This window comes from Lolium perenne, chromosome 6, assembly GCF_019359855.2.
Source record: "Lolium perenne isolate Kyuss_39 chromosome 6, Kyuss_2.0, whole genome shotgun sequence".
In the NCBI taxonomy this organism is placed as follows: domain Eukaryota; kingdom Viridiplantae; phylum Streptophyta; class Magnoliopsida; order Poales; family Poaceae; genus Lolium; species Lolium perenne.
The window spans coordinates 207,610,927-207,683,015 of NC_067249.2; the positions used below are offsets into that span (position 1 = coordinate 207,610,927).

The 72,089-nt window shown below is 41.7% G+C and overlaps 1 protein-coding gene and 1 non-coding gene across 2 annotated transcripts; one reads left to right on the top strand and one right to left on the bottom strand.

Annotated features, from left to right (window-relative positions):
- Positions 1–18,050: 18,050 nt before the first annotated feature.
- On the top strand, positions 18,051–19,354 carry LOC127310084 (uncharacterized mitochondrial protein AtMg00810-like). Its single transcript, XM_051340785.1, has 2 exons — positions 18,051–18,135; positions 18,537–19,354. The coding sequence occupies exons 1-2, from the start codon at positions 18,051–18,053 to the stop codon at positions 19,352–19,354; spliced, it is 903 nt and encodes a 300-aa protein (XP_051196745.1).
- Positions 19,355–20,865: 1,511 nt separating this feature from the next.
- LOC127306263 (uncharacterized) lies at positions 20,866–23,657 on the bottom strand. The gene is made up of 2 exons (XR_011747582.1): positions 21,603–23,657; positions 20,866–21,297 (listed from the first exon to the last, which is right to left on the bottom strand). It is a non-coding gene; the product is annotated as an uncharacterized protein (transcript).
- Between the last annotated feature and the right edge of the window lie 48,432 nt (positions 23,658–72,089).

Consider the following 72,089-nt stretch of genomic DNA (forward strand, 5'->3'; position numbering starts at 1 on the left):
AGCATCCCCAAGCTTAGTTCTGCTCGTCCCGAGCAGGTAAAACGATAACACGTATAATTTACGGAGTGACATGCCATCATAATCTTGATCATACTATTTGTAAAGCATATGTAGTGAATGCAGCGATCAAAACAATGTATATGACATGAGTAAACAACTGAATCATAAAGCAAAGACTTTTCATGAATAGCACTTCAAGACAAGCATCAATAAGTCTTGCATAAGAGTTAACTCATAAAGCAATAATTCAAAGTAAAGGTATTGAAGCAACACAAAAGAAGATTAAGTTTCAGCGGTTGCTTTCAACTTGTAACATGTATATCTCATGGATATTGTCAACATAGAGTAATATAATAAGTGCAATAAGCAAGTATGTAGGAATCAATGCATAGTTCACACAAGTGTTTGCTTCTTGAGGTGGAGAGAAATAGGTGAACTGACTCAACATTGAAAGTAAAAGAATGGTCCTCATAGAGGAAAAGCATCGATTGCTATATTTGTGCTAGAGCTTTGATTTTGAAAACATGAAACAATTTTGTCAACGGTAGTAATAAAGCATATGTATCATGTAAATTATATCTTACAAGTTGCAAGCCTCATGCATAGTATACTAATAGTGCCCGCACCTTGTCCTAATTAGCTTGGACTACCGGATCATCACAATGCATTGTTTTTACCAAGTGTCACAAAGGGGTACCTCTATGCACTTTGTACAAAGGTCTAAGGAGAAAGCTCGCATTGGATTTCTCGCTATTGATTATTCTTCAACTTAGACATCCATACCGGGACAACATAGACAACAGATAATGGACTCCTCTTTTATGCATAAGCATATAACAACAATTAATAATTTTCTCATTTGAGATTGAGGATATATGTCCAAAACTGAAACTTCCACCATGGATCATGGCTTTAGTTAGCGGCCCAATGTTCTTCTCTAACATATGCATGCTTAACCATAAGGTGGTAGATCGCTCTTACTTCAGACAAGACGAACATGCATAGCAACTCACATGATATTCAACAAAGAGTGGTTGATGGCGTCCCCAGTAAACATGGTTATCGCACAACAAGCAACTTAATAAGAGATAAAGTGCATAATTACATATTCAATACCACAATAGTTTTTAAGCTATTTGTCCCATGATCTATATATTGCAAAGGTGAATGATGGAATTTTAAAGGTAGCACTCAAGCAATTTACTTTGGAATGGCGGAAAAATACCATGTAGTATAGGTAGGTATGGTGGACACAAATGGCATAGTGGTTGGCTCAAGTATTTTGGATGCATGAGAAGTATTCCCTCTCGATACAAGGTTTAGGCTAGCAAGGCTTATTTGAAACAAACACAAGGATGAACCGGTGCAGCAAAACTCACATAGAAGACATATTGAAAACATTATAAGACTCTACACCGTCTTCCTTGTTGTTCAAACTCAATACTAGAAATTATCTAGACCTTAGAGAAACCAAATATGCAAACCAAATTTTAGCATGCTCTATGTATTTCTTCATTAATGGGTGCAAAGCATATGATGCAAGAGCTTAATCATGAGCACAACAATTGCCAAGTATCACATTACCCAAGACATTAATAGCAATTACTACATGTATCATTTTCCAATTCCAACCATATAACAATTAACGAAGCAGTTTCAACCTTCGCCATGAAAATTAAAAGCTAAGAACACATGTGTTCATACGAACCAGCGGAGCGTGTCTCTCTCCCACACAAGAATTTATTCAACAAAAACAAAAACAAGAAACATACTGACGCTCCAAGAAAAGCACATAAGATGTGATGGAATAAAAATATAGTTTCAGGGAGGAACCCGATAATGTTGTCGATGAAGAAGGGGATGCCTTGGGCATCCCCAAGCTTAGACGCTTGAGTCTTCTTGATATATGCAGGGGTGAACCACCGGGTGCATCCCCAAGCTTAGAGCTTTCACTCTCCTTGATCATGTTGCATCATACTCCTCTCTTGATCCTTGAAAACTTCCTCCACACCAAACTCGAAACAACTCATTAGAGGGTTAGTGCACAATATAAATTGACATATTCAGAGGTGACACAATCATTCTTAACACTTCTGGACATTGCATAATGCTACTGGACATTAATGGATCAAAGAAATTTATCCAACATAGCGAAAGAGGCAATGCGAAATAAAAGGCAGAATCTGTCAAAACAGAACAGTTCGTATTGACGAATTTTAAAATGGCACCAGACTTGCTCAAATGAAAATGCTCAAATTGAATGAAAGTTGCGTACATATCTGAGGATCATGCACGTAAATTGGCTTAATTTTCTGAGCTACCTACAGGGAGGTGGACCCAGATTCGTGACAGCAAAGAAATCTGGAACTGTGCAGTAATCCAAATCTAGTACTTACTTTTCTATCAACGGCTTTACTTGGCACAACAAAACACAAAACTAAGATAAGAAGAGGTTGTTACAGTAGTAAACAACTTCCAAGACACAAATATAAAACAAATTACTGTAGCAAAATAACACATGGGTTATCTCCCAAGAAGTTCTTTCTTTTTAGCCATTAAGATGGGCTCAGCAGTTTTAATGACGCCTTTTCAAGAAATAATATTTGAAGCAAAAAGAGAGCATCAAGAGGCAAATTCAAAACACATTTAAGTCTAACATGCTTCCTATGCAAAGGAATCTTGTAAATAAATAAGTTCATGAAGAGCAAAGTAACAAGCATAGGAAGATAAAACAAGTATAGCTTGAAAAATTTCAGCACATAGAGAGGCATTTTAGTAACATGAAAATTTCTACAACCATATTTTCCTCTCTCATAATAACTTTCAGTAGCAACATGAACAAACTCAACAATATAACTATCACATAAAGCATTCTTATCATGAGTCTCATGCATAAAATTATTACTACCCACATAAGCATAATCAATTTTATTAGTTGTAGTGGGAGCAAATTCAACAAAGTAGCTATCATTATTATTCTCATCAAGTGTAGGAGGCATAGTATAATCACAACAAAATTTACTCTCCATAGTAGGTGGCACCAAAAGACCACTATCATCATAATCATCATAAATAGGAGGCAAAGTATCATCAAAGAAAATTTTCTCCTCAATTCTTGGGGGACTAAAAATATCATGCTCATCAAAGCCAGCTTCCCCAAGCTTAGAATTTTCCATATCATTAGCAACAATGGTGTTCAAAGTATTCATGCTAACATGTTCCATGGGTTTTTTAATTTTCGCATTAAACCATTCATGTCTTGACTCAGGAAATAGTACAAAGAGCTCACAGATGTTTTCCATTATGCCTAACTAGTGTAAACAAGAAACAAAAAGTTGCAATTGCAGGATCTAAAGGAAATAGCTTCGAGCACAAACACAATGGCGCCAGAAAAGTACTTTACCTGGAACCGAAGTATGAGTGCCTTTTACCTTTCCTCCCCGGCAACGGCGCCAGAAAAGTGCTTGATGTCTACGTTCCCCCTCCTTTCCTGTAGACAGTGTTGGGCCTCCAAGAGCAGAGGTTTGTAGAACAGCAGCAAGTTTTCCCTTAAGTGAATCACCCAAGGTTTATCGAACTCAGGGAGGAAGAGGTCAAAGATATCCCTCTTATGCAACCCTGCAACCACAAAGCAAGAAGTCTCTTGTGTCCCCAACACACCTAATAGGTGCACTAGTTCGGCGAAGAGATAGTGAAATACGGGTGGTATGAATATATATGAGCAGTAGCAACGGTGCCAGAAATAGCTTGATGGTGTGTAGTTGATGGTGGTAGTATTGCAGCAGTAGTAACACTGATAAAACGATAAACAAGCAGTAGTAACTCAGCAGTATTTAGGAACAAGGCCTAGGGATTATACTTTCACTAGTGGACACTCTCAACATTGATCACATAACAGAATAGATAAATGCATACTCTACACTCTTGTTGGATGATGAACGCATTGCGTAGGATTACACGAACCCTCAATGCCGGAGTTAACAAGCTCCACAATTTGTTCATATTTAAGTAACCTTATAGTGTAAGATAGATCAACATAACCAGATAGATCACATCAATACCATCATAATGATAATTAACTCCATAATCTACAAGAGATCATGATCATAGCCTACGACAAGAACCACACGGTGCACACACTAGTCACCTTTACACACGTGCAGGAGGAATAGGACTACTTTAATAACATCACTAGAGTAGCACATAGATGAATTGTGATACAAAACTCATATGAATCTCAATCATGTAAAGCAGCTCATGAGATCATTGTATTGAAGTACATGGAGAGAGATTAACCACATAGCTACCGGTACAGCCCCGAGCCTCGATGGAGAACTACTCCCTCCTCATGGGAGCAGCAGCGGTGATGAAGATGGCGGTGGAGATGGCAGCGGTGTCGATGGAGAAGCCTTCCGGGGGCACTTCCCCGCTCCGGCAGCGTGCCGGAACGTAGACTCTGTCCCCGGATCTTGGCCTCGCGATGGCGGCGGCTCTGGAAGGTTTTTGTGGTTTTCGTCGAACGCATCGGGGTTTTCGATCCAGGGGCTTTATATAGGCGAAGAGGCGGCGCGGGGAGGGCTGACAGGGGGCCGGACTATGGGGCGGCGCGGCCCCCTCGGCGCGCCAGCCTATAGTTTGGTGGGCCTGTGGCCCCCCTCTGACCTCTCTGGTGTGTTCTGGATGCTTCCGGGGATTCTAAGATCTTTGGCGTTGATTTCGTCCGATTCCGAGAATATTTCGTTACTAGGATTTCTGAAACCAAAAACAGCAGAAAACGAGGCGGCACTTCGGCATCTTGTTAATAGGTTAGTTCCAGAAAATGCACGAATATGACATAAAGTGTGCATAAAACATGTAGATAACATCAATAATGTGGCATGGAACATAAGAAATTATCGATACGTCGGAGACGTATCAGTGCCCGCACCTTGTCCTAATTAGCTTGGACTACCGGATCATCGCAATACACATGTTTTAACCAAGTGTCACAATGGGGTACCTCCATGCCGCCTGTACAAAGGTCTAAGGAGAAAGCTCGCATTGAATTTCTCGCTATTGATTATTCTCAACTTAGACATCCATACCGGGACAACATAGACAACAGATAATGGACTCCTCTTTTATGCATAAGCATGTAACAACAATTAATTTTCTCATTTGAGATTGAGGATATTGTCCAAAACTGAAACTTCCACCATGGATCATGGCTTTAGTTAGCGGCCCAATGTTCTTCTCTAACAATATGCATGCTTAACCATAAGGTGGTAGATCTCCCTTACTTCAGACAAGACGAACATGCATAGCAACTCACATGAAATTCAACAAAGAATAGTTGATGGCGTCCCCAGTGAACATGGTTATCGCACAACAAGAAACTTAATAAGAGATAAAGTGCATAAGTACATATTCAATACCACAATAGTTTTTAAGCTATTTGTCCCATGAGCTATATATTGCAAAGGTGAAGAGTGGAAATTTAAAGGTAGCACTCAAGCAATATACTTTGGAATGGCGGAGAAATACCATGTAGTAGGTAGGTATGGTGGACACAAATGGCATAGTGGTTGGCTCAAGGATTTTGGATGCATGAGAAGTATTCCCTCTCGATACAAGGTTTAGGCTAGCAAGGCTATTTGAAACAAACACAAGGATGAAGCGGTGCAGCAAAACTCACATAAAAGACATATTGTAAACATTATAAGAATCTACACCGTCTTCCTTGTTGTTCAAACTCAATACTAGAAATTATCTAGACCTTAGAGAGACCAAATATGCAAACCAAATTTTAGCATGCTCTATGTATTTCTTCATTAATGGGTGCAAAGTATATGATGCAAGAGCTTAAACATGAGCACAACAATTGCCAAGTATCACATTATCCAAGACATTTTAGCAATTTACTACATGTATCATTTTCCAATTCCAACCATATAACAATTTAACGAAGAAGAAACTTCGCCATGAATACTATGAGTAGAGCCTAAGGACATACTTGTCCATATGCTACAGCGGAGCGTGTCTCTCTCCCACAAAGTGAATGCTAGGATCCATTTTATTCAAACAAAACAAAAACAAACCGACGCTCCAAGCAAAGCACATAAGATGTGATGGAATAAAAATATAGTTTCAGGGGAGGAACCTGATAGTGTTGTCGATGAAGAAGGGGATGCCTTGGGCATCCCCAAGCTTAGACGCTTGAGTCTTCTTGATATATGCAGGGGTGAACCACCGGGGCATCCCCAAGCTTAGAGCTTTCACTCTCCTTGATCATGTTGCATCATACTCCTCTCTTGATCCTTGAAAACTTCCTCCACACCAAACTTAGAACAACTCATTATATGGTTAGTGCACAATAAAAATTAACATGTTCAGAGGTGACATAATCATTCTTAACACTTCTGGACATTGCATAAAGCTACTGGACATTAATGGATCAAAGAAATTCATCCAACATAGCAAAAGAGGCAATGTGAAATAAAAGGCAGAATCTGTCAAAACAGAACAGTTCGTATTGACGAATTTTAAAATGGCACCAGACTTGCTCAAATGAAAATGCTCAAATTGAATGAAAGTTGCGTACATATCTGAGGATCACTCACGTAAATTGGCATAATTTTCTGAGTTACCTACAGAGAATTTTGCCCAGATTCGTGACAACAAAGAAATCTGAAACTGCGCAGTAATCCAAATCTAGTATGAACTTTACTATCAAAGACTTTACTTGGCACAACAAAACACTAAACTAAGATAAGGAGAGGTTGCTACAGTAGTAAACAACTTCCAAGACACAAAAATAGAACAAGGTACTGTAGCAAAATAACACATGGGTTATCTCCCAAGAAGTTCTTTCTTTATAGCCATTAAGATGGGCTCAACAATTTTAATGATGCACTCGCAAGAAATAGTAGTTGAAGCAAAAGAGAGCATCAAGAGGCAAATTCAAACAAATTTAAGTCTAACATGCTTCCTATGAAAAGGAATCTTATACACAAATGAATTCATGAAGAACAAAGTAACAAGCCTAGGAAGATAAAACAAGTGTAGCTTCAAAAATTTCAGCACATAGAGAGGTGTTTTAGTAACATGAAAATTTCTACAACCATATTTTCCCCTCTCATAATAACTTTCAGTAGCAACATGAGCAAACTCAACAATATAACTATCACATACAGCATTCTTATCATGAGTCTCATGCATAAAATTATTACTCTCCACATAAGTATAATCAATTTTATTAGTACTAGTGGGAGCAAATTCAACAAAGTAGCCATCATTATTATTCTCATCATCAAATATAGGAGGCATATTGTAATCATAATCAAATTTATCCTCCATAACAGGTGGTAACAAAAGACTACTATCATTATAATCATCATAAATGGGAGGCAAAGTATCATCAAAGTAAATTTCCTCCTCAATGCTTGGGGGACTAAAAAGATCATGCTCATCAAAACCAGCTTCCCCAAGCTTAGAATTTTCCATAGCATTAGCAACAATAGTGTTCAAAGCATTTATATCAATAACTTTCCCATTAGCATGCATATAAAGTTCCATGGGTTTTTTAATTCTCTCTTCAAACACATCATGTCCTAATTCAAGATAAAGTTCATAAAGATCTCTCATATTTTTGTTGTTTTCCATTATGCCTAACTAGTGTAAACAAGAAACAAAAAGTTGCAATTGCAGGATCTAAAGGAAATAGCTTCGAGTACTTACGGCGCCGGAAAATAGCTTAGTAGCCGAGATCCGGAGTGTGAGTACCTTTTACCTTTCCTCCCCGGCAACGGCGCCAGAAAATAGCTTGATGTCTACGCCCCCTCCTTTTCCTGTAGACAGTGTTGGGCCTCCAAGAGCAGAGGTTTGTAGAACAGCAGCAAGTTTTCCCTTAAGTGGATCACCCAAGGTTTATCGAACTCAGGGAGGAAGAGGTCAAAGATATCCCTCTCATGCAACCCTGCAACCACAAAGCAAGAAGTCTCTTGTGTCCCCAACACACCAAATAGGTGCACTAGTTTGGCGAAGAGATAGTGAAATACAGGTGGTATGAATATATATGAGCAGTAGCAACGGCACCAGAAAAGTGCTTTGCCCAGGACAGTAAACAAGCAGTAGTAACGCAGCAGTAGTAACGCAGTAAAACAGTAAACAAGCAGCGATAGCAGTATTTAGGAACAAGGCCTAGGGATTACACTTTCACTAGTGGACACTCTCAACTTTGATCACATAACAGAATAGATAAATGCATACTCTACACTCTTTTGTTGGATGATGAACACATTGCGTAGGATTACACGAACCCTCAATGCCGGAGTTAACAAGCTCCACAATTCAATGTTCATATTTAAATAACCTTAGAGTGCATGAAAGATCAATTCGACTAAACCAAGTACTAACATAGTATGCACACTGTCACCTTCACACTATGTAGGAGGAATAGATCACATCAATACCATCATAGCAATAGTTAACTTCATAATCTACAAGAGATCATAATCATAGTCTACGCCAAGTACTAACACGGATGCACACTGCTTGTCACCATTACACCGTGCAGGAGGAATAAAACTACTTTAATAACATCACTAGAGTAGCACATAGATAAATTGTGATACAAAACACATTGCAATCATAAAGAGATATAAATAAGCACTTCACTATGCCATTCATAACAGTGAATAAGTATTCTGTGAAATATAGCCTAAGAGACCCACACGGTGCACACACTGTCACCTTTACACACGTGGGACAAGGAGTCTCCGGAGATCACATAAGTAAAACTCACTTGACTAGCATAATGACATCTAGATTACAAGCATCATCATATGAATCTCAATCATGTAAGGCAGCTCATGAGATTATTGTATTGAAGTACATAGGAGAGAGATGAACCACATAGCTACCGGTACAGCCCCGAGCCTCGATGGAGAACTACTCCCTCTTCATGGGAGCAGCAGCGTTGATGAAGATGGCGGTGGTGTTGATGGAGGAGCCTTCCGGGGGCACTTCCCCGTTCCGGCGGCGTGCCGGAACAGAGACTCCTGTCCCCCAGATCTTGGCTTCGCGATGGCGGCGGCTCTGGAAGGTTTCTCGTACCATGGCTTTTTCGTATCGAGGTTTTAGGTCGAGGAGGCTTAAATAGGCGAAGAGGCGGCGTCAGAGGGTCGAAGGGGTGCCCACACTATAGGGGGGCGCGGGCCCCCCTGGTCGCGCCGGCCTAGGGTTTGGTGGGCCTGTGCCCCCTCTCTGGCGGTTCTCGTGTGTTCTGGATGCTTCCGGGCAAAATAGGAACCTGGGCGTTGATTTCGTCCAATTCCGAGAATATTTCGTTACTAGGATTTCTGAAACCAAAAACAGCAGAAAACAGCAACTGGCACTTCGGCATCTTGTTAATAGGTTAGTTCCAGAAAACGCATAAATATGACATAAAATGTGCATATAACATGTAGATATCATCAATAATGTGGCATGGAACATAAGAAATTATCGATACGTCGGAGACATATCAAGGGGCGGTGCTCCCCCATGATGCCGGCGGCGGGGAAGGAGTCCCCCGCGCCACCGCCGGCGCCGCCCACGCCTCCGCCTCCCGGCGCTCCTCGTTGAGCCCCTCTCCGACGTCTTCACCGCCATCTCCATCACCAAATCCTCATTGTATTCACTGGTCCATCCTCTCACAAACCTCTGTACCACCCTATGTAAACATGGTGTTTGATGCTAAAGTTATAATCCTATGATCTATGTCATGTTGCCATAGTTTATTTGTTTATTGATTGATTGGTTGTTTCTCTTTGGTTCATTAGAGTTGTATGTTGATATGTTACCGTCCTTGGTGCCCATTATATTTGTGCGCGCATGGATCAAGCATCATAGGGTTGATAGTACTTGTATAATAGAAGGGGGAAGTTCTACCGGAGTGACAGAAACCTGAGGACGCGAACCGGATAGTTGCATGTATGGGAGTAAGAGGACCATTTACTTAAGGCTATGGTTGGGGAAACCTTAATGATTGCTAGTATTTACGGATGTTTTCAAGCAAGCCAATCATATAGTACTTGTAATCCCGGAGGGAGAGCATGTATATTTAGCCTCTCCTACATAGAAAGCTGCATCGAAGACATTGAATCCAAGATCCTCACTAATTGATCTTGGACAAAGCCACCACTATTACCACCGCCTTTCCACACTCATGGTACTGTTAGTTTAGAGTATGCATATTGTTAGAGAAAAACATTGGGCCGCTAACCAAAGCCATGTTTACATGGTGGAAGTTTCAGCATGAACATTAAAACCTCAAAAATCTCTTATGAGAAATTTATGTTGCCAAAAGCTTTAAGCTTAAAGAGGAGTCCATTTGTTTGTTGTCCATGTTGTCCCGGTATGGATGTCTAAGTTGAGAATAATTAAAAGCGAGAAATCCAATGCGAACTTTCTCCTTAGACCTTTGTACAGGTGGCATGGAGGTACCTCTTTGTGAAACTTGGTTGAAACATATGTAATGCGATGATAATCCATGGAAATCCGAGCTAATTAGGACAAGGTGCGGACACTATTAGTATTCGATGCATGAGGCTTGCAACTTATAGCAAGTTTTATACATAACCTATATTACTTATTACTACCGTTGACACAATTGCCTCTCTTAAAATTTTATATCTCTATGTTTTCAAAATAAAAAGCTCTAGCACATGTTTAATCTCTGCTTCCCTCTGCGAAGGGCCATTCTTTTACTTTTATGTTGAGTCTTCATCTTCTAAGTTATATGCACCGTCTTATGAGAGCATAGTTGTCATTCTTAGTTCTATGTGCATGGTCCCAAAATTATTATTGATTGAATCATGAATGTGTTATTAATTCTTCTTAAATTATTTGTATCAAGTCGTCCTTTGAACTTTGAAGGTGCATGTCACCTCAAAAATTATTCTTTTTATCACTTACCTACTCGAGGACGAGCAGGAGTTAAGCTTGGCGATGTTGGTACGTCGCAAACGTATCTATAATTTTTGATGTTTCATGCTTGTTTTACACCAATTACTATATGTTTTAAGGGACTAACCTATTAATAGTTGAAAAAGTGCACAAGTTGTTGGTTTCAACTTTGTTGTGCAGAAAATAGGCAAATGTGGAAGGAAATAGCTCATTATGGTGAAACTGGAATTTCTCGGAATCTGTCCGTGCTGAACACTTTTCAAAGATCGCTTTGAAACTCCATCAACACGACGTCCAATGGAAAAGTCGTAAACTACAAAGTTGTAGAGAATTTCAAACCAAACAATTTGGACATTTTATTCGTCCAGAAGGGACAACAGATGCATCCGGCAGAGCAGAATTACTGCGGAGGTTCGTGCAGTCTCGGGACTCCGAAAGTTGGTGACGTATTTGACACAAACTCTTTCCATACCTGGATATTTCGGCCCAGCCACGAGTTGTGAGGCTCATGAAGGACAGAGGGGAGTCCTAGGAAGGTTCTAGAGGTGCCCAAGAGCCCTTGGATCAAAGGGGCATCCATCCCATGCATCTCCAACACTATATATTGATGGGAAACCCTATTTTTGGAGGCCCCCAAGCATTGTCACGAAAATCCTCTTCCTTGGCAGCAGCCAAGGAGGGGGAAACACTCATCTACACAGCACCAACTCAAGGAAGAAGAAGGCTAAGGGGCGGTGCTCCCCGATGATGCCGGCGGCGGGGAAGGAGTCCGCCGCGCCGCCGCCGGCGCCGCCCACGCCTCCGCCTCCCGGCGCTCCTCGTTGAGCCCCTCTCCGACGTCTTCACCGCCATCTCCATCACCAAATCCTCATTGTATTCACTGGTCTATCCTCTCACAAACCTCTGTACCACCCTATGTAAACATGGTGTTTGATGCTATAAGTTATAATCCTATGATCTATGTCATGTTGCCATTGTTTATTTGTTTATTGATTGATTGGTTGTTTCTCTTTGGTTCATTAGAGTTGTATGTTGATATGTTACCGTCCTAGGTGCCCATTATATTTGTGCGCGCATGGATCAAGCATCATAGGGTTGGTAGTACTTGTATAATAGAAGGGGGAAGTTCTGCCGGAGTGACAGAAACCTGAGGAAGCGAACCGGATAGTTGCATGTATGGGAGTAAGAGGACCATTTACTTAAGGCTATGGTTGGGGAAACCTTAATGATTGCTAGTATTTACGGATGTTTTCTAGCAAGCCAATCATATAGTACTTGTAATCCCGGAGGGAGAGCATGTATATTTAGCCTCTCCTACATAGAAAGCTGCATCGAAGACATTGAATCCAAGATCCTCACTAATTGATCTTGGACAAAGCCACCACTATTACCACCGCCTTTCCACACTCATGGTACTGTTAGGTTAGAGTATGCATATTGTTAGAGAAAAACATTGGGCCGCTAACCAAAGCCATGTTTACATGGTGGAAGTTTCAGCATGGACATTAAAACCTCAAAAATCTCTTATGAGAAATTTATGTTGCCAAAAGCTTTAAGCTTAAAGAGGAGTCCATTTGTTTGTTGTCCATGTTGTCCCGGTATGGATGTCTAAGTTGAGAATAATTAAAAGCGAGAAATCCAATGCGAACTTTCTCCTTAGACCTTTGTACAGGTGGCATGGAGGTACCTCTTTGTGAAACTTGGTTGAAACATATGTAATGCGATGATAATCCATGGAAATCCGAGCTAATTAGGACAAGGTGCGGACACTATTAGTATTCGATGCATGAGGCTTGCAACTTATAGCAAGTTTTATACATAACCTATATTACTTATTACTACCGTTGACACAATTGCCTCTCTTAAAATTTTATATCTCTATGTTTTCAAAATAAAAAGCTCTAGCACATGTTTTATGTTGAGTCTTCATCTTCTAAGTTATATGCACCGTCTTATGAGAGCATAGTTGTCATTCTTAGTTCTATGTGCATGGTCCCAAAATTATTATTGATTGAATCATGAATGTGTTATTAATTCTTCTTAAATTATTTGTATCTAGACGTCCTTTGAACTTTGAAGGTGCATGTCACCTCAAAAATTATTCTTTTTATCACTTACCTACTCGAGGACGAGCAGGAGTTAAGCTTGGGGATGTTGGTACGTCGCAAACGTATCTATAATTTTTGATGTTCTATGCTTGTTTTACACCAATTACTATATGTTTTAAGGGACTAACCTATTAATAGTTGAAAAAGTGCACAAGTTGTTGGTTTCAACTTTGTTGTGCAGAAAATAGGCAAATGTGGAAGGAAATAGCTCATTATGGTGAAACTGGAATTTCTCGGAATCTGTCCGTGCTGAACACTTTTCAAAGATCGCTTTGAAACTCCATCAACACGACGTCCAATGGAAAAGTCGTAAACTACAAAGTTGTAGAGAATTTCAAACCAAACAATTTGGACATTTTATTCGTCCAGAAGGGACAACAGATGCATCCGGCAGAGCAGAATTACTGCGGAGGTTCGTGCAGTCTCGGGACTCCGAAAGTTGGTGACGTATTTGACACAAACTCTTTCCATACCTGGATATTTCGGCCCAGCCACGAGTTGTGAGGCTCATGAAGGACAGAGGGGAGTCCTAGGAAGGTTCTAGAGGTGCCCAAGAGCCCTTGGATCAAAGGGGCATCCATCCCATGGCCTAGATTGCATCTCCAACACTATATATTGATGGGAAACCCTATTTTTGGAGGCCCCCAAGCATTGTCACGAAAATCCTCTTCCTTGGCAGCAGCCAAGGAGGGGGAAACACTCATCTACACCAGCACCAACTCAAGGAAGAAGAAGGCTAAGGGGCGGTGCTCCCCCATGATGCCGGCGGCGGGGAAGGAGTCCCCCGCGCCGCCGCCGGCGCCGCCCACGCCTCCGCCTCCCGGAGCTCCTCGCTGAGCCTCTCTCCGACGTCTTCACCGCCATCTTCATCACCAAATCCTCATTGTATTCAGTGGTCCATCCTCTCACAAACCTCTGTACCACCCTATGTAAACATGGTGTTTGATGCTATAAGTTATAATCCTATGATCTATGTCATGTTGCCATAGTATATTTGTTCATTGATTGATTGGTTGTTTCTCTTTGGTTCATTAGAATTGTATGTTGATATGTTACCGTCATTGGTGCCCATTATATTTGTGCGCGCATGGATCAAGCACCATAAGGTTGGTAGTACTTGTATACTAGAAGGGGGAAGTTCTGCTGGAGTGACAGAAACCTGAGGAAGCGAACCGGATAGTTGCATGTATGGGAGTAAGAGGACCATTTACTTAAGGCTATGGTTGGGGAAACCTTAATGCTTGCTAGTATTTACGGATGTTTGCTAGCAAGCCAATCATATAGTACTTGTAATCCCGGAGGGAGAGCATGTATATTTAGCCTCTCCTACATAGAAAGCTGCATCGAAGACATTGAATCCAAGATCCTCACTAATTAATCTTGGACAAAGCCACCACTATTACCACCGCCTTTCCACACCCATGGTACTGTTAGTTTAACTAGCATGGTGGCCCTCGCAAATGCGAGGGAAACATTTGGATATGTTACATATTTTGTATGATGTATCGAAAATTATATAGTATGTAATCGTTACTATATACTAATATCTAAATAATCCTATAAAAAATCATAATACTATCAAGCATTCAGTTTTAAGATATATGTCAATGTCGGTGTAGAATAAAAGTTGAAAACATAAGGATGGAACATTGTAGCTATTTAACATATTTGTGAACCAACCTCTCACAGAAACACAGATATGTTTTTTCTAGAAATTTTTGCTATTAGATTCTTTGCAAGGATATTGGTTTCGAACAACATAAATTTGATGGCTTGAAATCCAAAGACCATAATACAGCAGACTTGTGTAGTGATATATCCGTTTCCTCCTTAATCTTATCAAATAATTGTTAATGTTCACCGATACTGGTGTAGAACTTAGATTAATGATTTCACATGAACACTGATGGATCATTATAAATAACTGTATTCTCCTCTTTCCACCTACCTGTTTAGTGGTTGTATTACTATCATATGTTTGTTGCACACATTCTCGTTTACGTTAAATTCCATCAGCCGCATTATCATCACTGTGATGTAAAATAGGCCAGCTTACATTCATTAAATAATGCAAGAAATTCTATCTATCCCATAACATCCCTTGCTTCATTTATTTAATTGTACCAAGTCTCTAAAACTTCACTGCACTTTTTTAGCATCACTAAAACCACTCACTAAATACACCCCATGTCACCAATATGAATATGTGATTTTTAGTGTTCTTTGACATAGTATGATACTTTCGCAATAAACACGCAATGATGCAATCAATACCTTAGTGCTCAAGTAAGACGGCATGATACCTATGAGGTAGTTAAATTTGACATGCTTTACTATATGTCTAGTTAAATAATATTTTCTCCATTCTATGTGAACACAAGATAATACATTGTTTTCTCGTATTGTAATGCGCACTCTATCATTGTATATTGCAAGTTTGTTGGATCATACAAATTAATCGCGAGCTTCATATATAAGTCGGATTAAATGTAGATCCGTTTCTCAAATTTCATACTTTATATATAAACTTACATTCGTCTTCACTAATAATAAACTTGCATAGTTAAGGTGAATTTTAGAAAATCACCATCACCACAACATTTCTGGTTAATCTTAGTCACCGTCTGCCCGCAACATATATGAAGCAAGGGATGATCTCACACTGGGTTTATGCGATGCATACACAATATAATTCTCCTCTACGAATCGTGTAATATCTGGCTGGTCGAATCGGGATTTCAAGGAGCAGTTTGGATACAAGTACTTGAACGTAGCTCTAATTTGATATATACTTAGATATCTAATTAAAGGCAAGTTCTTTTGTTTGATATGAAGAGGGCCAACTTGGAAGTCAGGGCTAAGGTTGTTTTTTTTCCTTGGCCCAGATTTCCGAAATATCGCGTAAGTCGCTTATTCCGATTACCACCAAAAAATACATTTTACCGAACAAAATGTACCGGTATTTATTAAATTGCTCAAATTGAAATATTTTGGATCAATTTTGGTAAGATTTATAAATTCATTTGTCAAATCTTGGGCGCTATTATGAACAGTAGTTCTGAAAACCGAATACCGGTGCCTAGCGGAATTGTTTTTCAAGCAAGAACAAAACCCTTTGTTAGGTCGAGCTGTTAGTTTTTCGTTGTTTTTTCATGATTATATGATGATTAGATATAATTATTATTTGATCTTTTTCAAACAGAATCATATCGTTATAGTGCACCTAGTTTCTCATTAAACTATGTACGTTTTTTCTGGACATGTTTTTTAGGAGATAAAATTTATCAGCATATATAGTTAGCTCTGCTTACAATTTGATCGATCAGCTTCAACGGTATATATGTACGTAACTTTTAGGTCTATTAAATCTTAACCATTAATAGTAAAATCAACGGTATATTTATTTTGAGCCTATGTGGATTAACGTGATGCCTCTATTTTAAACATCCGTATTTTGCTTTTAGTATATAATATATTTGTTTTATTGCTGCAGCACTAACATTTATTCCGTGTATTTTATTGTTCTGCAAAGTCACCTCTCATACCCGTTATCGCTCTAGTTTTATTTCCTAGATATTGCAAACACTTAGTGTGCGTAGAGTTGTATTAGTGGTTGATAGAACTTGAGAGAATGTTTATCCTACCTTTAGCTCCTCGTTTGGGTTTGACACTCTTACTTATCGAAAAGGCTAAAACGATCCCCTATACTTGTGGGATATCAGTCATCCTACAAATAAAATAGTGCAAACTCTTGTTAGGGCAAATAATTTATCTTGTTCGTCGTCAGACAATACTGTGTTGGTTTGTGATGCTTGCCAGCGTGCAAAGAGTCATAAATTATCTTATAGTGCATCTCATCGTGTTTCCACTATGCCTCTTGAATTGATCCACTCTGATGTTTGGAGTCCTGCTGTTGCCTCCTCTGGAGGTTTCAAATACTATGTTAGTTTTATTGATGACTACTCTTGTTTTTGCTGGGTTTATCTCCTCAAACACAAGTCTGATGTTGAGAAGGTCTTGTACACTTTCCAGGCCCATGTTGAATGCCTTTTGATCACCAAAATCAAGGCGGTTCAGTCAGACTGGGGGGCGAGTATCACAAGCTCCACCAGTATTTTCAGCGCACGGGCATCTCCCACCGTGTGTCCTGCCCCCATACGTCCCAACAAAATGGTGTTGCGGAACGTAAGCACCGCCACCTCATCGAGACGGGCCTTGCCTTGCTCGCTCACGCCTCCGTCCCTCTACGGTATTGGGATGAAGCCTTCTTAACGGCGTGCTATCTTATCAATCGCATGCCTACCTCTGTCCTTAACAACGATACACCGGTGCAGCGTCTTCTCAAAATCAATCCCGTCTATTCCTTTTTACGCATTTTTGGTTGTGTTTGTTGGCCCAGTCTCCGCAAATACAATTCCCACAAGCTCTCTTTCCGTTCCAAAATGTGTGTTTTTCTGGGATATAGTCCTATGCATAAGGGGTACAAGTGTCTGGATAGGTCTACCGGGCGCATCTACATTTCTCGTGATGTCGTGTTCGATGAGTCCGTTTTCCCTTATGCGACCCCCGGTGTCACCATTGATATCTCCACCTTAGCCGAGTCTATCATCACTTTTCCTTCCACCAAACCGGCTACGAGTGCCCGTGTGAGAAATTATGACCTGTCTTATTTGTCTACTGACCATGCTGTTCCAGATGTTGTGCCTCCTGTGCAGGTTCTCGTGCCAGACTCGTCACCGACCCCTGTCGTCTCGCCCACTCGCCCGATCGACGTGCATGGGCATGGGGAGACTCCCGAGGCCTCCCATGCAGCCCCACCTTCTGCCCCTCCGTCGCCTGCCCCTGCTGGGCCTCCTTCGGCCCAGCCCGCGTCGCCCTCCGCCGGCTCCGCCCCGGCCACGTCGCCTTCGGCTGGACCGTCGTCCGATGATGCTACGACGACCGCTGCCCCTGTCACCGGCCATCCCATGGCGACGCGCCTCCGCACCTACTCTCGCCGTGCGAAGCAATTCACCGATGGTACCGTACGGTATGATCCTCGTCGGCGTGCCTTCTTCGCCGCTCCCGTCTCGCATCGCGACGCTCTCCGGGAGCCTGCCTGGCACGCTGCCATGACCGATGAATTTGTCGCCCTTCACCAGAACAATACATGGCGTCTTGTACTCTTGTCCCAGGCCACCGGGTGTCAATCTGGTCAGCTGCAAGTGGATCTTCAAGACAAAGCATCACCCTCATGGTTCCATTGACAAGCATAAAGCTTGCTTAGTCGCTCGCGGGTTCTCACAACAGCATGGTATTGATTACGGCGATACTTTCAGTCCCGTTGTGAAGTCTGCCACGGTGCGCTTGGTTCTCTCCCTCGCTGTGTCCCGCGGATGGACTCTCCATCAAATTGATGTGAGCAATGCCTTCCTCCATGGATTCTTGACCGAGGAGGTCTATATGCAGCAGCCTCCTGGTTTTGAAGATGCTCAGTACCCTCAGCATGTGTGCAAACTGCAGCGTTCCATCTATGGCTTGAAACAGTCTCCCCGTGCATGGTATGCTCGTCCTCGAAGGCTGATACGTCCTTGTTTATCTTCTCCCGGGATGGTGTTCAGATTTATATGTTGGTCTATGTTGACGATATTGTCATTGCCGGTTCTACACCTGGAGTTGTTGATCGTCTGATCCAGTCTCTCTCGGACAGTTTTCCCATCAAGGACTTGGGCCCCTTGGATTACTTTCTTGGCCTAGAAGCGTCCTTCAATTCTGGGGGCATGACTGTGACACAACGCAAGTATGCACTGGATCTTCTGCATCGTGTCAACATGGAGAATTGCAAGCCCACTTCCACGCCTCTTGTTCCTTCAGAGAAGCTTTCCCGTGATGGTGGTACACTGCTACATACTGATGTTGCATTCCGGTATCGCAGTGTAGTTGGTGGGCTTCAGTATTTGACTCTCACACGGCCAGATATCTCCTTTGCTGTTAATAAGGTATGCCAGTACCTTTCTCAGCCGACTGAGGTTCATTGGGAGGCGGTTAAACGCATCTTGCGATATGTGAAGGGTACACTTGATACTGGCTTGTGTTTTCGGAAGTCCCGTTCTACTGGCATTAGCATATTTACTGATGCAGATTGGGCTGGGTCTGTTGATGATAGACGATCTACGGGGGGCTTTGCCATCTTTGTAGGACCGAACTTGATATCCTGGAGTTCGAAGAAACAGCCCACAGTCTCGAGATCGAGTATCGAGGCTGAATACAAGGCGTTGGCAAATGGAGCTGCTGAAGCGATTTGGTTAGAGTCTTTGCTTAAAGAACTCGGAGTAGTCTAGCAGCGCACACCCATACTGTGGTGTGATAACTTAGGGGCAACATATCTGACCGCTAACCCAGTTTTCCATGCTCGAACGAAGCACGTAGAGATTGACTTCCACTTTGTGCGCGAGCGTGTTGCAGCTGGAGCTCTTCAGGTCAAGTTCATATCTTCAAGTGATCAGCTAGCTGATGTATTTACTAAACCAGCTACCCAACAGATGTTAGACCGTTTTAGATCCAATCTGAATCTTGTATGTAAAAGTTCAGATTGAGGGGAAGTGTTAAATACGGTCTGTATAGGTGTGTATTATACATGTATTGTAACCTGTTGATGTCTATATAAATAAAGCCGATCACGTGGTAGAGACACACCACGAAACCCTAAACCTATTCTCAAACTGGGAAACAACGAGGTGTGCCGCTAGACAGCTTTGGGCAATTCTGGTCGCATGTTTGGAACGAACGCGCACAAGTTAGGAGCGAGGAGAGAGATCGCTAGAACACCATTTAACCACGATCACTTTAGACGGGAGAGGATCATGGGGGCGGCCACCACGATCACTAGCGGAGCGGGAACGTGAGCGAGGGGAAATATCGTGGCTGCTCTCATGATGTACGATATAAACATAGGTGGGTATTCCGGGTTTAGATATGGGACGGCCCAGAATCAATTAATTTATTAATTGGCTAATTACCCGAGATCCCATGCATTCTGAGTTTTGGAAGGGGGTTATACTGGGATAATTGTTCGCTCCGGTGAATTTTCTTAGAATGATTTGCTCTATGCATATTTCCAGTCCCGGAGTCACTAGTACAGAAAATGACTTCAGACACGGCTAAAATGGCTGGTCGCACACGGTAAATCTTACCGTCACTACGCAAGGGTGGACCATGCTCGTCTATAGGGGCACAGTTAAATAAACTGTTTGTAATGGACCCTCCTTTAACACACGATCTCTTTTCCATAACCGTTCACGATACGAAGGGTCATCACAAACGTTTTCTTACACCCGCTCGTAAGCCAATTGTAAGATTGCAAACGATGATTTTTAGGCAGACATATGTATTTATCAAAGATGGTACACGGTTGTTTCAACCAGCCGTGCGCTTTATGTATGCAGCAAGTATTACTCAGTTGTACCTACTACGTACCCCATAATTCAGCAACGCATGCAAATATATTTTAAAAAATCATTTCTATTTGAATGTACATTTCATACACAAGATGTATACATGTATATTTCCACATAGATTCAATTGCTATGTAAAAGAATGAGAGTTTTACACCAAAAAAATAGTACTTTGTTGAATCTTTAGTGGTCTTCTCTCACCCATGTGATATTCTGGTACACTGCATAAGCCAATCGTAACTAAAAAAAAAGTGTTTCATGCAGTGCACAAAACATTAGATCGCGATGATTCGAGGCACAACCCGTGGTTCCAGTCCTTGACAAGGGAGCCATATTAGAGAACATACTTGAGCCTCTCGTAACAGACAACCCCTATATCTCATCCCAACGGCGGCTCCAGGAAATTGCTGGTGGGTATTCCCACCAGCCAAAAAAATGTTCTCAAAGCAAACAAAAACACAAGCAAACGCCTATAATTTTCACAAAGCTTTGAAAAGCACAAACAAAAGCCTATATAGGCTATATTTTCAGTTGGACACTAATTTCAGTAGAACTATAACAATTATTCCAGTACAATACATAATGCTAAAGTGCTTAAATCCATACAAATCGAAGTACAACAACAAATTTCAATGGAAAGAGGAAGTACCTCTTACAATATAACTTTGCGGGCACCCTTTTGGAAGAGATTGATGACATCCTCATCCTTCACTTGATTGAATAATTCTCTCTCAACAAATGTAACCATGCAATTGTTTAAGTAATCATCACCCATCTTGTTTCTTAGCTTATTCTTCACATAATTCATGGAGGAGAATACCCTTTCAACACTGGCAGCTGGCAAAATCAGTACCAACTTGAGAAGCTTGTAAACAATAAAGTACTGTGCATGCATATTTGTCTCCACAAGCATAACTGAAAGCTCAACTATATTCTTCAAGTTTTTGAACCTTTCATCTCTGCGCACATGAGTTATATACATGTCTAGTTGCCATGGAATTCTTGCCAATTCATCAATTGTGAAATCAGTAGCATAAAACTGTGAAGCAAGCTTGACCAACTTATTTTGATCATAAGCGGCAAATGAGCGAACGGGAGAGAATGCTGCCATGCAATTAAGTAGTTCTGTGTTTACCTCATCAAATCTGCCATTTAGTTCTTAAATTTGCCTATCAATCACACTCACAAACATATCAACATGGAAGCGATGGTAATTATCTGCACCATTAAAGAGATCACCTCTTCTAGGTCGACCAACAGGATAGTAACGAGCCTTCATATCAACAACTTTGATGTTGTGCTTTGTACAGAAAGATGTTACCTTAATGAGGAAATCATCCCATCCGGGATCAGATCTCAAGCCCGCCAAGTGATACTTCGTATTGTCAAGTAGTTGAATAGCATGAACAATATCTTGGTCTTTTGTTTGCAAAGCTCTGCTCAAGTCATCTGTGTATCCAAATATTTCTTGCAACAAGTGTGCCATGAAAACAAACTCAAATGACAAAATTGATGTCTCCACTGATAGAGCAGCTTGAGCCTCCGCACCATGGTACTCTTTTCCAATCTTCTTTAGGAATCTCTTTATTGCAGCATATAGAGAGAGGACACGGTTCACTGTCCTGAAGTGAGAGCCCCAACGTGTATCACATGGCCTTCCCAAACCCATTTCCTGATTTTGCCCAGTCCCTATTTGTACTTCTTCCAAATCCAATGCATCAATCAGTTCCTCGGCTTGAGCAATCCGAAGCATCCTCATCTTTTTGCAAGACATGCCAAGAGCAGTTAACAAGTGTGCAAGCTGCTGAAAGAACCAAGTACAATCTCCACTCTCCTTAGCAATAGCTACAAGAGTTAACTGTAGTTGATGGGAAAAGCAGTGCACATAATAGGCTGAAGGAGACTCATCCATAATTAGTTTTTTCAGACCATTGGCATTACCTTTCATGTTGCTAGCTCCGTCATATCCTTGCCCACAGGCCATGTCAAATGTCAAGTTGTACTCCATAAGCATTTCTTGAATTGCAGCTTTAAGTGACAAAGAGGTAGTGTCCTCAACAAGAGCAAGACCAAGTAATCTTACAACTTTCCTTCCTTTCTTATCAACATAGCGCAAGCAAACAGCCAACTGCTCATTCTGATACACATCACTAGATTCATCTGCAAGTATTGCAAACCGACCACCATCAAGTTCTTCAATGAGTAGTTTAGTAGTCTCCCGTGCACAACATTTGATCAACTCATGTTGTATGTCATGGTGAATCATCCTGCAATTCTGTGGAGCATTGTTGAGAACCACCTTGTTAACCTCTTCAAAATTTCCTGCAAGCCAATTTAAGAGCTCAAGGAAATTTCCTTTATTTAGTGAATCTTCACTTTCATCGTGTCCTCTAAATGCCAAGCCTTGATGCAATAGAAACCTCAAACACTTGAGTGTTCATGTCAAACGCTGCAAATACAAAGCCTTGTATTGTGAGTTGCTTGAACAAAGAGATGCTCGGATTGATGCTCTTGGAGTACAGAACATATCAAATTTCTCCTGAGCTTCAGCATGAGCACTACCAACACCTCCTTCATGTCTCACCAATCTACTTTTCATGTTCCAGTTCCTAAAACCATCCTTCACAAATGAATCTCCACCGGGACATTTTGTTTTATCCTTGAACAAATAGCAAACAAAGCAGAAGGCGGCATCCTTTTCCACACTATACTCAATCCATGGAAATTCTGCAAACCAACCATGGCAAAAGCGGCGATCTTTTCCACTCTTTACTGTGACAAAAAACTTGTGATTCTTTGGTTGGCATGGCCCCATCTCAATGTATCTCCTTCTTACTCTATCTTGATCATTGACAGCATATCTTGATATGGGAATCCGCTTGCCAGGGTCATGTTTGAGGGCCTGCAAATCTGCATGTGTTGCTTCATCGTCTTCATCGGTTGACAAATCATCTTCCACGATTGGGGCTGTGTTTCCGACGCTATTGTCCGGTTCACGTTCTTCATCTGGTGTTTGCACTAGCGCCAACTGAAGATTGTTCTGAACCTCATCATGAGAAGCACTTGATTCAACAACAATCTGATTTGGTGTGGATGTTTCATCTATCTTCTTTGCTTTTGAAGCTTTATTCCACATTGCATATATGCTGCTTCCAGCAAGCCCAGCATCATTCTTTTTCTTCATCTACATACCAACCGAAACAATGAAAAATTTGAGATGTGAACAAATGGCCTACTCTGATTTTCAATCTACTAATTTTAGTGCTAGTTTAGTAATCTACAGCTCTTCTAAATGCCTAAAATACCAATTTGGTGCAAGTAATTTCGAATTTAGTAGACAACTATAAACATCTAAATCCTAAATCGAAATGGGGAAGAGGCAGGAGAGGAGAGGATTCGTAGTTTCGTACCTGTGAGGGCGCGAGGCGTGGCCTGGCCGGCGTGGCCGCAGGCCGCAGGTCGCCGGAGAGGCGGTCGCCGCCGGTCTCCGCCCGTCGCCCTGCCCAGCCGCCGGTCGCTAGGGTTGGCTCTGCCGTGCGGTCTGGGTCTCGTGCAGTCGTGCGGGTCTGGGTAACGATACGCCGATACCGAGGCTGGGCAACGAGGCGAGGGAGAGCCTGGGGCGATCGCTCGCTGGAGGAGTCTATGGGCTGTCGCCTGTCAGCCTTGGCTGCTTGGGCCTAGTAAAAAATTTTTTTGGGCCGAATTATAATGGTATGCCTGGGCATACAGGGGCATACCCCTGGCGCCGCCCATGTCTCATCCGTATCAATAAAAACTGCACACACAAAAAAGTTTGGAGTTATAATATAAATATACTAAACACGTGATAGTTAGATTTAAACTATTTAAGTAAAAATAATTTTGGGTCCCAACATGAGACTCTGCTGGCTCTAATCAGCCAATCAAATTGTTATGCAGTGTTACTAAATACAATCTCTATTTGACATAGGCATCCCCAATGGGTCTGCCAAAGATAGTACCCGGGATTTATTGAAGGCCCACGACCCGAAGGATAAGAAGAATTCGGAAGCCCAACTTGATAGTTAAGGAAAGCTAGAGTTGTATTAGGAGAGAACATTTGAAATATTACGGGAGGAGTTAGAAACCTTCCCGGACTCTGTAACTTGTACATCACGAATCTCTCGGCTCCACCTCCTATATAAGGGGGAGTCGAGGGACAAAGAAAGCATCGATTCATTGTCTCACAAACCCTAGTTTTCATATCGTCGAGCACTTTTCGGTTGAAACCTTCGAGATCTACTTGCCCTCTACTTCTAACTAAACCCTAATCTACAACCCGTAGACATTGACAAGTTAATCCCTTGTCACTATTAGTATAAGATAAGAGTTAAAGTTAACTATGTGAAACCGATAGAAAAACTAAAAATGTATAGCAAAATATAGATCAAGTTATACACAATAACATATGGATCAAGCTATATACAACAACCGAGCCGTTCATCTATATACGCTTACATACAGATCAAACTATACACAATATATGACATATACACATGATGTAGCATTTTAGATCTAACAATCTAATCCTAGCATACACATAACATATAGATCAACGTAGATTACACGTCAAAAAACCAAGCACCCAACCCTAGCAATATTCTATTGAATCTAACCTTGCTAACTTTGTTAATGAGAAAAAAACCAACTCACCGATCCTAAAACAATATTATAATGGATCTGGTCTTGTTAAATGTGTTACGCATTAGATCAGTAGTATACTTAAATAAAAATGCATGAGAAAAAGGTGTGCCTCTAGGCAGGAGTCTCGTGTAGATGTTCGAGCTAGCGAGGGCGAGCCGGCTTGATATACGTTATCGATGTTTGACCGAGCGGTTCAGCCGGAGCAAATGACGAAGAAGCTGACAACAAGGCAGGGCTCCAGGGCTCCAGAAGCTAGCTAGCTTCCGCCTCACTGACCAGATGACTCCGGGGGAGCAAGGTCTATAATGCGTCTTCCTAAATTTGGAATAGTGGCTGTCGTGGAGTGAGTTCGAGCATGGACCCTGCTGATCCTTATATATCTCAAAAGTAAGGTAGGGTTGGGTTTCTTGGGCTCATATAGGTCAATCTGCACACACGCTTTACTCTCAGTAAACAGTATGTGTTGCAGGTGCATCGCACATGGTTAATGTGAGGGAGGCCGTATATATGCATAACATCAAACACGAGTGATTTATACCGGCACCTCCACCAACATCACAAATAAGTTACTTGTTGACACATATGTGTTACATCAGTACCTTCAGTCTTTGTCTTTCTCTAGGCAACTATTTGAGCATGAAAGGGAGCAAATTAGTTGCACAACGAGGCACATATTTCATCTTGAAGAAGAGTTATAATATACTAGATGAATACCCCGCGCGTTGCGGCGGAAATATCTTTTGGAACTCTTGTGTTAATGAAAGTGTATAAGATGCATGACACACAAAGTTGTGAGCAGGAATATGCAAGATTCAATTGGTCCATAGTTTTCTCATTAACAAATAAAGAGTTGTTCATTTATCTTCAAAGTATATAAATATAAACTACAAATAAATTTAATTTGTTGAGTATCCATAAAAGAACAAATTCATCACATATTCTAACCAAGCGGATTATACAAAATTCAGATGTCCCCGATAGTTTATAGCTACATTGCTCTTTTACTTTGACATATGCATGTCACTGAAAAATACTTATAATCTGTGTAATGTGAAATTATATCGAACTTTTCATGTGTCGGAAGTACAAAAGCTTTATGATCTTTTGTAAACAGTAAAGAATCAACTATCAGATAATTAGTAGGTATGAACAGACGATTTTTTTTGTTAAAACAGAAGCGCTGGCCAGATTTGCTTGATTTGATGGAAAATGAATATCTAACTTTCCATCTTTTGACTAATAGTGTATTGTATGGGAGGCAAAAGCCATCAAACTGCTCAACCATGGCCAGAACAGCGGTAGTAGAACCTCTGAATCATGCATGTGTTGAGATGAGCCATGTGAAGTTATTTCTCATGGACCTCGTTCAATTCCAACATTACAAATTATTAGCACTACAGTATATATTTTTTTCCACTAAAAGTAGCAAACAACAAACATACTGATTTTAGCATAAAGATGTTGTAGATGAATTTTCTGCACAAAGAATATGTAAAAAATACTGGAAGTACGGATGAATATTTTTCTGAATAAAAAAAATCTGAATACAGGGCATCGACACAGATCATTCATTCCAAATAGGTGACGGCTAGCTGGTTACAGATTCCAGATCAAGCGGAATATTGATGAACAACGACAGTGGTGTCTGATTGGATAAAATAAAAGGAATGAACGATGACACCACAGCTATTGCTGAACATAAGCATATCTGAAAACCGGTGAAATATAACCCAAAAGAAACCGATATGCATGGTAGTACGTATGATTCACAGACCATTAGCTTTTCATGCACACTGAAAATAACAACAGCGAGCGGTTCTACGAAAGTCGATTTTGGACTCCAAAATTTTAAACGTAACCTATCCTTTGAATAAGAGCGATATGGAGAACCAATACTATAGGGGCACCGCACCTAGCATGTGACAGGTGGAGAGAAAAGATGTTGCCAAGCTCAAATCCTTGTAGATAAATCTGCTAGGTGCAGGTTCCTGCACTTGCAAACTGCTTGCTGGTATCAATTAGTACTAATACAAAGTAAATATAATACCTAATTGTCGCAGATTCGTATTGTTTATACACATCAGAATCTACAACAATTAATATCGAACAAAGATAGTATTTTTAAATTAATTTTCCTTCAAATAGGTAAAAGAGATTACCTTAAAAAGCAATAGCATGAACTGCACAGGGCTCCAACCATCGAGCATATACCATCCATGAGAACACATATCTCATCTGGAAGACAAATTTCGGCCGAATAAAGCACACTGAACATACGCGCGCAACATATATATTTTTAATATTGTTCATTTGTACATGCTTGCAAGTAAAGTGAAGTTGGCGAAAGATGTTCGCATCCCTATGGAACATGAAAGTGGTGAAACTTTTTCGAAATAGAGTACAACGTGACTTGTCTAGTAGTTCTAGCGGATTGAATCGTATGCTGAAAACATTTGTCTGAACCTTGATAATCCATTATCTCGCTTGCCGGACGGTCATAATCTGAAATACAATATTGGGCAAAAGCGAAGAGTTGAGACTGCAGAAGGTTGCGAGGAGGCAAGAGATAACTCACCGTTCATCGTGTTTGACGACGCGCCATGAATGCTCATCCAAACAATGGGTGCCATGCTGTGATTTGGAGGTTGCTAGGATTGTGTGGACTCGCACCAGGAGCATGCTGGTTAAAATGGGAAGGACGACTACATGGCCCTATATATGTAACGGAAAGGAAACTGAACGCATGAACAAATAAGAAAGGAATGAGGTTGCTGATGTGGCATACCTTGTGAAGTGGACCAATTAGAGTCTTGGTGATGTGTATAGGTTGCATGTTGAGAGAAATTATTTAGTGGGTTGCTCCAATTTAGTTATTATAGATTAGGGCTTAGACCGGAAGGGAGCCAATCTAAAATGGTTGTACTTCCTCTTAAAAAATACCGGTGTTAAGTTCACATTATATACATATATAGGGCCTAATAAAACCATTAATCACTATACTAAACCTCTTCCTCGTTGCCGAAGGAGACGTCAATGACGCCAACACCGTTGCCGGTGTATGATGACTCTCGATCATATAAAGCTACGCCCTCTCCGGAGCCTGATGCCTAGGCATCATCAACAAACTATCCGCTATAGCCTGATGCTTCTCCGTCCCTAGGGGCCCTGCGGCTTGCCAAATCCTAACTAGATTAGGCATACCTGCAGGAGAAAGACATAGTTTTTTTCACGGAGGAGAAATAGTTTGGCGCCGCCATTAGAGGACGGCAGTTCTATGGTGAGATTCAGCGACCAAGACGAAGCGCTATGCTGGTACATCGGCCCTTTCTCCCGTGGCTAACTTGGGTTTTTTTTTTCCTTTTATAAGCTTGAGTCTTTTTTACGTTAGCTGTATGAAGCCACAATCGGAACCAAAAGCTATATGAAGCGACTAAACATTACTCAGGTTGATTAAAAAACTAGGATAAAGCCGATGGTCTCTTGTTTTAATATTTCACTAAAAATTGACTCATTTTTTCTTTCTGTATTTTGTAACGCATTTTGCTTTTCTATTACGCCTTAATTTTCCGGATCATTGGCATACTAAAACTGCAAGGCCATATAAATGTATCCCATCATTCTTTTTTTGTGTGAATCAATGTATCCCATCATCCTCACGCAACCACATGGACAAGCAAGAAGCTCCATCGTCAGGAAGAGGTCGCAGTGTGCCCACGTGCCCTATGATGATAGGGTTCTAGGCACAATGGACATGATAATCAATAATAATGGTGCTTACATACAATGATCACCAACTTCACGATATGTATACATAATTTGGTATCAAAATTGCGTTTTTACAAAATTTACGAGTATTTTTAGATGCACTTTTGGAATTTATTGGCAGGACTTCTTATATACTAGGACCCCGAAATTTAGATATATAATTAATTATTTTCATGCCAATAGGGCCCAGATTTTAGTTCCGCCCCAGGCCCTTGAAACCTCAGGATCGGCCCTGGCGTGGTCATCCACAGCTACGCAAGCTACTTGGTGGGAAACTGTGTAACACCCACTGCAGGGACGACGTTCTTACCTTTCTTAGCAAGTAGCCATGCATGCAGCCAGTTTTCGTGGAGAGTCTCAAAGGACACCACACGGTGCTCAACTTCTTTCTTATGTCGAGCCGATACAATGGACTCCACCACCACCATTTGCTCCTCCAAGTCCTCCTCCTACATCTCGGCCAGCTCCTCCTCCTCTTGAACGTTCTCCTCCTACTCTGAGTGTGCTCTACCTCCAATTCAGATCCCATGAGATCGGTGATGCTTCCCCAACACTGTTGTGCTGTGAGGAATGCTCCTCCTCTGCATCTGACGGTGCTAGGTCAATGCAACCTAGGGATTCGCAAGGAAGCATGGTGCAGATGCAGGGAGGCCGCCAGGGGAAAGAGTGATCGGTAGATTTTATAGGCGAAGATGTAAACAATGTGAAGATTTTGAGTTCACATTTTGAACAAAAATGGTGAACTTGCATACAAACAGTCTGAACAAGTGAAAATGGTTCTGCTATGAATTGTACGAACAACCAAAAAGTGGGTGTAAGAACATATGTTGATTGATTAATCGAACACTTGAGAGATCCAGCAGCAATGGAAACCCCCAAAATAGCATTGCCTTGATCATAATCGTTCCAACTTGTTACTAGGCTTAGGCAGAAACATACTCCTCTCATCCCACCCGCACCACGGGGAGGCGGAGATACCATTCCGGAGTCGTGCCTACTGACGAGGATGGAGGCGTGGGTATTGCTGCTGCTGCTGCTCGAGGACGGCTGATACGTCTCAAACGTATCTATAATTTCTTATGTTCCATGCTAGTTTTATGACAATACTCACATGTTTCATACACACTTTCCGGCACTAACCTATTAACAAGATGCCGAAGCGCCAGTTTCTGTTTTGTGCTGTTTTTGGTTTCAGAAATCCTACACAGGAAATATTCTCGGAATTGGACGAAAGAAAAGCCCAGGGTCTTATTTTTCCACGGAGCTTCCAGAAGACCGAAGGAGATACGAAGTGGGGCCACGAGGCACCGACACCATAGGGCGGCGCGGCCAAAGAGGGGCCTGCGCCGGCCTATGGTGTGGGGCCCCCGTGCCTCCCCCGACTCTGCCCTTCCGCCTACTTATAGTCTCCGTCGCGAAAACCCTATGACCGAGAGCCACGATACGAGAAATGTTCCAGAGACGCCGCCGCCGCCAATCCCATCTCGGGGGATTCAGGAGATCGCCTCCGGCACCCTGCCGGAGAGGGGAATCATCACCCGGAGGACTCTACATCACCATGATCGCCTCCGGACTGATGTGTGAGTAGTTCATCCTTGGACTATGGGTCCATAGCAGTAGCTAGATGGTTGTCTTCTCCTCATTGTGCTATCATGTTAGATCTTGTGAGCTGCCTATCATGATCAAGATCGTCTATTTGTAATGCTACATGTTGTGTTTGTTGGGATCCGATGAATATGGAATATTATGCCAAGCTGATTATCAATCTATCATATATGTGTTGTTTATGATCTTGCATTCTCTCTGTTGCTAGTAGAGGCTCTGGCCAAGTTGATACTTGTAACTCCAAGAGGGAGTATTTATGCTCGATAGTGGGTTCATGCCTCCATTGAATCTGGGACAGTGACAGAAAGTTCTAAGGTTGTGGATGTGCTGTTGCCACTAGGGATAAAACATTAATGCTTTGTCTAAGGATATTTGTGTTGATTACATTACGCACCATACTTAATGCAATTGTCTGTTGTTTGCAACTTAATACTGGAAGGGGTGCGGATGCTAACCCGAAGGTGGACTTTTTAGGCATAGATGCATGCTGGATAGCGGTCTATGTAATTTGTCGTAATGCCCTAAGTAAATCTCATATTAGTCATCATGATATGTATGTGCATTGTTATGTCCTCTCTATTTGTCAATTGCCCAACTGTAATTTGTTCACCCAACATGCTATTTCTTATTGGAGAGACACCACTAGTGAACTGTGGACCCCGGTCCATTCTTTTACATCTGAATACAATCTACTGCAATCATTGTTCTCTGTTGTTCATTGCAAACAAACATCATTTTCCACACCATACATTTAAGCCTTTGTTTACAGCAAACCGGTGAGATTGACAACCTCACTGTTAAGTTGGGGCAAAGTATTTTGATTGTGTTGTGCAGGTTCCACGTTGGCGCCGGAATCCCTGGTGTTGCGCCGCACTACACTCCTCCACCAACAACCTTCACGTGGCCTTCATCTCCTACTGGTTCGATAACCTTGGTTTCTTACTGAGGGAAAACTTGCTGCTGTACGCATCACACCTTCCTCTTGGGGTTCCCAACGGACGTGTGCTTCACACGTTATCAAGCTCTTTTTATGGCGCCCTTGCCGGGGAGATCAAGACACGCTGCAAGGGGAGTCTCCCACATCCAATCTCTTTACTTTGTTTATTGTCTTGCTTTACTTTATTTTATTTACTGCTTTGTTTGCTTTCTCTATATCAAAAAACACAAAAAAATTAGTTACTTGCTTTACCTTATTTACTATCTTGTTTGCGTTCTCTATATCAAAAACATAAAAAAATTAGTTACTTGCATTTACTTTATTTACCTTTTGTTTATTTCATCATTCTTCCTCCTAAGTTCACTCTGAAAGATATACCAGTAGGGCATGGGTCTATCATGGGAAGAGATAATATAGAAGAATTTTTCACTCATGTTAGTACAGTTGAAGATTTTGAAGATAGACACTTGGTAGAACTTGCCCCTACTTATGAAATTGCTACTGCTTTTTTAGCACTACAAGAAAAGTTGCCATGGCCGACAAAGTTGAAGTCGCGCCGTGGTTGCTGGTGTACCATGGCCGACGATTTTGGGTCCCTCCGTGGTGCATGTCAAAACTTTTTTTTTCTCGTTTTTGAGGCCACCTAGCCCGACGAAAGCGGCCAAAACGTCGCGTATGGTGGCCCGGGACGTGGTGCATCTCGAAATCTCGGGTTCGTCGGCCGAGTCAACGCAAATCCGCACCGCCGAGGGATGTAGGGCCCAGATGGCAGCCTCTCTGGCATTGTTTTTTTTCTAGATCGCGCCATCTCGTTCAACGTTCTCCGATCGAGCCGTTTACGATGCAGGATCATGGGTCCCGCATGTCATCCTCTATGAACAAAAATTCTTTCTATTCTTGGATTTTTTTTGACCCCCTGATTTCTGGCTACTTCCTTTTTCTTTTGATCCCTTGCCGCCTTGGAAACGTTGAGACCGCTGCTGCTAAATGGGACCCGCATGTCATCCTCTATGTGCAATCAACTTTCTTTTCTTGGAGTTTTTTTGGCACCTCATATTTGGTCACTTGCCTTTTTTTTCGATCCCCTGCCGCCTCTCAAACGGTGATACCGCTGCTGCTAAATGGGACCCGCATGTCATCCTCTATGTGCAATCAACTTTCTTTTCTTGGAGTTTTTTTTGGCACCTCATATTTGGTCACTTGCCTTTTTCTTTCGATCCCCTGCCGCCTCTCAAACGGTGATACCGCTGCTGCTAAATGGGACCCGCATGTCATCCTCTATGGACTATAAAACTTTCTTTTCTTGAATTATTTTTGGCTCCTGATATTTGGTCACTTGCCTTTTTCTTTCGATCCCCTGCCGCCTCTCAAACAGTGAGACCGCTGCAGCTAAATGGGACCCGCATGTCATCCTCTATGAGCAATCAACTTTCTTTTCTTGGAGTTTTTTTTGGCACCTCATATTTGGTCACTTGCCTTTTTCTTTCGATCTCATGCCACGTTTGAAACGTTGAGGAACCTGTTGGCTCATGGGACCCGCATGTCATCCTCTATGTGCTATAAAAGTTTCCTTTGTTGGATTTTTTTTCACCCTCTGATTTTTGGCTTGCCTTTTTCTTTTGATCCCCTGCCCCCTTTGAAACGTTGAGTAAGCTGTTGGCTCAAGGGACCCGCATGTCATCCTCTATGTCCATCAACTTTCTTTTCTTGGATTTTTTTTCACCCCCTAATTACTAGCTACTTTCTTTTTCTTTTGATCTCAAGCCGCATTATAAACATTGAGACCGCTACTGCAAAATGGGACCCACATGTCATCCTCTATGTACAATAAATCTTGGATTATTTTTGGCTCCTGATATTTGGTCACTTGCCTTTTTCTTTCGATCTCATGCCACCTTTGAAACGTTGAGTAAGCTGCTGGCTCATGGGTCCCGCATGTCATCCTCTACGAACAATAAAAGTTTCCTTTCTTGGAGTTATTTTTGACCCCTAATTTCTGGCTATTTGCCTTTTTCTTTTGATCCCCTGCCCCCTTTGAAACGATGAGGACGATGTTGGCAGGTCGGTCCCACATGTCATCCTCTATGAACAATAAAAGTTTCCTTTGGTGGATTTATTTTTGACCCCTAATTAATTTCTGGCTATTTCCTTTTTTTTCTTTTGATCCCCTGCCGCCTTGGAATTGTTGAGAATGCTGCTGCCTCATTTTTCTTTTGGTCCTGTGCCGCCTTGGAAACGTTGAGACCGCTGCTACAAAATGGGACCCGCATGTCATCCTCTATGTACAATAAAGTTTCTTTTCTTGGATTATTTTTGGCTCCTGATATTATGTCACTTGGCTTTTTCTTTCGATCTCATGCCGACTTTGAAACGTTGAGGATGTTGCTGCCTCATGGGTCCCGCATGTCATCCTCTCAGAACGATAAATGTTTTCTTTTCTTGTATTTTTTTACCAACTGATTTTTGGCTTTTTTTATTTTCGATCCCCTGCCACCTTTGAAACGTTGACGACGCTGCTGGCTCATGGGTCCCCGATGTCAGCCTCCCCGTACAAGAAACATGTGATATTTTATTTTGCAGACAATAAACGTTGTATTTCGCTCTGAGCTATTGCAAACGGATAAATTAAATCTTTATATCTACATAAACAAACTTATATGTTGAATCTCCTTGTTTTTGTTTTTGCGAAGCATAGGACTTTCCTGTTTTTTTTTTGAGAAAAATCCGACCTTTACTGTTTTGGAGTGGGCTGAAATTGTACGAGTCAAAAGGCCTAGCAGGATAGTTCGAAGGCCCAGATGTCCAGATACAGCCCAATTGAAATCTTTCTTTTCTTGGATTTTTTTTCACACCCTGATTTCTGGCTACTTCATTTTTCTTTCGGTCCTGTGCCGCCTTGGAAGAGTTGAGACCGCTGCTACAAAATGGGACCCGCATGTCATCCTCTATGTACAATAAAGTTTCTTTTCTTGGATTATTTTTGGCTCCTGATATTATGTCACTTGCCTTTTTCTTTCAATCTCATGCCGACTTTGAAACGTTGAGGAAGCTGCTGGCTTATGGGTCCCGCATGTCATCCTCTATGAACAATAAAAGTTTCCTTTGTTGGATTTATTTTTTCCCCTAATTTCTGGCTATTTGCCTTTTTCTTTTGATCCCCTGCCCCCTTTGAAACGATGACGACGCAGCTGGCAAGTCGGTCCCACATGTCATCCTCTATGAACAATAAAAGTTTCCTTTGATGGATTTATTTTTGACCCTAATTAATTTCTGGCTATTTCCTTTTTTCTTTTGATCCCCTGCCGCCTTGAAATAGTTGAGGATGCTGCTGCCTCATGGGTCCCGCATGTCATCCTCTCAGAAAGGTAAATGTTTCTTTTCTTGAATTTGTTTACCAACTGATTTTTGGCTTATTTTTTTCTTTCGATCTCCTGCCACCTTTAAAACGTTGACGACGCTGCTGGCTCATGGGTCCCCAATGTCAGCCTCCCCATACTGCAAATCCTCTTTCTGCAAAGGTTGTATTTCTAGATAGATAAGGTGGATTCGAATCTTCCATGGTTCAGGCAGCTCAGGTAAGCCTTCTTGCACTGATTAATGGAAGTAGTGTATAGCAAGGTCAAGACATGTGGCTCGGTGTAATGAATCTATTTGAATCATGTTGTGGGTTCAATCTGATAGTTCTCTAACAGGTCAGCCAAAATAGAAATTAAGTTTTTTTCTAAAACGGAAATGCAAATTAAGATGAACACAAACATTAGTTATCATAATAGCTGATCATACATACATACTTGCTAAGAGCAAAAGCTTGCCAGAGTTTTACCACCCATACAATTAATTAGCAGTTCAGATAAGATAACCTTATATAAGTATAACTACAAATGTATTTGCTAAGGGCTCATGGGGCAACAGAACTAGACAACCGCGAACTTTATGACTAGCATGTCACAGCGGCATCGAAAGATCTTGACCTTCAACTTTGATCCAATGCGAAGTTTGGCACCGTCAATGAACTTTTTCCACCTGGAAGTAACAGCCAAGCGGCCATCTGTGGGACTGACGGAGTACCGTCCCTCCACGGTGAGACCTTCACTCTCCATGACGAGGGATATCTTGCCCCTTCGGCCAGCATTGAGATCCTTGGAGATACTTTTAGGCAATTTCTGATTCAAAGCAAGAGATACCACCAAAAATTAGTCAATGGCACCAATGCACTGAACCATGTGAGACTTTGAGCAGAGAAGACATCAAGATAAGAGCAGTTATGTTGTCATATACTCACGAACATAGCCTTCAGATGCGTCCTGGTCACCACACGGGTGGCCACAGCAATGAGCTGAGACCTTGGTGATCTGGCTGGGGCAGGTGCAGGAGCCTGGGCTGGTACACGAGCTGGTGCTGATGCAGGAGACTGCTGGGCAGGTGCAATAACGGTGCCTCTAGAGGAACCGGTGCTGATGCAGGAGACTGTTGGGCAGGTGCAGTAAACGGTGCGGCTAGAGGAACCAGTGCTGATGCAGGAGCCTGCTGGGCAGGTGTAGTATATGGGGCCTCTACAGGAACCAATGCTGATGTAGGGGACTGCTGGGTAGATGCAGTAAACGGAGCTGGTACAGGAACCGGTGCTGATGCAGGAGAGTGGGAAGCCGGTGCCGGTGCTGGTGTGGTTGCCCTTTGTGACATCCGCTCATGTTCCATCAGGGGATCTGCAGCTTTGATCATGTTAAACCCAGCAAGCTAGAACAGAGGGAATGGTTTAGAACAACTGCTCAGAACAGTTATCAAAAGATATGAGTAGAAAAAAGTTACATATTATATATTTGGAAGTGTCTCCAACTCTGTAAGCAGTTACGTATATCTGCCCGTTTGAGTTTCTGATCCTCAGCTCGTCGCCCTTCTTCAGACCGTAGTCAAAAGCAAACTTTCTCCAATCATGTCCATACAAATATGTGATGGCCTGCGTCTTGTAGACATACACCTCATAGACCGTGTAGGTGTTCATCAATTTGCCATTGCCATGCATAGTGAAAGACCCTTCATGCGGACACATCTGGTTAATCATTGGACGAAGTTCACAAGGTACGGTCTGCATGTGAAAATTGATACAAATGTAAGAAGCAGGAAGACTAAAAACAAGACTTTACTATATGCCAATTCATGCTAAACCACTGACAATACATACCTGTAACTCTGTGAAGGAGCTACTAGAAAGGTAGATAGAGCCATAGGAGGTGTTATATGCGGGGGATGTACATGGGCCCGCCATATTCCCGCAAGCTCGGCATCGGGATGGTGAAGGAAACATGGGAGGTACTACTGGTGCGTAGCGCTGAATGTAAGTGGAAGAATTAGGTTGTGTAAAGTGCATAGTTCAGAGCAATGCAAATGTTGACAAGCGAGTGCATAACACTATGTTACAAACTGAACAGTGAAAAATTAGTGTATGATGAATATAAGCATGCTAATTTGGTGTTTCCGAATTCCAAAAAGCATTAGACAGAGCCGGTGATAATATCAGACATAAATCATGGCATGTATATGTGGCTTAAGAAAATATACCCGAACCCTTGGATGGTTACGGCCCGGCTGGTCCTTGGACTTGAGCTTATATAAGCATCCAGAAGGTGGGGCTGACAGTAACTTGGTGGCAGCCTCTGCAGATGCCTCATCAGCAGCAGTTGCAATCCTTTTGACCAATGAAGGGTTAGCAGTTTCAGTCTGCATATGAAAATTGAAGAGCAACGAGACATCAGATGATATATAAAATGAATCTATGAGACAACGATGCATATAGTGCTGGATGTAAGTGTAAGAATAGGTGTGTGTGTTTCTGAACTATTGGTAAGCATTAGACAAAGCCGGCAATAAACAGACAAAAATCAAATCATGTATGAGGATTAAGAAAATATACCGCTTCTTGAAAAGGGTACCACCCAGCTGGCCCGTGGCCTTGTGCTTGAGGAGGTTTTCAGAAGATGGTGGTGGCACCATCGTCTTCACAACAGCCTCATCAGGATCATTTTTATCCATTTGAGTAGAGGCACAGAAGTTTCATCCTGCATATGAATAGCAACAGAACTCATCATTGATATTTAATAAATCTATGAGATAGACTGATGCAAATAGTGCGGGTGTAAGTGGAAGAATAGGGTTGTGCATAGAGAACAGTTGACAACAATGCAAATGATTACAAAAGAAGCCAATGGAAATCAACAGTTTATATACTGGATGAGACAGACTGAAAAGTGAAAAATTAGTGTATGATGATTGTAAGCAAACGCAGTGTTTCCGAACTTTTGGTAAGCATTAGACAAAGCCAACAGTAATTAAACAGATAATAATGAAATCATGTATGTGGATTAAGAAAATATACCAGATTCATTAAAAGGTCACCACCAACTGGCCCATGGCCTCGTGCTTGTAGAGGTTTTCGGAAGATGGTGCCGGCACCATCGTCCTCACAGCAGCCTCATTAGCCTCATTTTGCATCTACTTGAGTAAAGGCGCAGCAGTTTCAGCCTGCATAAGAATGGGAACAGATCTCAGCAGTGATATTGAATGACTACGAGACAGATGATGCATATAGTCTTTGGATGTAAGTGGAAGGGTATGGCCGTGTATGGACAACAGTTCACAACAATGCAAGGGTGTGTTCGGTTACGAAACGGCGTGGAATGGAATGGAATGGTTCCATTTCAGAGGAATGGAATGGTTAAATTTTTGTTCGGTTGGGATAAATGGAGAGCAGAAGAGATCGAGGTTAAACTAACCATTTGTCTCAAAATTGTAATTAACAATTGCAAATGACATTTTAATCTCAAAGTCATAATTAACAGCGCCTAATGGTGCTCTTTTAATCTAAAAATCGTAATTAACATCATTTTTTGTTGGGTTAGGGGAACTGGAGTAGATGAACATTACTGTATGATGATTGTAAGCAAACGAATTTGGTGTTTCTAAACTTTTGGCTTCGAGATCTTATGGGTTTCAACTCTAGCCTACCCCAACTTGTTTGGGACTGAAAGGCTTGGTTGTTGTTGTTGTTGTTGTAAACTTTAGGCAAGCATAGAAAAAACCGACAATAAACAGAGAAAAATCAAGGCATGTTTTGTGGATTAAGAAAATATACCATATTCATTAAAAGATCACCACCCAGCTGGCGCGTGGCCTTGTGCTTGTAGAGGCATTTAGAAGATGGGGGCGGCATCAACATCTTGGCAGCTTTGATCACCGCAGTTTTGATCTTCCTTTTGAGTAAAGGCCCTAAAGTTTCGATCTGCATATGAATAGCAAAACAAAAGGCAGACCTCGGCGGTGATATTGAATTACTGTATGAGATAGACTGATGCATATAGTGGATGCTCTTAGCCTTTTGCAGCGTGAACACTAGCTATGGACAGACAAAAAACTAGTTAACTCAGCTTTGTCTAGATATGAATGTACTACCACCATTCAAAAGCTTAAGCCTTTATTTATTTTTGAGAAATCAAAACAAGCAAAGTTTGACCAAAATTTTAGAACATTCTATCAACAAATATAATACTGTGTAGATACCGTAGGAAAATATATTTTATTATCTATTTAATGATATTAATTTTGTATTTTGCATGTTACTGATTTTTGGTAAAAGCTTAGTCAAACATGGTATAGTTTGACTTTCTAAAAATAATATAAGCCCAAAGCTTTGGGATGGAGGCAGTAGTATCTAGAGCTAAAACACATCTAGATACATCTGTATCTGAGATAGTTGAGTCAATTAATTTGGATGCGAGGGAGTATCGCATTCAGACTACATCATGGTAAGTTGGTTAAAAAAATTACCCCTGGGCGGTCCCTGCCCAGCTCGGTAGTGGCATTTCGCTTCTTGTGCTGCAGATCGGGCCATGCTCCTGCAGCAGGTGGGGCGCTATTCTCGTTCCCCATAGCCTCAGCACAGAACCTGGAGGTACCAACCTGATACAGAGAATATAGAGCATGGTGTCACAGAGGCTTTACGCACAAACACCTGAAGACATGTGCTACTTTAAGCATATTCCAGAACAGGAACAGATTGAGGATGCAGAGAGACACTTAAAAGGTAAAGAGTGGATAAGCAAACGGAGTACCTGCTTCGCGGGGCTGGGGACGCAGCTCAGGCTCAGCCAAGTGCCCACATGCGTGGTGGCCTTACGCTCCATTGCCCCCACCGCCGAGGTCTTACCTTTCCTGTACAAGCTGACAAAAGATACAGTGAGGATCAGCAGAAACTACAAAGGTTGCAAATGTCGACAAATAAAGGAAGAACACCCCAATCCAAGCAAAGGTAGCCCCCGCCCCCACCCCCAACAATCACTCCCAGCTCGAGGGTGACCAGAAAGACACCCCTTCGCCCAGAATAGGAAAGAGATGCGCAAGATATCGAGGAGAGGAAAAAAGAACCGATCTCGAGAAAGGAAAGAACATTACTAGTCCTACCTAATCCGCTTGGTCTAGATGCAGCTTGCCCCTCCAAGCTGGATGCCTGGACGGTGGAGGCGAAAGGAGGGGATCGAGCTAGCGGCTTGCATCCGTCGGCAATCGGCACTCGATCGGGAGAGAAGGGGTGCTACATAAAGGGGAGGGGTAACATATTTTATTACACAGTGAACTTACTGATGTGACTAGTCATTACATGTCTCACTGAAACTAGGGCCCATAGCGTGGCACCCCAAATTCACTTGAAGCTACCCGGCGGGATGCATTGGCGCGTCAAGAAACCCCCGAATTGTAGCGGGGAAATGAAACATTTCACAAAAATTCGAAATTCAAGCACACCGCCACGCGCCAAGCACGCGGCTGTTCCTTCCTCTTCCTCGGTTCCTCCTCCCCTATCCGAAAAAACCCCAAATCCCAAGCTCAAACCAAAAAAAAAACAAATCCCATGGCCGCCATGCATGTCCTCGTTAACCCGCTGGAGATCGTTCCCGGACGATGCGGACCCCCCGCCCTGAGATCCAGAATTCCGTCCACCTCGAGGCACTGCGTGCTATCTCGCAGCAGCGGCTTGAGGGCGCTGAAGAGGAAGTTCCGCCGGAAAGTGCTCATGGCAACCGTGCAAGCTCACCGGCGTGCTGCATCCCGAGAGGAACTGGTCAAAGCTTTGCTATTCGCCACACACAAAAAATTGCGGGCCAAGATCTGGTCAAAGCTTCGTCGATGGCTTGCCGCGAGAGGCTTGGAGTCCAGAGTCAATAAACTAGCTGCTCGAGGAATTTGGGCGGTTTACACGGATTCATATTAATCGACTCAAGTTTGTTAGTCTAGTTAACAAATGCATCTAGATACATCCATATCTAGACAGAATTGAGTCAATTAATATGAATCGAGGGGAGTACCTGAAAGTGTTTCATGCTACCAACTAATGCGGCTGGCGAGAATCGCCGTAGAAGTAATTGTGCTACTACTCATACGATGAACTGATTGTGTGGGTGTCGAATTTTGCAACGCGATCATCCACGAATGCTTAATCTAGCGCCAAAGGCGTACAAATCATAACATACTACAGCACCGTAACATAAGAGTACGAATCATAAAGTAGCTCAACATTTTGCATCAGGGCTGGGTGGTCCTGAGACTACCGGGACGCCCCTGATGATCTCCGGGTGTGCATCCTCTTCAACGCAAAGCTGTGTACTCGGTCCACGGCCTCCTTCTGTAGGCTGGATAATCTCAGGTGCAGGACCTTCGTCTATGAGAGGCTCGTCAGCTGTACCATCCACAGTGCATCGAGGCTGGGTGGTCTTGAGACTACCCGGACGCCCCCGATGATCTCCGGCGTGCATCCACTTCAACGCAAAGCTGTGTACTCGGTCCACGGCCTCCTTACGTAGGCTGGATAATCTCAGGTGCAGGACCTTCGTCTATGAAAGGCTGCGTCATCAGTACCATCCACAGGTGCATCAAACTGAGATTCATCTTCAAATCTCCCATCAAACTGAGAGACCTCTTCAACTCTATGCTTCTGCAATTAGTACATCAACCGATTAGACAAACATCTAAGGGATGCAACCTGAACAAATGCCGTTTTACATATTTACCTTCTCATCTGGCACAACACATGTCCCAGAGCTGAAACCCGTTTCTGAAGCAAGCGCTATTTCTCTCCCTCCCGGCCATCCATAGGAAACAAGTTAAATTTGAGTACAGAACCTTGCACAGCAATGCAAACTATTGATTGAAACAGCGGCAGCATCAATATAAATAATTAACTACATATGCCAGCACACATACAGTGTGAGCAAGATCTGCTTCTCCTGCTAAAGGATCATTATATGGTTCACCATGCTAAACCCGCCTAACATATGTGCGGTCCATCCCAAAAATGTGTAAATGATCTGCCACTACAGGGTGAGGCCTCTTCTCACCATTCATACATGTGCAGCGCGGACAATACACGTCCAGGTTGTGACCTTCATGAGCTCTAATAAACCCCATAAAGGGTTGAACACCATTTATATATGAAGGGGAACATAAGTGTCCATGCAGTATCCAAGTTCTGTCCATCTGTTTAACTATGAGATACAGTGGTTGGTGATTAATTTAAGGCGAAGTAGGAAATGTATATCCATCGAGTACAAAACTATACTACATGATTATGCATTTCAGCAATCATGTCGAGTACAAAACAAAAAATGCCCATCGACATTTTAGCAAACAGATCGTGTACAAAACTCTGCCATGGCATTTCAGCAAATTAACGGATCGAGTGCAGAACTGACTCTATATGCCCACGCAAATGAACAAATTGATCGATGACAAATCGAGCGGAAAACTATAAAGTGCCAATTAGTTCGAGCATACTGACGAATTTTTTTAGCAGCATCAAGAAAATATAAATCGTTAGGCCGTCTTGCCCGATACATGATTGAGCTAGAGATAGCAGCCCTACCGTGGATCAACTTGACCGCCGGTGCATCTCGAGAAGAACGACGGGGAGGGGAAGCTTCTTCTTCGCACGGACGGGACGGGGAGGGGAAGCTCTTCGCACGGACGGGGATAAGTTGCGTAGGGGTGGGTGGGGGGTCATGCGGCCGGGCCGCCGGGGTGATAATTAAGGTCGGTAGGTGGCGTTTAATGGAGTTGCGTGTGTAATTTGCCGTGCACAAGGTTGAGGAATAGGCGGTTCCCTTTGCCACGCGCACAATTCAAACTATCCCGCCCATGTTGTTTAAATTCGCCATATTTTCGTTAAATCGACATAAAGTCATGTGAGTGGGGGAAAATTAGCAAAGTTGCTTGAAAAATAGTAAAACTCTGGAATTATCCTTTAAATATGCTCTACTTCGTGTGGAAATCGGGGTGTGGAAGCATGTTGAGCTGTTTTATTTGTACTTTCTTCATTAAAACTCCCATTTTATGCACTTTGGATGGAAAGAAATCATTTGTACATAAATTTTGACAACGCCATTTGCAAACACTAATTGTTTTACATGCCAAGATGCACCCATCCACCAAATATATATGGGGCAAAAGTTTATCACAATCTAGCAGATATGCACAATTAGTGAGGGACCCCTTTTGATTTTGTGCAATTTCCACTAATTAGGTAGAGAGAAGGGGTTAATTAATTAGGCCATGTTAGGGGTTATGTGTTTTAGATTAGGTTGTGTGGATTCAAATACAACTTCTTTATTTGTGTGCTATGATTAATCAAAACTAGATTGATCGACTGCGCACACATTATTAGAGGCGCATGCCTTTGCGCACAAAGTGCATGTGTGTGTTGTTGGCCACCAATTAACGAGAGAGAGAGAGACAGAGAGAGAGAGGTAGAGAGAGATCTACATACGAGAGAGCGATTGAAATCCCCAAATTAAACACATATATATATGCATGGCACATTTAATTTAATTAGAGGACCGCGAGCTAAGGCACCCCTGGCACGCTTGATGCACAATTAAGTGTCATTGGCCTATATATAGGGTTTAATTAGGGTTTAGGGTTTAGGGTTAGGAGGTTAGGGTTTAGGGTCTAGGGTCTAGGGTTTAATGTTTATGGTGTTTAGGGGTTTAGGGATTAGGGATTAGGGTTTATTTAATTAGGGTTTAAGGTTTATGGATCATCGATCGAGTGCGCACACACACATTATTAGAGGCACACGCGCCTTTGCGCATAAAGTGCATGTGTATATGTGTGCGTTTTTTTGGCCAACAACGATATATAGATGATCGAGAGAGAGAGATTGAAATCCCCAAGAATATGTTCAAATATATATTAAAATATATGCACGAATGCATGCATGGTAGGCCATGCATGCACACTAATTATATATATATTATGAGGAAACTTAATCAAATGTGTTTTCATTCGAGAGAACTTGTCAAAATTCAAGTTAATTAATTTATCATCGATAATTATATAATTAATTAATTAATCTCAGGGAGATGTTATACAACATATGATCGATATAGGCCATGTCGTATATATTAATTGGTGTTAATCTACCGTTTAATTTGCTAGCTAGCTGCTATATATAGATCGAGCATGTTTTTATTAGATCGGGTTATAGCTAGCTAGTATAGTTTAGGGTTATGTGTTTTAATGAACTAGGGTTTGATTAGCTAGGGGTTAGTTATATATATGGTTTAGGGTTAATGCATGGCACATTTAATTTAACTAGAGGACCGCGATCTAGGCACCTGGCCTGCTTGATGCACAATTAAGTGTCGTTGGCCTATATATAGGGTTTAATTAGGGTTTAGGGTTAGCTAGGGTTTAGGGTTTAGGGTTTAGTGTTTAGGGTGTTTAGCTAGGGTCTAGGGTTTAGTTTAGGGTGTTTAGGGTCTAGGGTTTAGGGTTTAATTAGTGTTTAGGGTGTTTAGGGTTTAGGGTTTAGTGTTTACGATGTTTAGGGTCTAGGGTTTAGGGTTTAGTGTTTAGGGTGTTTAGGGTCTAGGGTTTAGTGTTTAGGGTGTTTAGGGTTTAGGGGAGTTTTAGGGTTGTTTAAGGTTTAGGGATCATCGATCGAGTGCGCACACACATTATTAGAGGCACCCCGCGCCTTTGCGCATAAAGTGCATGCGTATATATGTACGTGTGTGTTTTTTGCCACCAACAACGATATATAGATGATCGAGAGAGAGAGATTGAAATCCCCTAGAATATGTTCAAATATATATTAAAATTGATATAGGCCATGTATATTTTAATTGGTGTTAATCTACGGTTTGCTAGCTAGCTGCTATATATAGAGCATGTTTTTATTAGATCGGGTTATAGTTAGCTAGTACAGTTTAGGGTTATGTGTTTTAATTAAGTAGGGTTGATTAGCTAGGGTTAGTTACATATATATGGTTTAGGGTTAATGCATGGCACATTTAATTTAATTAGAGGACCGCGAGGCACCCCCTGGCCTGCTCGATGCACAATAAAGTGTCGTTGGCCTATACATAGGGTTTAATTAGGGTTTAGGGTTAGCTAGGGTTTAGGGTTAGGGTTAGGGTTAGGGTTAGGGTTTAGGGTCTAGGGTGGTTTAGGGTCTAGGGTTTAGGGTTTAGGGTTAGCTAGGGTTTAGGGTTAGGGTTAGGGTTAGGGTTAGGGTTTAGGGTCTAGGGTTTAGGGTTTAGTGTTTAGGGTGTTTAGGGTTTAGGGATTAGGGATTATTAGGGATTAGGGATTTAAGGTTTTAGGGGTTGTTTAAGGTTTAGGGATCATCGATCGAGTGCGCACACACATTATTAGAGGCACCCGCACCTTTACGCATAAAGTGCATGCGTATATATGTGTGTTTTTTGGGCCACCAACGATATATAGATGATCGAGAGAGAGAGATCGAGACTGAAATCCCCAAGAATATATATGTTCAAATATACATTAAAATATATGCACGAATGCATTGTAGGCCATGCATGCACACTAATTATATATATATGATGAAGCAACTTAATCAAATGTGTTTTCATTCGAGAGAACTTGTCAAAATTCAAGTTAATTAATTTATCACGATAATTATATAATTAATTAATGAATCTCAGGGATATGTTATACAACATGATCGATATAGGCCATGTATATTTTAATTGGTGTTAATCTACGGTTTGCTAGCTAGCTGCTACATATAGAGCATGTTTTTATTAGATCGGGTTATAGCTAGCTAGTATAATTTAGGGTTATGTGTTTTAATTAAGTAGGGTTGATTAGCTAGCTAGGGTTAGTTACATATATATGGTTTAGGGTTAATGCATGGCACATTTAATTTAATTAGAGGACCGCGAGGCACCCACTGGCCTGCTCGATGCACGTACAATTAAGTGTCGTTGGCCTATACATAGGGTTTAATTAGGGTTTTAGGGTTAGCTAGGGTTTAGGGTTAGGGTTAGGGTTAGGGTTAGGGTTTAGGGTCTAGGGTTTAGGGTCTAGGGTTTAGGGTTTAGGGTTAGCTAGGGTTTAGGGTTAGGGTTAGGGTTAGGGTTAGGGTTTAGGGTTTAGTGTTTAGGGTGTTTAGGGTTTAGGGATTAGGGATTATTAGGGATTAGGGATTTAAGGTTTTAGGGGTTGTTTAAGGTTTAGGGATCATCGATCAAGTGCGCACACACATTATTAGAGGCACCCGCGCGCGCCTTTACGCATAAAGTGCATGCGTATATATGTGTGTTTTTGGGCCACCAACGATATATAGATGATCGAGAGAGAGAGATCGAGATTGAAATCCCCAAGAATATATATGTTCAAATATACTTTAAAATATATGCACGAATGCATTGTAGGCCATGCATGCACACTAATTATATATATATTATGAGGCAACTTAATCAAATGTGTTTTCATTCGAGAGAACTTGTCAAAATTCAAGTTAATTAATTTATCACGATAATTATATAATTAATTAATGAATCTCAGGGATATGTTATACAACATGATCGATATAGGCCATGTATATTTTAATTGGTGTTAATCTACGGTTTGCTAGCTAGCTGCTATATATAGAGCATGTTTTTATTAGATCAGGTTATATCTAGTATAGTTTAGGGTTATGTGTTTTAATTAAGTAGGGTTGATTAGCTAGGGTTAGTTACATATATATGGTTTAGGGTTAATGCATGGCGCATTTAATTAATTTAATTAGAGGACCGCGAGGCACCCCTGGGCTGCTCGATGCACAATTAAGTGTCGTTGGCCTATACATAGGGTTTAATTAGGGTTTAGGGTTAGCTAGGGCAGATGGTTAGGGTTAGGGTTAGGGTTTAGGGTCTAGGGTCTAGGGTTTAGTGTTTAGGGTGTTTAGGGTTTAGGGATTAGGGATTAGGGATTTAGGGTTTTAGGGTTGTTTAAGGTTTAGGGATCATCGATCGAGTGCGCACACACATTATTAGATCGAGGCACCCGCGCCTTTACGCATAAAGTGCATGCGTATATATGTGTGTTTTTTGGGCCACCAACGATATATAGATGATCGAGAGAGAGATTGAAATCCCCAAGAATATGTTCAAATATACATTAAAATATATGCACGAATGCATTGTAGGCCATGCATGCACACTAATTATATATATATTATGAGGCAACTTAATCAAATGTGTTTTCATTCGAGAGAACTTGTCAAAATTCAAGTTAATTAATTTATCACGATAATTATATAATTAATTAATGAATCTCAGGGATATGTTATACAACATGATCGATATAGGCCATGTATATTTTAATTGGTGTTAATCTACGGTTTGCTAGCTAGCTGCTATATATAGAGCATGTTTTTATTAGATCGGGTTATAGCTAGCTAGTATAGTTTAGGGTTATGTGTTTTAATTAAGTAGGGTTGATTAGCTAGGGTTAGTTACATATATATGGTTTAGGGTTAATGCATGGCGCATTTAATTAATTTAATTAGAGGACCGCGAGGCACCCCTGGGCTGCTCGATGCACAATTAAGTGTCGTTGGCCTATACATAGGGTTTAATTAGGGTTTAGGGTTAGCTAGGGCAGATGGTTTGGGTTAGGGTTTGGGTTTAGGGTCTAGGGTCTAGGGTTTAGTGTTTAGGGTGTTTAGGGTTTAGGGATTAGGGATTAGGGATTTAGGGTTTTAGGGTTGTTTAAGGTTTAGGGATCATCGATCGAGTGCGCACACACATTATTAGATCGAGGCACCCGCGCCTTTACGCATAAAGTGCATGTGTATATATGTGTGTTTTTTGGGCCACCAACGATATATAGATGATCGAGAGAGAGATTGAAATCCCCAAGAATATGTTCAAATATACATTAAAATATATGCACGAATGCATTGTAGGCCATGCATGCACACTAATTATATATATATTATGAGGCAACTTAATCAAATGTGTTTTCATTCGAGAGAACTTGTCAAAATTCAAGTTAATTAATTTATCACGATAATTATATAATTAATTAATGAATCTCAGGGATATGTTATACAACATGATCGATATAGGCCATGTATATTTTAATTGGTGTTAATCTACGGTTTGCTAGCTAGCTGCTATATATAGAGCATGTTTTTATTAGATCGGGTTATAGCTAGCTAGTATAGTTTAGGGTTATGTGTTTTAATTAAGTAGGGTTGATTAGCTAGGGTTACTTACATATATATGGTTTAGGGTTAATGCATGGCACATTTAATTTAATTAGAGGACCACGAGGCACCCCCTGACCTGCTCGATGCACGTACAATTAAGTGTCGTTGGCCTATACATAGGGTTTAATTAGGGTTTTAGGGTTTGCTAGGGTTTAGGGTTAGGGTTAGGGTTAGGGTTAGGGTTAGGGTTTAGGGTCTAGGGTTTAGGGTCTAGGGTTTAGGGTTTAGGGTTAGCTAGGGTTTAGGGTTAGGGTTAGGGCTAGGGTTAGGGTTAGGGTTAGGGTTAGGATTTAGGGTTTAGGGTTTAGTGTTTAGGGTGTTTAGGGTTTAGGGATTAGGGATTATTAGGGATTAGGGATTTAAGGTTTTAGGGGTTGTTTAAGGTTTAGGGATCATCGATCGAGTGCGCACACACATTATTAGAGGCACCCGCGCGCGCCTTTACGCATAAAGTGCATGCGTATATATGTGTGTTTTTTGGGCCACCAACGATATATAGATGATCGAGAGAGAGAGATCGAGATTGAAATCCCCAAGAATATATATGTTCAAATATACATTAAAATATATGCACGAATGCATTGTAGGCCATGCATGCACACTAATTATATATATATTATGAGGCAACTTAATCAAATGTGTTTTCATTCGAGAGAACTTGTCAAAATTCAAGTTAATTAATTTATCACGATAATTATATAATTAATTAATGAATCTCAGGGATATGTTATACAACATGATCGATATAGGCCATGTATATTTTAATTGGTGTTAATCTACGGTTTGCTAGCTAGCTGCTATATATAGAGCATGTTTTTATTAGATCGGGTTATAGCTAGCTAGTATAGTTTAGGGTTATGTGTTTTAATTAAGTAGGGTTGATTAGCTAGGGTTACTTACATATATATGGTTTAGGGTTAATGCATGGCACATTTAATTTAATTAGAGGACCACGAGGCACCCCCTGACCTGCTCGATGCACGTACAATTAAGTGTCGTTGGCCTATACATAGGATTTAATTAGGGTTTTAGGGTTTGCTAGGGTTTAGGGTTAGGGTTAGGGTTAGGGTTAGGGTTAGGGTTTAGGGTCTAGGGTTTAGGGTCTAGGGTTTAGGGTTTAGGGTTAGCTAGGGTTTAGGGTTAGGGTTAGGGCTAGGGTTACGGTTAGGGTTAGGGTTAGGGTTTAGGGTTTAGGGTTTAGTGTTTAGGGTGTTTAGGGTTTAGGGATTAGGGATTATTAGGGATTAGGGATTTAAGGTTTTAGGGGTTGTTTAAGGTTTAGGGATCATCGATCGAGTGCGCACACACATTATTAGAGGCACCCGCGCGCGCCTTTACGCATAAAGTGCATGCGTATATATGTGTGTTTTTTGGGCCACCAACGATATATAGATGATCGAGAGAGAGAGATCGAGATTGAAATCCCCAAGAATATATATGTTCAAATATACATTAAAATATATGCACGAATGCATTGTAGGCCATGCATGCACACTAATTATATATATATATTATGAGGCAACTTAATCAAATGTGTTTTCATTCGAGAGAACTTGTCAAAATTCAAGTTAATTAATTTATCACGATAATTATATAATTAATTAATGAATCTCAGGGATATGTTATACAACATGATCGATATAGGCCATGTATATTTTAATTGGTGTTAATCTACGGTTTGCTAGCTAGCTGCTATATATAGAGCATGTTTTTATTAGATCGGGTTATATCTAGTATAGTTTAGGGTTATGTGTTTTAATTAAGTAGGGTTGATTAGCTAGGGTTAGTTACATATATATGGTTTAGGGTTAATGCATGGCGCATTTAATTAATTTAATTAGAGGACCGCGAGGCACCCCTGGGCTGCTCGATGCACAATTAAGTGTCGTTGGCCTATACATAGGGTTTAATTAGGGTTTAGGGTTAGCTAGGGCAGATGGTTAGGGTTAGGGTTAGGGTTTAGGGTCTAGGGTCTAGGGTTTAGTGTTTAGGGTGTTTAGGGTTTAGGGATTAGGGATTAGGGATTTAGGGTTTTAGGGTTGTTTAAGGTTTAGGGATCATCGATCGAGTGCGCACACACATTATTAGATCGAGGCACCCGCGCCTTTACGCATAAAGTGCATGCGTATATGTGTGTGTTTTTTGGGCCACCAACGATATATAGATGATCGAGAGAGAGATTGAAATCCCCAAGAATATGTTCAAATATACATTAAAATATATGCACGAATGCATTGTAGGCCATGCATGCACACTAATTATATATATATTATGAGGCAACTTAATCAAATGTGTTTTCATTCGAGAGAACTTGTCAAAATTCAAGTTAATTAATTTATCACGATAATTATATAATTAATTAATGAATCTCAGGGATATGTTATACAACATGATCGATATAGGCCATGTATATTTTAATTGGTGTTAATCTACGGTTTGCTAGCTAGTTTGCTATATATAGAGCATGTTTTTATTAGATCGGGTTATAGCTAGCTAGTATAGTTTAGGGTTATGTGTTTTAATTAAGTAGGGTTGATTAGCTAGGGTTAGTTACATATATATGGTTTAGGGTTAATGCATGGCACATTTAATTTAATTAGAGGACCGCGAGGCACCCCCTGGCCTGCTCGATGCACAATTAAGTGTCGTTGGCCTATACATAGGGTTTAATTAGGGTTTAGGGTTAGCTAGGGTTTAGGGTTAGGGTTAGGGTTTAGGGTCTAGGGTTTAGGGTTTAGTGTTTAGGGTGTTTAGGTTTAGGGATTAGGGATTAGAGATTTAAGGTTTTAGGGTTGTTTAAGGTTTAGGGATCATCGATCGAGTGCGCACACACATTATTAGAGGCACCCGCGCCTTTACGCATAAATTGCATGCATATATATGTGTGTTTTTTGGCCACCAACGATATATAGATGATCGAGAGAGAGAGATTGAAATCCCCAAGAATATGTTCAAATATACGTTAAAATATATGCACGAATGCATGGTAGGCCATGCATGCACACTAATTATATATATATTATGAGGCAACTTAATCAAATGTGTTTTCATTCGAGAGAACTTGTCAAAATTAGAGTTAATTAATTTATCACGATAATTATATAATTAATTAATGAATCTCAGGGATATGTTATACAACATGATAGATATAGGCCATGTATATATTAATTGGTGTTAATCTAAGGTTTGCTAGCTAGCTGCTATATATAGAGCATGTTTTTATTAGATCGGGTTATAGCTAGTATACTTTAGGGTTATGTGTTTTCATTAAGTAGGGTTGATTAGCTATGGTTAGTTACATATATATGGTTTAGGGTTAATGCATGGCACATTTAATTTAATTAGAGGACCGCGAGGCACCCCTGGCCTGCTTGATGCACAATTAAGTGTCGTTGGCCTATATATAGGGTTTAATTAGGGTTTAGGGTTAGGGTTAGGGTTTAGGGTATAGGGTTTAGTGTTTAGGGTGTTTAGGGTTTAGGGATTAGGGATTAGGGTTTCAGGGTTGTATAAGGTTTAGGGATCATCGATCGAGTGCGCACACACATTATTAGAGGCACCCGCGCCTTTGCGCATAAAGTGCATGCGTATAGTTTAGGGTTATTTGTTTTAATTAAGTAGGGTTTGATCAGCTAGGGTTAGTTACATATATATGGTTTAGGGTTAATGCATGGCACATTACATATAGTTTAAATCTCAAGAATGTTTATACATGATAGGCCATATGTGCAAAGGAATTTTTTTCCCTGTGAACTTGTCAAAATTCAAGTTTATCAGTGCCAATGGAAACTAGTCCAAAAAATTACATAGAGGACCAAAAGTACTAGACAATAACTAATAGAACCTGCAACTTTACAAAAAGGACCCCAAAACATATAGAAGAAAATCAATCGAGTCCTTCTCGACCGCACATCAGATCTCTGCTCCGCATCCTTTCCAGCAACTCCGTCGCCGGGGACGCACCACTTGGGACGGTGTCGTCGGTAGTCGCCAGGACGAAGGAGAAGAAGGGCCTCAGCAACGGCATATTGGCTCTGAGAAGGGCCGCTGAAAGGCCAAGATGTGCACGGGCAAGACGGATGACGCCGTCGTATGCCCCGAGCTTGTGAACTTTAGCAGCTTGACTTCCCCATTGGCCAGATCTGAAGCACTGACCAAAGCAAGCCTCACCGTTAGCGCCATCACATTGATGGCACGAGATCGGGGTTTGGCCGGCAAGATCCGCCAGATTCACCATAGGCCAGATCTGAAGCCGATGACGAGATCCCCGACTCCATTGCGCCATTCTGCTCATGGGAAACACTGGATCTAAGCTAACAACAACACTAACTCCCTCGGATCCAAATTAGCTGACTCAACTTTGCTTATCTAAATATGGATGTATCCACACATGTTTTTACTCTAGATACATACACGTCTAAGGAAAGTTGAATCAATTAATTTAGTTCGGAGGGTGTACAATATATAGAGAGAAGTCGGCCTCGTCTCCGGCCGGCGAGGCCGCCTGGAGAGAAGGGGGAGAGGAGCCGGGGGAGTGGGAGAGACTCGAGAGAGAAAGAGAAGAGGAAGAAATGAGAGCTCCCTGGGGAAGAACATTATTTTTGTCGTTCTGCTCGTAGCTTGAAACTGAAAATTTCGGCCGCGCGCCAAATCATCCCGCCGCATCCATTCGAAAATCCCGTGACCAGTTTTACCCTTTTAACCCTGGTCCGGAAGCTACAACCCACCGACCATGGAGGGCTCATTCGGTAACAATGAAATATCTTGCCTAGATCCCGAACCCTCCCCACAGGCCCACACCCACCCACCAACCATTCGCCCCATTAGCTCAAAAATACTCTCACACGCCAAAGCTCTGACTCTCTACAGTACTAGATCTGCTTTGCCGCCGGCATACTCCTCCACAGCGTAGCCTTGATCGTGTTGGCTGTCCACCCACCTGATCCGCTCCCCCGCCGCCCTCGTCACCGACGGATCTGCTTCACCGCCGACCTCGCCACCGACGGATCTGCTTCACCGCCGACCTCGCCACCGACGGATCTGCTTCACCGCCGACCTCGCCACCGACTACCTCGGCGCAGCGGCTGTATCAACTTCACCGAATCCCTTGCCAGCCAACCAGATCTGCTTCACTAACGCCCGCTTCTACTGAAACAGGGTCGATTCATCGTCTCCCGCGTTCGCCGCCGCTGGAATGCAAGTTGCCGCCCCCGTCCACCCCGCCGCAGCTTGGTTAGTACGCTGGCCCGTTAGATCGCGGTGTTTTTTAGCCATGTTTTGTGTAGTTATTTGCAGATCTCATATGCCGTTAACTTTCTTGATGTGTTGCTTCGCATGAAATTTGTTTAAATATTGTACAGTACAAAAGCATTATCCGGTCGCTACCATCCTGTTCATTCTACTGACACATGTGTGCATCCACATATTTATAGCCTTATACCCATTCATTTGCTGCCAACTGTTTTTGTACTGCATGCTATTGTCGCACTGCTTTTATAGTCATGCTATGGGCATTTCCAATCTGCTTGTTCTTATACCACGTCATTAGCTCACCGCTAGCTGCTAGCTGTTTTCTCGTGTCTGCTATTCTCACACTGCTTTTATAATCATGCTATGTGCATTTCCAATCTGCTTGCTCTTATACCTCGTCTTTAGCTTATATAGTTATTTCTTCTTGCATGTCTGGTCTTTGTATTATCGTAGACTGACTTGTCAATGTTATTTTTCCTAGGGATTGATCATGCGAACCACTTATTAGAACATCCAACATTAACAGCGGGGACGCTAGGGAAGGTTGGAATCTGAGTTCTTGGTTGGTAATTTTGGCAGTTTACTTCCGTTATTATCTATAACCTATATGCATTGTTCCTTATGCAAGAGATTAACACTTGGAACCCTACCATAGCAATGCCATTCATGCTTTACTATGTTTCTGCCTATTTGATATGCTTGTCTTGGAGAAACTGCGAAGGTGATTTGAACCTGACATTTGGTCATTCTTAATGCCAGTTTACTTTATGTGGAAAACCTTGGCATTACCCTACTCTAAATCTGAATGTCTGAAATTCGTATCTCATGCAAAGCAACATCTAGTTGGTTTTAATCTGATATCTGGTAAATATTGGCTTATTCATTTGGCAGCTCAAGTTTTTTGTTATTTGAAACCAGCTGACTTGGTCTTAAATGTGATATCTAAACACATGTTAAGGACAATGGAGCAGGAGGATTAGCATTTCACTTGATGGCTGAACCTAAAATGACAGGCATGTTGACCACGACTAGTGCACGCAAGAGAAGGACTGCGACGAGTATGTGCTTAGTACATGCATCTTATCTTATCTTGTGCTTATTTCTGCTACATGCTGTTATCTGATCTCTACATTGCGTAATACATGTTTGAATAGTTAATTGTTGTAACTATGTTTGCAATGTTACCAGAATGCAGTTTTAATGAAGCAGTCATCATTAGAAGATAGTCGCCAAAAAAGGATCTGTAGCGACCCTGTGCAACATTATGATGTAAGTTTATGCTTAGTACAAGTTCCATACATTGTCTTATTTATGCAACTTGTTATTATCTTATATCTACATTGCATAATAAATGTTTGCATAGTTCATCGTTTAACTCTTTTTGCATTATTATCAGAATGCAGTTGTGATGAAGCAATCTTCATTAGAAGTGAGGCCCACAAAAAGTTCGATATTTCTTCTCGATGCATCTTCTCATAGCCGTCAACCTAGACCATTGCTTTCATCAAGCAATTAAATATCTCAAGGCTGTACTTTATAAAAGACATGGTATTGCTGCTTTAAGATCTGTAGCTGATATGTTGACAAAGAGTACACAAGATTCAATCAAGGCGATTGCCAAATGTCAACGTGTTATTGATGATGCTAATAGAAGTCCTCAATGATTCTATGTAATTTTTTTATTTGGGCACATTAATTGCCTTGTAATTTTCCTACTTGTTTTATTTGTGTATGTAATTGTGTGTATCATTGATATCAGATTTTAGGCTCATGAAATTTAATGCAAGTTGACTAGTCAAACAAGTAGGGCACTACAACAGATTGGGCCGGCCCACTTACAGTAGTGTGGGACCCACTTTCATTTTGAGCCAGCCCACTTCTTTAGTAGGCCGGCCCGGTTACACGATAGTGGGATCCACATGCTTATTGGGCCGGCCCACTATCTTATTGGGCCAGCCCATTTGCTATATGGTGTTCCCACATGGTAAATGGGCCGGCCCTTTAACAGGAAGGTGGGACCCACCTGTGTTTTTGGCCCGTCCACTATCTTGTTGGGCCGGCCCACTTGCTATATGGTGGACCCCACATACTAAATGGGCCGGCGTTTTTTCTGGAAAGTGGGACCCACGTGTGTTTTTGGCCCGGCCCTCTATCTTGTTGGGGCGGCCCTGTTGCTATTTGGTGGACCCCGGGTACTAAATGGGCCGGGCTTTTTACGGGAAGGTGGGACCCACACGTGCTTTTGGCCCGGCCCACTATCTTGTTGGGCCGGCCCACTTGCTATATGGTGGACCCCACACACCATATGGGCCGGCCCTTTAACAGGAAAGTGGGACCCACCTGTGTTTTTGGCCCGGCCCACTATCTTGTTGGGCCGGCCCACTTGCTATATGGTGGACCCCACATACTAAATGGGCCGACCTTTTAACTGGAAAGTGGGACCCACCTGTGTTTTTGGCCCGGCCCACTTGCTATATGGTGGACCCCACACACTAAATGGGCCGGCCCTTTAACAGGAAAGTGGGACCCACCTGTGTTTTGGCCCGGCCCACTTGCTTCTTGGGCCGGCCCGATTCTTTGTAAGGTGGCCCCCACAGGTTATATGGGCCGGCCCATTTAAGTTTTGACCGATCAACCTTAGAGGTTAGGCCGGCCCACGTAACTAATGGACCAGCCCGGCTATATAGTTGACCGGTCAAACTATGTCAGCTGGCCCGGCCCGCTTAAGACGTGGCAGGCCTCGTGTGGGCCTACCATCTACCACGGGGTTTCAGCCGGTTAACGCCGTTAACTGCCAGTTAACGGCGTCTGCCACGTGTCAGTTTGCATGACGTCAGCAGTCAACGGGCTCCCAAAAACACTTGCGCAACGGTCCGATTTTCCGTGGCGGAAGGGCGCCCAAGCGCGACGGACCGAAAAAAATGTCGTTGGACTTTGCCTGACGCAGTTTCCACAACAGAACCCATATCGTCGGGTTAGGCCCATAGGCGACGAAAAATACCCCTTAGCGGACGATTTTGAGACGTTGTCTATCAGAACTTTTCTTGTAGTGTAGTACACATGTTGGAAGCTAGATTTGTTAATCTCAACCCCATAATGCAACATATGTTTCATATACTCTGTGATATGGAAGAAGGAGAAAAGAAAGATTTTGTTTTAGAAACCCTTCTTAAAGAATTTGGTGATGTAGCAAGAGAAGCTAGGAAAGTCTTTATTCAACATAAGATGCTTGGATTTTATACCAATTTTGCAAATACCCTTGAAAAGATGGACAATGATAGATTAAAGTACACTAATAAATTCAATGGTGAGGGGGAGATTAAAGTACCGATACCTAGTAAGCTCCTAGGAATGCATGAAGCTCTAGAAAATAACTATGCTTGGCTTGTTCCTGAAAATTTGTTTGATGAGGATAGTAATCCTAAGAGCAACGAAAGAGGAGTTCCTTACATAGACAATATACAATGCATAGTTGAGAAAGCTCCAAACCCCTTTGTTGATGCTTCATCTCCTGATAATACTTGATTCACACTTTCTGCGCCTAGCTGAAAGGCGTTAAAGAAAAGCGCTTATGGGAGACAACCCATTATTTTACTTCTGCATTTTTGTTTTATATTTGAGTCTTGGAAGTTGTTACTACTGTAGCAACCTCTCCTTATCTTTATTTTATTACATTTTTGTGCCAAGTAAAGTCTTTGATAGTAAGGTTGATACTAGATTTGGATTACTGCGCGGAAATAGATTTCTTGCTGTCACGAATTTGAGTAGGTCTCTCTATAGGTAACTCAGAAAAATCTGCCAATTTTCATGAGTGATCCTCAGATATGTACGCAACTTTCATTTCAATTTGAGCTTTTTCATCTGAGCATGTTAAGTGCCTCTAAAAAATTCGTCTTTACGGACTATTCTATTTTGATAGATTCTGCCTTTTATTTCGCATTGCCTCTTTTGCTATGTTGAATGGATTCCTTTGTTCCATTAACTTTCAGTAGCTTTGAGCAATGTCCAGAAGTGTTAAGAATGATTGTGTCACCTCTGAATATGTGAATTTTTGATTATGCACTAACCCTCTAATGAGTTTGTTTTGACTTTGGTGTGGAGGAAGTTTTCAAGGGTCAAGAGAGGAGGATGATACAATATGATCAAGAAGAGTGAAAAGTCTAAGCTTGGGGATGCCCCCGTAGTTCATCCCTGCATATTTCAAGAAGACTCAAGCATCTAAGCTTGGGGATGCCCAAGGCATCCCTTTCTTCATCGACAACTTATCAGGTCACCTCTAGTGAAACTATATTTTTATTCCGTCACATCTTATGTGCTTTACTTGGAGCGTCTGTATGTTTTTATTTTTGTTTGTGTTTGAATAAAATCGGATCCTAGCATTATTTGTGTGGGAGAAAGACACGCTCCGCTCGTTCATATGAACACTGGTGTTCTTAGCTTTACTTTTAATGTTCATGGCGAAGGTTGAAACTGCTTCGTTCATTGATATTTGGTTGGAAACAGAAAATGCTTCATGTGGTAATTGGTATATTGTCTTGAATAATTTGATAATTGGCAATTGTTTTTCTCAAATAGATCATGTTTAAGATCTTGCATCATGTACCTTGCACCTATTAATGGGGAACTACTGTAGAGCTTGTTAAAATTTGGTTTGCATGATTGGTCTCTCTAAAGTCTAGATATTTTCTGGTGAAGTGTTTGAACAACAAGGAAGACAGTGTAGAGTCTTATAATGCTTGCAATATGTTCTTATGTAAGTTTTGTTGTACCGGTTCATACTTTTGTTTGCTTCAAACAACCTTGCTAGCCAAAGCCTTGTACTGAGAGGGAATACTTCTCGTGCATCCAAATCCTTGAGCCAAAACCTATGCCATTTGTGTCCACCATACCTACCTACTATGTGGTATTTCTCTGCCATTCCAAAGTAAATTGCTTGAGTGCTACCTTTAAAATTTCATTCCTTGTCTTTGCAATACATAGCTCATGGGAAAATAGCTTAAAAACTATTGTCGTAAAGAATATGTAGCTTATTGATACGTCTCCAACGTATCTATAATTTCTGATGTTCCATGCTAGTTTTATGACAATACCTACATGTTTTGCTCACACTTTATAGTGATTTTATACATTTTCTGGAACTAACCTATTAACAAGATGCCGAAGTGCCAGCTCCTATTTTCTGCTGTTTTTGGTTCCAGAAGGGCTGTTTGGGCAATATTCTCGGAATTCGACGAAACAAAAGCCAAATATCTTAATTCACCGAGACGGACCAGAACACCGAAGGGGAGCCGGAGAGGAGGCCCAGGGCCTCCACACCATAGGCTGGCGCGGCCTAGAGGGGGGGGCGCGCCGCCCTATGGGGTGGGCCCCCCAGGCACCCCCTCGCGCCGCCTCTTCGCCTATATTATCCCTCGAGACCTAAAAACTCGACACCAATTGATGAAACTCCAGAAAGACTGCAGGGACGCCGCCGCCATCGCGAAACTCCATTTCGGGGGACAGAAGTCTCTGTTCCGGCACGCCGTCGGGACGGGGAATTGCCCCGGGAGTCATCTCCATCGACACCACCGCCATCTTCATCACCGTTGTTGTCTCCCATGATGAGGAGGGAGTAGTTCTCCCCCGAGGCTGAGGGCTCTACCGATAGCTATGTGGTTCATCTCTCTCTCCCATGGTGTGATCTTTATGTGATCATGAGCTTTGTATCACTATTAATCTATGTGCTACTCTAGTGATGTTATTAAAGTAGTCTATTCCTCCTCCATGATGTAATGTTGACAGTGTGTGCATCATGTAGTACTTGGCTTAGGTTATGATTGTAATCTCTTGTAGATTATGAAGTTAACTATTACTATGATAGTATTGATGCGATCTATTCCCCCTTTCATAGCTATTGTTGACAGTGTGTATGCTATGTTAGTACTCGGTCTAAATTGCAACGGTCTATTATGCACTCTAGAGGTTACTTTAATATGAACTCCGGATGTTGTGGAGCTTGTTTACTCCGGCTTGAGGTGTGCTTTTATAGCCCTACACAATGAATGGTGTTTGTTATCCAACAAGAGAGTGCAGAAAGTAGCATTTATTTATTCAGTTATGTGATCAATGTTGAGAGAGTCCACTAGTGAAAGTATGATCCCTAGGCCTTGTTTCCAAATATCGAGTCACCATTTATTTACTGTTCTACTGCATGTTTACTTGCTGCCATACTTATTTCAGATTGCTATTACCACTCATATTCATCCATATCACTTGCATCTTACTATCTCTTCGCCGAACTAGTGCACCTATACATCTGACAAGTGTATTAGGTGTGTTGGGGACACAAGAGACTTCTTGTATCTTAATTGCAGGGTTGCTTGAGAGGGATATCTTTGACCTCTACCTCCCTGAGTTCGATAAACCTTGGGTGATTCACTTAAGGGAAACTTGCTGCTGTTCTACAAACCTCTGCTCTTGGAGGCCCGACACTGTCTACAGGAATAGAAGCGTGCGTAGACATCAAGCTATTTTCTGGCGCCGTTGCCGGGGAGGTAAGGTAAAATGTATTCACATCCTCCGACTACTAAGCTATTTCCTCGCACTGTTACCGGTGTGTGAGTGCTCGAAGCTATTTCCTTTAGATCCTGCAATTGCATCTTTTTGTTTCTTGTTTTTATTTTCACTAGTTAGGCTTAATGGAAAACAACAAAAAAATTAGAGATCTTTATGAACTTTATATTGAATTAGGACATGATGTGTTTGAAGAGAGAATTAAAAAACCCATGGAACTTTGTTTGCAAAATAGTTGTAGCAATGTTATTAGCATGAACTGTTTGAACACTATTATTGCTAATGCTATGGAAGAATTTAAGCTTGGGGAAGCTGGTTGTGATATTTTTAGTCCCCCAAGTTTTGAGGAGAAAATTTTCTTTCATGATACTTTGCCTCCCATTTATGATGATTATAATGATAGTGGTATTTTGGTGACACCTACTATGGAGGATAAAGTTTATTATGATTATACCATGCCTGCAATTTATGATGATTACAATGATGGTTGTGATAGTTTTGCTCCCACTACAATTAATAGTAATGACTATGCTTATGTGGAGAGTAATAATTTTATGCATGTAGCTCATAATAAGAATGCTTTATGTGATAGTTATATTGTTGAGTTTGTTCATGATGCTATTGGAAATTATTATGAGAGAGGAAAATATGGTTGTAGAAATTTTCATTGTACTAAAACACCTCTCTATATGCTGAAAATTTTGTAGTTACTCGTGTTTTATCTTCCAATGCTTGTCACTTTCATCTTCATGAATTTATGTGTGTACAAGATTCCTATGCATAGGAAGCGGGTTAGGCTTAAATTTGTTTCATACTTGCTTTTTTATGCTCTCTTTGCTTCAACTCTCATCCTTATGTGAGCATCATTAAAATTACTGAGCCCATCCTAACGGCTATAAAGAAAACACTTCTTGGGAGATAACCCATGTTTTTATTTTTGCTACTATTTTGTTGTGTCTTGGAAGTTGTTACTACTGTAGCAACCTCTCCTTATCTTTACTTTATTGCATTGTTGTGCCAAGTAAAGTCTTTGATAGTAAGGTTGATACTAGATTTGGATTACTACGCAGAAACAGATTTCTTGCTGTCACGAATTTGAGTAGGCCTCTCTGTAGGTAACTCAGAAAAATCTGCCAATTTTCATGAGTGATCCTCAGATATGTACGCAACTTTCATTCAATTTGAGCTTTTTCATATGAGCAATTTAAGTGCCTCTAGAAAATTCATCTTTACGGACTGTTCTGTTTTGACAGATTCTGCCTTTTATTTCGCATTGCCTCTTTTGCTATGTTGAATGGATTTCTTTGTTCCATTAACTTTCAGTAGCTGTGAGCAATGTCCAGAAGTGTTAAGAATGATCATGTCACATCTGATTGTAAATTTTTGATTATGCACTAACCCTCTAATGAGTTTGTTTTGAGTTTGGTGTGGAGGAAGTTTTCAAGGGTCAAGAGAGGAGGATGATATAATATGATCAAGAAGAGTGAAAATTCTAAGCTTGGGGATGCCCCCGTGGTTCATCCCTGCATATTTCAAGAAGACTCAAGCATCTAAGCTTGGGGATGCCCAAGGCATCCCCTTCTTCATCAACAACTTATCAGGTCACCTCTAGTGAAACTATATTTTTATTCCGTCACATCTTATGTAATTTACTTGGAGCGTATGTGTGCTTTTATTTTCGTTTTGTTATTTTCATTCCCTGAATAAATTCATGCTTATGTGGGAGAGAGACACGCTCCGCTTTTTCATTTGAACACTTCTTCTTAGTTTTACTTTTAATGTTCATGGCGAAAGTTAAAAGCTGCTACATTTATTGCTATTTGGTTGGAAACAGGAAATGCTTCATGTTTTAATTGGTATATGGTCTTGAATAATTTGATACTTGGCAATTGTTTTGCTCAAATAGATCATGTTTAAGCTCTTGCATCATGTACTTTGCACCTATTAGTGGAGAATTACTGTAGAGCTTGTTGAAATTTGGTTTGCATGATTGGTCTCTCTAAAGTCTAGATATTTTCCGGTGAAGTGTTTGAACAACAAGGAAGACAGTGTAGAGTCTTATAATGCTTGCAATATGTTCTTATGTAAGTTTTGCTGTACCGGTTCATACTTGTGTTTGCTTCAAACAACCTTTGTTGGGGGGATGACCCCCGGTATGCCAAAGGCATGCCAAACCAGATGGTTTAGGCCATCAAAGTACCGGTTTAAAGGTTAATCCGGATGGCGAAAGTTGATTTAGAGAATCATACCGGTATCCCAGGTAGGGGGATACGGGAACTAGCTAAGAGCGTACCGGAGTAACCGGAACGGGCTACCCTGTAGCACGTCGGCAAAGACCAGTCAAAGATGCTCTCCAGAGCAAGAAGACAAAGATGAGCGAAGCACTTCAGCTTTAATCGAAGCCATGATGCCAAAGGCAAAGGATGACGTAAAAGGTGCCGGAGGATGTCACAGCTCCCGATTAAAGACATACCGGCATCACCGGTAGCTAAAGTAGCTTTGTAAAGTAGTTTGTCTAGTCAAAGATCCCATTAGGGTTTCTAGGGTTCCTTCCCTTGTAAGCCACCCTCTCCCCTATATAAGGAGAGGGGGCACAGCCCTTCGCGGGCAGGTGACTCTAGGTTACGAAGCTTGTACTCAGAAACTTGTAAGCACTTGTGATGAAGAAATAGAGAGATCTAGTGCTGTTCTTGTTCTTGAGTTCATTTTCTTTTTCCTTCGGCCAAGGCCAAGTTCTTGAGCAATCCATCCGGAAACCTCTCCGTCCATAACAAAAACCCTCCCCCGAATCCTCTAGCGTCCATTTGGCCCCAAGATAAGCCATCCCATGGCATCTGTCTGTTCACCACGACGACAGTTGGCGCCCACCGTGGGGCCAGCAGCGGCGCTTGCTGGAGTTCATATTCGGGCGGGCCTCCTCACCGTCGGCGGCGAGCGTGTCGTCATCGCGCTCGTCAACCGGATCCGCGACATGCGCTTCATCAACGACAACACGAGCTGCTTCTCCAACGGAGGTAAGTTCCCCAAGAACGGCCGCGTCATTGAGTTCGGGAGCATCCTTGTCTACTACGGCACCGTCCCCGAGCGCCAGTGCCTCTCGCCGGTGCTGGTGGCTCCGGACCCGCCAAGATCTGCGCCACGCAGCGACCACGCCGCCGGCAGCGTCGAGGTGCTGGTCGTTGGCGCGGGCGACTTCGACAAGGGAGCTGCGGTGGAAGGCACTGGCCGGACGAAGTCCACGCGCAGGGCCAAGCCGCCGACCGAGCGCGACCAAGAAGCTGCGGGAACTTCCGCACCACCACCGGAGACTCCACTCCAAGCGGCCATGAGCGTCCTCGCTACGCCCATCGCGCAGAACATCGACCCGGTAGTGGCTCAGGCGGAGCTGGAGGCGCAACGCCAGAAGCTACTCGCGAACGGCGCCAACATCGTCCGGGCGCAGCGCGAGCTGAACCTAACCATACGTGAGTATAAAGCTGCCCATGGCCTTGCTTCTGCTAGCGCTCAGGCTGCAAGGATACCGGAAAACCGGCTTAGAGCTCGCAACCTAGATCAGGATTTGCGTAAGGAGATTCTTACCAGAAAAAGCGTTTCTGCATCGTTGAGCATGGTAGAGAAACCTAAGTATGGCAGCCCGGATAAAACCATAAAAGCTGCTAAGGCTGCAGTAGAGCTATGTGAATCCCTTTCCGGAGATGCTTTGGCAAAACAGCAGGAGCGTGTCAGGAAGCTGCTTGACACCATCGAGCAGCAAAATGCAGAGCAGCTGGCCAAGTTGAACAAGGCCGCGGCTTTGAAGTCCATGCAATCAACAAAGAATGCCGAAAGCAAGTCCCATGGGCAGGCATCGTCCCCACATCCGGACAAGAGAAAAGAAAAAGAAGTGAATGCGCAGCAAATGACTGTGTACGATCCGGTTCTTGCCGGAAAACAACAAGCCGGGCGACATGAGTGTAATATCCCAGGTTTATAGGCTATAAAATGAGAGAACACCAAAGTGTGCATTGCATTCATGCATAGAAAATCCGGGGGATTTTCGCGCTTTCAAATAAAACTTACCACAGTAACTGAAGTTTCACTTGACTTGCTGGAACTGAAGTAGATCATCAAGTCAAGCGCTATAAACTTCTTTGTGATCTTTGCTAAAACCTTGTTTTGGGTAGAGATGATTTGATCTATGGATTAGATCAAATGGAATTATATTTACAACAACACATTCTTTAAGAATCGAAGCCTAACTTATTAACACTTAAAAGTTAGCAACTACCTTTGTGTGTAAATTAATTCACTTCTAAACTTATTACCAAATATGGTAAACCACAGGGTCTAAAGTGCATAAAAGCCACACATTCTTATTTAAATCATAACTTATTAAATATATGGAATATCATAAAACTAAATACATTTACATTACAAATTATAGTTCAAACTATTTGAATAAAACTAACTATGGGTATTTTGAAACTCATATGATCATGCCTTGGTGAAATCAAACACCAACTATCCAAATTTGAGGAATAACCTTCAACCTTGATCTTTTGATCAATATTATAATGAAATTCAATCCAATATGATATAGTGACTCATCCACAATAATAAAACCATCCACATGATATTTAGTAACAAATGCCACTTGGCTATCCAAAAATAAATCATATGAGAGGATAATGATCTTGCCACATAGGAGGAAAATATCTACATGACTTGCTTTCCAAGTTATGCCACCTCATGCTCAAAGGATTGCTATGGATGAGGGCATGACAACCAAGCACCTTACTCACCAAACCAACACAAGAGTCACCACCTATGTGTCATGACAGTAGGGCTTGCCCAAGCCTATAAATAGAGCCACACCCTTCATCCATTTGCTCATCAAGTACCATGATACATGGGAACAAACACATAGAGCCACTCCATGTGAATTAGCTAAGATCTGTGTTGGGCCTCCAAGAGCAGAGGTTTGTAGAACAGCAGCAAGTTTCCCTTAAGTGGATCACCCAAGGTTTATCGAACTCAGGGAGGAAGAGGTCAAAGATATCCCTCTCATGCAACCCTGCAACCACAAAGCAAGAAGTCTCTTGTGTCCCCAACACACCTAATAGGTGCACTAGTTCGGCGAAGAGATAGTGAAATACAGGTGGTATGAATATATATAAGCAGTAGCAACGGCACCAGAAAAGTGCTTTGCCCAGGACTAGCATGTGATTGATGGTGGTAATATTGCAGGCAGTAGAAACGAAGTAAAACAGTAAACAAGCAGCGATAGCAGTATTTAGGAACAAGGCCTAGGGATCATACTTTCACTAGTGGACACTATCAACATTGATCACATAACAGAATAAATAGATAAATGCTAGACTCTACACCCTCTTGTTGGATGATGAACACCACTAACTGTGTAGGATTACACGAACCCTCAATGCCGGAGTTAACAAGCTCCACAATATTCAATGTTCATATTTAAATAACCTTAGAGTGCATGACAGATCAACACAACTAAACCAAGTACTAACATAGCATGCACACTGTCACCTTCACACTATGTAGGAGGGATAGATCACATCAATACCATCATAGCAATAGTTAACTTCATAATCTACAAGAGATCATAATCATAGCCTACGCCAAGTACTAACACAGATGCACACACTGTCACCATTACACCGTGCAGGAGGAATAAAACTACTTTAATAACATCACTAGAGTAGCACATAGATAAATTGTGATACAAAACACATTGCAATCATAAAGAGATATAAATAAGCACCTCACTATGCCATTCATAACAGTGAATAAGTATTCTGTGAAATATAGCCTAAGAGACCCACACGGTGCACACACTGTCACCTTTACACACGTGGGACAAGGAGTCTCCGGAGATCACATAAGTAAAATTCACTTGACTAGCATAATGACATCTAGATTACAAGCATCATGATATGAATCTCAATCATGTAAGGCAGCTCATGAGATTATTGTATTGAAGTACATAGGAGAGAGATGAACCACATAGCTACCGGTACAGCCCCGAGCCTCGATGGAGAACTACTCCCTCCTCATGGGAGACAGCAGCGTTGATGGAGATGGCGGTGGTGTCGATGGAGGAGCCTTCCGGGGGCACTTCCCCGTCCCGGCGGCATGCCGGAACAGAGACTCCTGTCCCCCAGATCTTGGCTTCGCGATGGCGGCGGCTCTGGATGGTTTCTCGTACCGTGGCTTTTTCGTATCGAGGTTTTAGGTCGAGGGGGCTTAAATAGGCGAAGAGGCGGCGTCAGAAGGTCAACGGGGCGACGACACCATAAGGCGGCGCGGCCAGGGCCTGGGCCGCGCCGGCCTATCATCTGGGGCCCCTGTGGCCCCCCTCTGGCGACTCTCGGGTGTTCTGGATGCTTCCGGGGATTCTAAGATGCTGGGCGTTGATTTCGTCCGATTCCGAGAATATTTCCTTACTAGGATTTCTGGAACCAAAAAGAGCAGAAAACAGACACTGGCCCTTCGGCATCTCATCAATAGGTTAGTTCCAGAAAAAGCATAAATATGACATAAAGTATGCATAAAACATGTAGATATCATCAATAATGTGGCATGGAACACAAGAAATTATCGATACGTCAGAGACGTATCAGCATCCCCAAGCTTTGTTTCTGCTCGTCCCGAGCAGGTAAACGATAACAAAGATAATTTCTGGAGTGACATGCCATCATAAACTTGATCATACTATTGTAAGCATATGTAATGAATGCAGCGATCAAAACAATGGTAATGACATGAGTAAACAAATGAATCATATAGCAAAGACTTTTCATGAATAGTACTTCAAGACAAGCATCAATAAGTCTTGCATAAGAGTTAACTCATAAAGCAATAATTCAAAGTAAAGGCATTGAAGCAACACAAAGGAAGATTAAGTTTCAGCGGTTGCTTTCAACTTATAACATGTATATCTCATGGATATTGTCAATGTAAAGTAATATAACAAGTGCAATATGCAAGTATGTAGGAATCAATGCAAAGTTCACACAAGTGTTTGCTTCTTGAGGTGGAGAGAAATAGGTGAACTGACTCAACATAAAAGTAAAAGAATGGTCCTTCAAAGAGGAAAGCATCGATTGCTATATTTTTGCTAGAGCTTTGATTTTGAAAACAAGAAACAATTTTGTCAACGGTAGTAATAAAGCATATGTATCATGTAAATTATATCTTACAAGTTGCAAGTCTCATGCATAGTATACTAATAGTGCCCGCACCTTGTCCTAATTAGCTTGGACTACCGGAATCATCGCAATGCACATGTTTTAACCAAGTGTCACAAAGGGGTACCTCTATGCCGCCTGTACAAAGGTCTAAGGAGAAAGCTCGCATTGGATTTCTCGCTATTGATTATTCTCAACTTAGACATCCATACCGGGACAACATAGACAACAGATAATGGATTCCTCTTTTATGCATAAGCATGTAGCAACAATTAATTTTCTCATATGAGATTGAGGATATATGTCCAAAACTGAAACTTCCACCATGGATCATGGCTTTAGTTAGCGGCCCAATGTTCTTCTCTAACAATATGCACGCTCTAACCATAAGGTGGTAGATCACCCTTACTTCAGACAAGACGAACATGCATAGCAACTCACATGATATTCAACAAAGAGTAGTTGATGGCGTCCCCAGAAACATGGTTATCGCACAACAAGCAACTTAATAAGAGATAAAGTGCATAAGTACATATTCAATACCACAATAGTTTTTAAGCTATTTGTCCCATGAGCTATATATTGCAAAGGTAGAGGATTAGAAATTTAAAGGTAGCACTCAAGCAATTTACTTTGGAATGGCGGAGAAATACCATGTAGTAGGTAGGTATGGTGGACACAAGTGGCATAGTGTTTGGCTCAAGGATTTTGGATGCATGAGAAGTATTCCCTCTCAATACAAGGCTTAGGCTAGCAAGGCTATTTGAAACAAACACAAGGATGAACAGGTGCAGCAAAACTCACATAAAATACATATTGTAAACATTATAAGACTCTACACCGTCTTCCTTGTTGTTCAAATTCAATACTAGAAATTATCTAGACCTTAGAGAGACCAATTATGCAAACCATATTTTAGCAAGCTCTATGTATTTCTTCATTAATAGGTGAAAAGTATATGATGCAAGAGCTTAAACATGAGCACAACAATTGCCAAGTATCACATTATCCAAGACATCATACCAATTACTACATGTAGCATTTTCCGATTCCAACCATACAACAATTAACGAAGCAATTTCATCCTTCGCCATGAAAATTAAAAGCTAAGAACACATGTGTTCATATGAACCAGCGGAGCGTGTCTCTCTCCCACACAAGCATTTATTCAAACAAAAACAAAAACAAAAATATTCAGACGCTCCAAGTAAAGTACATAAGATGTGACCGAATAAAAATATAGTTTCAAGAGAAGGAACCTGATAATTTGTCGATGAAGAAGGGGATGCCTTGGGCATCTCCAAGCTTAGATGCTTGAGTCTTCTTGAAATATGCAGGGGTGAACCACCGGGGCATCCCCAAGCTTAGACCTTTCACTCTTCTTGATCGTATTGTATCATCCTCCTCTCTTGACCCTTGAAAACTTCCCCACACCAAACTCCAAACAAACTCATTAGAGGGTTAGTGCATAATCAAAAACTCACATGTTCAGAGGTGACACAATCATTCTTAACACTTCTGGATATTGCCCAAAGCTACTGGAAGTTAATGGAACAAAGAAATCCATCCCACATAGCAAAAGAGGCAATGCGAAATAAAAGGCAGAATCTGTCAAAACAGAACAGTCCGTAAAGACGAATTTTATTGAGGCACCAGACTTGCTCAAATGAAAATGCTCAAATTGAATGAAAGTTGCGTACATATCTGAGGATCACTCACGTAAATTGGCATAATTTTTTGAGTTACCTACAGAGAATTTTTCCCAGATTCGTGACAGCAAAGAAATCTGTTTCTGCGCAGTAATCCAAATCTAGTATGAACCTTACTATCAACGACTTTACTTGGCACAACAAAACTCAAGACTAAGATAAGGAGAGGTTGCTACAGTAGTAAACAACTTCCAATACACAAATATAAAACAAAGTACTGTAGCAAAATAACACATGGGTTATCTCCCAAGAAGTTCTTTCTTTATAGCCATTAAGATGGGCTCAGCAATTTTAATGATGCTCACATAAGGATGATAGTTGAAGCAAAGAGAGCATCAAAAAGCAAGTATGAAACAAATTTAAGTCTAACATGCTTCCTATGAAAAGGAATCTTGTAAATAAACAAGTTCAAGAATCATAATGCAACAAGCATAGAAAGATAAAACAAGTGTAGCTTCAAAATTTTAAGCATATAGAGAGGTATTTTAGTAACATGAAAATTTCTACAACCATATTTTCCTCTCTCATAATAACTTTCAGTAGCAACATGAGCAAACTCAACAATATAACTATCACATAAAGCATTCTTATCATGAGTCTCATGGATAAAATTATTACTCTCCACATAAGCATAGTCAATTTTTTTAGTAGTAGTGGGAGCAAATTCAACAAAGTAGCTATCATTATTATTCTCATCATCAAATATAGGAGGCATGTTGTAATCATAATCAAATTTATCCTCCATAACAGGCGGTACCAAAAGACCACTATCATTATAATCATCATAAATAGGAGGTAAAGTATCATCAAAGTAAATTTTCTCCTCAATGCTTGGGGGACTAAAAAGATCATGCTCATCAAAACCAGCTTCCCCAAGCTTAGAATTTTCCATAGCATTAGCAACAATAGTGTTCAAAGCATTCATATTAATAACATTCCCATTAGCATGCATATAAAGTTCCATGGGTTTTTTAATTCTCTCTTCAAACACATCATGTCCTAATTCAAGATAAAGTTCATAAAGATCTCTCATATTTTTGTTGTTTTCCATTATGCCTAACTAGTGTAAACAAGAAACAAAAAGATGCAATTGCAGGATCTAAAGGAAATAGCTTCGAGCACACACACAATGGCGCCAGAAAAGTACTGTTACCTGGAACCTAAGTATGAGTGCCTTTTACCTTTCCTCCCCGGCAACGGCGCCAGAAAAGTGCTTGATGTCTACGGGAGCTTCTATTCTTGTAGACAGTGTTGGGCCTCCAAGAGCAGAGGTTTGTAGAACGGCAGCAAGTTTCCCTTAAGTGGATCACCCAAGGTTTATCGAACTCAGGGAGGAAGAGGTCAAAGATATCCCTCTCGTGCAACCCTGCAACCACAAAGCAAGAAGTCTCTTGTGTCCCCAACACACCTAATAGGTGCACCAGTTCGGCGAAGAGATAGTGAAATACAGGTGGTATGAATATATATAAGCAGTAGCAACGGCACCAGAAAAGTGCTTTGCCCAGGACTAGCATGTGATTGATGGTGGTAATATTGCAGGCAGTAGAAACGCAGTAAAACAGTAAACAAGCAGCGATAGCAGTATTTAGGAACAAGGCTTAGGGATCATACTTTCACTAGTGGACACTCTCAACATTGATCACATAACAAAATAAATAGATAAATGCTAGACTCTACACCCTCTTGTTGGATGATGAACACCACTAACTATGTAGGATTACACGAACCCTCAATGCCGGAGTTAACAAGCTCCACAATATTCAATGTTCATATTTAAATAACCTTAGAGTGCATGACAGATCAACAAAACTAAACCAAGTACTAACATAGCATGCACACTGTCACCTTCACACTATGTAGGAGGGATAGATCACATCAATACCATCATAGCAATAGTTAACTTCATAATCTACAAGAGATCATAATCATAGCCTACGCCAAGTACTAACACAGATGCACACACTATCACCATTACACCGTGCAGGAGGAATAAAACTACTTTAATAACATCACTAGAGTAGCACATAGATAAATTGTGATACAAAACACATTGCAATCATAAAGAGATATAAATAAGCACCTCACTATGCCATTCATAACAGTGAATAAGTATTCTGTGAAATATAGCCTAAGAGACCCACACGGTGCACACACTGTCACCTTTACACACGTGGGACAAGGAGTCTCCGGAGATCACATAAGTAAAATTCACTTGACTAGCATAATGACATCTAGATTACAAGAATCATCATATGAATCTCAATCATGTAAGGCAGCTCATGAGATTATTGTATTGAAGTACATAGGAGAGAGATGAACCACATAGCTACCGGTACAGCCCCGAGCCTCGATGGAGAACTACTCCCTCCTCATGGGAGACAGCAGCGTTGATGGAGATGGCGGTGGTGTCGATGGAGGAGCCTTCCGGGGGCACTTCCCCGTCCCGGCGGCGTGCCGGAACAGAGACTCCTGTCCCCCAGATCTTGGCTTCGCGATGGCGGCGGCTCTGGATGGTTTCTCGTACCGTGGCTTTTTCGTATCGAGGTTTTAGGTCGAGGGGGCTTAAATAGGCGAAGAGGCGGCGTCAGAAGGTCAACGGGGCGACGACACCATAAGGCGGCGCGGCCAGGGCCTGGGCCGCGCCGGCCTATCATCTGGGGCCCCTGTGGCCCCCCTCTGGCGACTCTCGGGTGTTCTGGATGCTTCCGGGGATTCTAAGATGCTGGGCATTGATTTCGTCCGATTCCGAGAATATTTCCTTACTAGGATTTCTGAAACCAAAAACAGCAGAAAACAGACACTGGCCCTTCGGCATCTCGTCAATAGGTTAGTTCCGGAAAAAGCATACATATGACATAAAGTATGCATAAAACATGTAGATATCATCAATAATGTGGCATGGAACACAAGAAATTATCGATATGTCGGAGACGTATCAGAGGCATACCACAAGATGGAGGTTTATCAGATTTCCTGAAGAACAAGCTACAGAATATTGCAAGGTAGAATCCCTAGGCAAACCATATATTTAGAGGATCATATCATCATATCTTGAGTAGGACCTTAGGCTATTACAAGACATTTAGAAGTGAGAGAGATTATAGATGCTAACCATAGCCATGTCTATTCTAGAGAATTTTAGAGTAGTATTACATCTTACTTGTTTAAACCAACCTTTAATCTTGTAGATGAGAGCCATATTCCATTAGTGAAACATAAACAAAGCTTATGCTCATATTCTAATCCTAGTTGTGTATCACATTGGTGATCACTACTTAAACCCTAAACTACATTTGAATTCCAACCCATGGATTAACTTGGATTATAATTAGAACCCTGCCATACCTCATGCCTATTTATACTTCAATTTAGTGAAGCTTATGCAAAACCCTAAACC

Bases quoted from the DNA above. Each gene is read 5' to 3' on its own strand.
- LOC127310084 (XM_051340785.1), top strand. From the start codon at position 18,051: ATGGTACCGTACGGTATGATCCTCGTCGGCGTGCCTTCTTCGCCGCTC. The intron at 18,136-18,536 runs GCACGCTGCCAT...TGCAAACTGCAG, and splicing joins GCTCTCCGGGAGCCTGCCTG to CGTTCCATCTATGGCTTGAA.